The sequence below is a fragment of the Stenella coeruleoalba genome, assembly GCF_951394435.1.
Source record: "Stenella coeruleoalba genome assembly, chromosome: 3".
Taxonomy (NCBI): Eukaryota; Metazoa; Chordata; class Mammalia; order Artiodactyla; family Delphinidae; genus Stenella; species Stenella coeruleoalba.
In genome coordinates, this window is record NC_137148.1 from 24944279 (window position 1) to 25016367 (window position 72089).

The 72089-nt window shown below is 35.5% G+C and overlaps 1 long non-coding RNA gene across 1 annotated transcript; it reads right to left on the minus strand.

Moving 5' to 3' along the window:
• Positions 1 to 4086: 4086 nt before the first annotated feature.
• On the minus strand, positions 4087 to 56881 carry LOC307184505. The gene is made up of 3 exons (XR_013827734.1): positions 56019 to 56881; positions 37552 to 37611; positions 4087 to 4165 (listed from the first exon to the last, which is right to left on the minus strand). It is a non-coding gene; the product is annotated as an uncharacterized lncRNA (long non-coding RNA).
• Positions 56882 to 72089: the final 15208 nt, after the last annotated feature.

The following is a 72089-nucleotide window of genomic DNA, read 5'->3' on the forward strand; positions in this document are numbered from 1 at the left end:
ATAGTACAAAAAGGACACATATATGCCTTATCTCATTTCATCTATTACTAACATCTCATCTTACTATAGTATATTTGTTAGGATTAGTGTAAATATTGATATATTATGCTTAACTGAAACTCATATATTCTTCAGATTTCCTTAGTTTTTCCTTGATGTCTTTTTGTCTGTTTAGGATCCTACTCAGGGTGCCACATCAAATTTAGTTTTCATGCCTTCTTAGGCTTCTCTTGGCTGTTACATTTTCTCGAACTTTCCTTGCCTTGGATGACCTTGACAGTTTTGTGGAGTACTGGTCAGGTATTTTGTAGAATATCTTTCAATTGGGATTTGTCTAATGTTTTTTCTCATGATTGGTCTGGGGTTGTGTGTTTCTGGAAGCAAGCTCATCACCAAATCCAAGCCCACTTAGTTTTTCTTATGTACCTTGTTTAAAAGGTTTTGTCATTTTGAATTTTACATTTAGGTCTATGATCCATTTTAAGTTAATTTAATATAATATATATATTATATATATATATACAATATATATATATACATGCATATGGATGTCCAATTATTCTAGCACCATTTGTTGAAAACACTATCCTTTCTCCACTGACTTGCCTTTGCTCCTTTGTCAAAGATCATTTGACGGTACTTGTGGGTATCTATTTCTGGGCTCTCTACTTTGTTATTCTGATCTATGTCTATTATTTTGCCAATACCTTGCTGCCTTGATTACTACAGCTTTATAATAAGTCTTGAAAATAGGTGGTGTGTGCCCTCCAAACTTGTTCTTTACTATTGTTTAGGGTATTGTATGTTGCTTGCCTGTTCATATAAACCTTAGAATCTCTTTGGCACTATTTAAAAAATGCCTCCTGGGATACTGATTGGGATGCAAGGAATCTATAGATTAAGTTGTGAAGAATGGACATATTAACAATGTTGCATCTTTCAATATATGATGTCCATTTATTTAGATCATCTTTGATGTCTTTCATTAGAGTTTTACAGTTCTCTACATATGGTCTCTGTATGTGTTTTGATAAATTTATACCTAAGAATTTTATTTTATTGGGTGCTAATTTTTTTTAATTTTCACATTCTAATTATACATTGCTGATACATAAGAAAATAACTGAGTTTTGTATATCACCTTTTATCCTACAAACTTGCTAACTTTGCATATTAGTTCCAGGTTCTTTGGGATTTTCTACTTAGATAATGATGTCATTTGTGAGCAGAGATGGTTTTCTTTCTTTCTTTTCAACCCATATGCTGTTTGTTCTCTTTGTCATCTTATTATATTAATATTAGTAATAACTTCCAGTATGATATTGAGTAGGGGTGGTGAGAGAAGACATTCTTGACTTATTCTCAGTCTTAAGAGATAAGCAATCAGTTACTCAGCATTAAACACTGTGTTAGCTATACGTTATGTGTAGGTGCTCTTTACCAAATTGAGGAAGTTCCCTATTCCTAGTTTGCTGAGATTGTTTATTATGAATATGTCTTGAATTTTGTTCAACAATTTTTCTGTATCAATATGATTATGTAAATTTTCTTCTTTAGCTTTTTGTGTGATGAATTACATCAGTTAATTTTCAAATACTAAATCAGCCTTAATTACTAATCAGTAATCAGTGTACTCAGAATAAATCCCACTTGATCATTGTACATATCTTTTTATACATTGTTAGATACCATTTGCTAATATTTTGTTCAGATTTTTGTATCAGTGTCCAGTAGAGATATTGGTCCATAGTTTTCCTTTCTTGTAATTTCTTTACCTGGTTTTGGCATTAAGATAATGATGGCCTTATATAATGAATTAAGAATTATTCCTTCCGATTCTATTTCTGGAAGATATTGTGGAGAATAGGTATCACATCTTTATGAAATGTTTTCTAAAATTCACCAATAAAATTATCTGGACCTGGTGATTTCACTTTTGGAAAGTTATTAGTTACTGATTCAATTTCTTTAACACATATAAGCTATTCAGATTATTTACTTCTCTATGTAGAAATTTGAGTAGTTTGTGTCTTTTAAGGAATTGGTCCATTTCACTTACATTATCAAATTTGGAGGCACAGAGTTGTTCAAAGTATACCTTTATTATCCTTTTAAATATAGATATATATTTATATCCTTTTAAATATACATATCCATGAAATCATTTTTGATAGCCCCTCTTTCATTTCTGATATTGGCATCTTGTATCTTCTGTTTTCTTGCTTATCCTAGATTGAAATTTATCAACCTTATTAATCTTTTGAAAATAATCCTTTAAGTTCCATTTATTTCTATTTTGTTCATTTTCCTGTTTTCAATTTCATTGATTTTTTGCTCTATTTTTTATTTTTTTCTGTTTTGTGTAGGCTTACATTGTTCTTCTTTCTCTAGTTTCCTAAAGGTGAAAGCTTACGATACTGATTTTTGATATTTTCTAACACATAAATTTAAAGCCAAATATTTCCCTTTAAGCACTGCTTTTACTGCATACCACGAATTTTGATGTTAGCTGTAATTTCTGTTTAGATAAAAATATTCTTAAAATTTCTCTTGACTCTTTTTGACCATTTTGTTATTTAGAATTATGTTGTTTAATCTCCAAATCTTTGGAATTTTCCAGCTATGTTCCTGTTATTGATTTTTAGGTTAATTCCATTGTGGTCTGAGAATATACTTTGTATGATTTATATTCTTTTGAATTTGCTAAGGTTTATTTTACGGGACAGACTTTGGTCTTTCTTGGTGTATGTTTCATGTGAGACTAAGAAATGTGTAATTTGTGGTTGGAGGGTATAGTCTATAAATGTCTGTTAAATCAGACTGATTTATTGTACTGTTCATGTCAACTGTATCCTTACTGATTTTCTACCTGCTTGGTCTATCAATTACTGAAATAGAAGTATTAAAGTTTTCAACTGTAGCACTAGATTTGTCTGTTTCTCCTTTCAGTTCTGTCAGTTTTTGCTTTCCCTTTGATCTCTCGTTAGGGACATGCACACTGAGGACTATTATATCTTCTTAAAGAATTGACTACTTTATCATTATTTAATGTCTCCCTTTATCACTGTTAACTTTCCTTGTTCTGAAGTCCATTTTGTCTGAAATTAATATAGATTTAAAAATATATATTCTGACAATCTGTGTCTTTTAATGGGTATATTTAGATAATTCATATTTAAAGCAAATTTAATAGAGTTTCATTAATATTTGTATGGGTCAGGGTTCTCCAGAGAACCAAAACCTCTAGGAGAGAGAGAGAGAGAGGGAGGGAGAGAGAAAGATAAGATAAGGAATTGGTTTAAGGAATTATGGAGGCTGACAAGTCCCTATGTCTGAAGGGTAAGTCAGCAAGCTGGAGATCCAGGAGAGCCTATGGTGTAGTTCTAGTCTGAAGACCAGCCATCCTGAGACCCAGGAGGAGCTGATGCTTCACTTTGAGAGCAAAGGCAGGAAAAACTCTCCCCTTATTCAAGTGAGGGTCACCCTTTTTGTTCTATTCGGATCTTCAACTGATTGGATGAAGCCAACCCACATCAATGAGGACAATCCGCTTCACTCAGGCCACAGAGTCAAATGTTAATCTCATCCAGAAACACCCTCATAGATACACCAAGAATAATGTTTGACCAAATATCTTGGTATCCTGTGACCCATTAAAATTGACACAAAAATTGGCCATCACAACATTTATGAATTCTGTGCCTGTTTTCTATTTTTTGTACTGTCCTTCTCCCCCAAACCCTACTCATATTCTGTTTTCTCTGGTTTTAATTGAGCATTTTGTATGATTCCATTTTATCTTTGATTTTGTTCCTAACTTAAAAAAAATCTACTGGTTGCTGTAGAGTGTGCAATATTCATTTATAACTAATCTAAGTCCACTTTCAAATGACAATATCCCATTTCATGTATAGTGAAAGTGCTTTAAGACAGTACTTCAAATTGTACCTCTGACCATCATAATATTGCTGTCATTCATTTACCTTATTCATATGCTATAATTGCCTAATACATTATTACTGTTATTAGTTTAAACAGTTATATTTTGAGCTATTAAAAATAAGAAAACAATTCTAAATTATCTTACCTTCATTTATTTCTTCTTGAATGCTTTTCCCTTTTCCACGTAGATCTGAGTTTCTGATCGATATAATTTTCCTTCTCCCTAAAAAAATTTTTAAAAAATTCTTATGTAAATCAATGAAGTCAGGACACACCCTCACACCATACACAAAAATAAACTCAAAATGGCTTAAAGACAAATATAAGACATGACACCATAAAACTCCTAGAGAACATCGGCAAAATATTCTCCAACATAAATCGTAGCAATGCTTTCTTAGGTCACTCTCCCAGGGCAATAGAAATAAAAGCAAATATAAACAAATGGGACTTCATCAAACTCACAAGCTTTTGCACAGCAAAGGAAACCATAAACAAAATGAAAAGACAACCTATGGACTAGGAGAAAATATTTGCAAACAATGCAACCAATAAGGCCTTAATTTCCAAAATAGACAAACAGCTCATAAAACTCAACAACAAAAAAACAAACAACCCAATCAAACAATGGGCAGAAGACCTAAATAGACATTTCTCCAAAGAAGACATACAGATGGCCAAAAAGAACATGAAAAGATGCTCAACACCGCTAATCATCAGAGAAATGCAAATCAAAACTACAATGAGATATTACCTCACACCAGTCAGAATGGCCATCATCAAAAAGTCCACAAATAACGAATGCTGGAGAGGGTGTGGAGAAAAAGGAACCTTCCCACCCTGTTGGTGGGAATGTAAATTGGTACAGCCAATATGGAGAACAGTATGGAGGTTCCTTTTCCTTAAAGAACTAAAAAGAGAGTAACCATATGATCCTGCAATCCCACTCTTAGGCATATATCTGGAGAAAACACTACTTCAAAAACACACATGCACCCCAATGTTCACGGCAGCACTATTTACAACAGCCAAGACATGGAAGCAACCTAAATGTTCATCAACAGATGAACTGCTGAAGAAGATGTGGTGTGTGTATATATAAATATAAATATATATATATATATATATATATATATATATATATACACAAAACTGAATCACTGTGCTATACACCAGAAACTAACACATTGTAAATCAACTATACTTCAATTTTTAAAATAAATAACTTCATAAAATAAAATTCAAAAATTCTTGCAGGGAAGGTCTGCTGGTGATGAATTCTCTATGTTTTTATTATCTATAATACTCTACTTCACTTTTGAATAGTTATTTTGCTGGATATAGAATTCAAGTTTGGTGTTATTATTGTTGTTTTCTCTCAACACTTTAAACATTTCACTCCAATCTCCTCTCGCTTTCAGACAATAATTTTATATATATATATATTTTTTTTTTTTTTTTTTTTTTTTTGCGGTACACGTGCCTCTCACTGTTGTGGCATCTCCCATTGCAGAGCACAGGCTCCGGACACGCAGGCTCAGCGGCCATGGCTCACTGGCCCAGCCGCTCTGCGGCATGTGGGATCTTCCCGGACCAGGGCACGAACCCATGTCCCCTGCATCGGCAGGCAGACTCTCAACCACTGCGCCACCAGGGAAGCCCAATAATTATATACTTTTGAAATTTCTCTGCCATTATTACATTAAATATTTCTTCTGTTTCTTTCTTACTTTTCCTTCTGGAATCCAAATTGTACATGTGATGAACCTTTTGAAATTGTCCCAGAGTTCTTGGATGTTCTCTTCTGTTTCTGTTTTTTTTTTTTCCTGTTTCCTCTTTGTATTACAGTGTTGGAAGTTTTTATTGACATATCTTCAAGCTTACTGATTCTTTTTTCATCTGTGTCCAATCTACTGGGAGCTAATCAAAGGTAGTCTTCATCTCTCTTATAGAGTTTTTAATTTCTAACATTTCCTTTTGATTGTTTCTTAGCATTTCCATCTCTTTGCTTATATTATCAATTTGTTCTTACATGTTGTCTACTTTTTCCATTAGAGCCCTCAATGTATTAATTATAGTTATTCTAAATTCACTCTCTGAAAATTCCTAATTCTGATTCATATCTGAGTTTGGAACTAATGCTTACTTTGTTTCTTCAGATTGTGTTTTGTCTTTCCTTTTAGCATGGTTTATTAGTTTTTCTTGATATATGAATGTGTTGTTTAGGGACAATAGGGACTGATGTATATCAACTTTTAGTGTTAATCTAACTAGGATCTGGGGTGTTTTAATGTGTGCTATAGCTGTAGGTGTTATAGGCAACTTTCTCTACTTTCCTTGTTTTTGTCTCCCCTTCTTGACTTTTGACTTCCTGAGAATTCTTCCTAGACAGATTCTGTGCTTTATAGCTCTTTTAGCTATAATCCATCATTATACTGTAGTCTTATTAATGTGGCTGTAAGGTGTTTGAGACAGAAAGTGCTCTAGAATGCTATGATTCAATCTCAGTCATTTAGTAGGTGTGTGTCCCTGAGATGTGGCCTTCACTATGGTTTCATATTTCCCTCCCTTTAGGTGAGATAGGAGGCTTGAGTGGGGCTGCAGTTTGGTACCAGTACTTCCTGCAGGGGAAACAGGTAGTCTTTTCCTTTTAGAGCAGCCCTTTGTTGTGGAGAACACTATGGGCTTATGTCATTATTGTTACTCTCCTACCTCTTTGGCAGAGACATGAAGGCATTTTTGTGACTCCTCGCTATGAGAATCTGGTGCAGTTACTGAAGATATAAATCACAGGAGTGTGGGAACACTTCTAAGACTGCAGCCCTCAGGAATTTTTCACTCTCATGCTAGTTCACAATTATCCTTCAGAAATTCATCAAAATCATCATTTAAGCATTCTTACCAGTTTATAGCTCCAGCATCTTCTAATCCGGGTAAGCAAACCCCTCCTCCAACTTTCTTTATTTACCAGTCTCTCCAGATTTTGATGAGCCAGTTTGTCCTATGACCTCAGTTCTCTGATTAGTCCAAGTAAAGCTGATTTATATTTTGTTCAACTATTTTCTTCTAAGTATGGAAGTGACAACTGCTAAGCTCTTTATATGTTGGAGCTGAAAGTACAAATTCTATTTTAATTTAAAGAATATTGCAGAATTTCCTGATATAATTAGGAAATATATGAACACTAAACTAGTTTCATATACATTTCTGTCTCAAAGTTTTGCTTTTGTTTTTGTAAGAATATAGTTGTAGCCATACATAATGATTCTTTCAAGTTTCTATTTTTATTATTTCTATGAAAAAATAATTTTACCTTCAATATTCAATATTTTAATTGAATTTACAATAGCATTCACAATGATGTCAGGTATTTTACCTTTGACAGAATTAACTTCTAAGATCTTTCATTACAAGAACTGGATGATGAAAATCAAGCCATTACTGAAACTAATTTTGAAGAATCTGATGTCACTGATATAAACTGGTATCAATGAACTGTTTGAACTTATTCTAACACAGCCAACATATTAACTTTTTCTTCATTTTTCTTATATGCACAAAAAATTGTGGAATAAAAAAAGTACAAGATTAACTTGGAAGACTAGTCACTTGATCTAAATGAAAAATCATTCTTTACAGCGTGATATCTAAATGTAGCATCTGCTGCTGTACCAATTAAACCATAATATTAGTGCATAGTCTGCTGACAATGACTTTTAAATTATAAAGTACAGGTCGATACTTCTTAAACAAATTTTCGTTTTCTGGCTTACATTTCATAAGTGATAGTTCAAAGTCCTCCATGATGAACACCAAATTTTGATAAGCTGTACAAGACTCATTCATTGTCAACTTTCTTGAGAAACAGAGATGGATTTCTTAACTTATTATTTAACAAATACTTTTTAATAAAGTATTGATACCAATTGTGTTTATTTCAGAATAAAATGTTGTTACCAAATATAAAATATTATGTATTTACACCATAAAATAAGGAACGGAAATACATTATCAAAGACATTCAAACTGCTCTCCCTACATTATATCCTTAACAGTGCTGCCCAGCTTCTATATCTCATATATACCTCAGGTAGCTGTAACGTATCATTTCTTTTTATTTGTAACTGACACTGTGCACTATAACCTAGGGACTAAATTGATCTCTCAGTTCATAGCTCCATTGCTGGCAGGGTCAGTGCACATTGAATATTTCTCTGATTATAGTCTGAGTCCAAATACTGTCCTTTTGTAGCTGTCCTTTGTACCTGTGTCTGAGGCTACTTAGTTTTGTCAGTTGGGGCTACACTCTCTGTTTCTGATGGGGAAATATTGGTTATGTGGTATCTTGAAAACGTTGAGAGAAGATTCAAGTGTTAGCTGATAATTTTTCAAATTAAACTACATGTCAGAGCAAGAATTCCATCTAATACAAAGGTCTCACACACCATCAGATGAGACCATAATAGGAACTGTAAGTACAAAGTGGGAAAAATAAACCTATCCTAGTTTATTTTAATGTAATGAAGAATTGGTTCAATGCCAAATGGGAGAAACATTGAGGCAACAGGCACAAACTGAAACTCTGCTAGGTGAAGCAGGAGACATGCTTTTACCTTATCTGTGTTTATTATTTTCTTTATATAAATTTATTTATTTTATTTATTTATTTTTGGCTGCATTGGGTCTTCGTTGATGGGTGCGGACTTTCTCTAGCTGCAGAGAGCAGGGGCTACTGTTCGTTACGGTGTGTGGGCTTCTCATTGTGGTGGCTTCTCTTTTTGCAGAGCACAGGCTCTAGGCATGGGCCTCAATACTTGGGGCTTGTGGGCTCAGTAGTTGTGGCTCGTGGGATCTAGAGTGCAGGCTCAGTAGTTGTGGCACACAAGATTTGTTGCTCTGTGGCACGTGGGATCTTCCCTGACCAGGGATCGAACCGGTGTCCCCCGCATTGGCAGGCGGATTCTTAACCACTGTGCTACCAGGAAAGCCCAGATCTGTGTTTTTTCTTTTCCTAAGCGAGACATCTTTAGTAACTTGGCATTTCTTATACAAAATGGCTCCTCTCATCATCTTCTTCCTCTTCCCCTCTTACGATGAAATTCAGTTTGTGAGTAAACTTCTTAAAGCACAGCCCTCAAAACGAAGTACTGTATGATCTGAAATAAGTAGAATGGGACACTCCTCCCACCCCTACCCCTGCCATCCTTATTCTAAATAGGAATACAACTATATCAATGTAGCCTAAGTTCAAATCAAGTTTGGGGCCATTCCAGTTATCTCTTGCTGTGTATAAACCACTCTAAAACTGAGAATATAAATATAACAATTTACAATTATTCTTCATGGTTCTGGGAATTGACAGACTCAGCTGGACAGTTATTGCTCCTGGGTCTCACATAAGTTTGCAGTCAGATGGTAGGTAAGGTTGGAGTCAAATGGATGCTTCTCCACTTACATGTAGGATGCCTGGTCTGGTTGGCCATCTCTTTCTCAAAGTAGCTAGCTTGGACACCTCAGTGCATAGTCATCCCAGGGCTGTCAGACTTATATGGCAGCTTGCTTCATCCAGAGTGAACATTCCCAGAGACCAAGGCAAACCTGCAAGGCTTTTTCCAACTAGCCTGAGAAGTCATCTCAGTGTTGCACTGGACACACACTATTAGTTTATCTTGAATCGTAGGGCCAGACCAAATTCAAGTTGAGAGATCTATTCAAGTTAAGGGATCCCAAGAGTGCTGGGAAGCATGATTCATTGGGTAGCCATCTTTGGGTGAATTTGTTTAAAATAAATTTTGCTTTAATTGGAATTTCTAGATTATAGTTTATGCTAATCTGATCTCTAACTAAAATTGCTATTTTTCATCATTATATCATCAAAATCTCTTCTTCATTTATGTTTTCTTCCGTCCTCCTTTTCGTTTTTGTTTTGTCTGTCCATTGCTATCCATTTTTAACTGTAAACGTTTTCGTTTAACCCATCTTCCTAGCCTGCAGGTATCTTTTTGAATGCTGAATTTGTTATCCAGAATATCTTATTATTTCCAACTCCATGTCTGAACAAATTTAATGAGGATGTTATCAAAGTTTGCATCCAATTCATAGAGATACATTACAGAAGAGCATCAGGGGAAAATCATGCAACATGTCAAAACTACTTGAACTTGAGCTTTCTTTGTTGCTGTTTGGTTACATTCATTCACCCAATTTGTCTTGCTGTGTACACTTCTCCACTTTACACAACAGGGTATCATGTGAGTGTCTGTCAAACAGCTTGCTGAAAATCATTTTCACTCTGACTGCTGCACTTCTCTGAGCTTATGGTCTCATAACCATATCAAAAAAGACAATTGAACTAGCCTAGTGTGACTTATTTAATGAGGTTATGTTAGTTCCTCATCATCACCACTCTCCTTTATAGGTGTTCCAACACTGTTCCTTTATTAATAGACTCAGGGAAATTATTCAAAACTGGCATCAAGATCTCTGGTTGCTGAATATGCCTTCTATTTGGCCTCAAAACTTGTAAATGCCTTCGACTATCTAATTTATCCTACAGTTCTCTACTAATTTTTAGGGGTGATGATTCTTCATTTTAACTGTCATGCCTTTTAGTGACTCAGAATTTAATTCATACAGTGTAGAATATGAAAAATAATGTAGTATAGTTGCTCTGTTGCAATTTCCCCTCTGTTTGGATTTGAATTTCATCTTACCAACAGCAAGTGCTAAATTTTCTATTCCAGTATGACCCTTTTCTTTAACAAGAAAGAAGAGAGCACACAGGAGTGTAGGAATTTTTTTTTTTCTCAGTGCCATCATTAGCATTGTAACAGTATTTAAGGAGTGAGCTGACAGCTTTCTAGCTCTTCTTCCTCTGAGCATAACTAAAATCATCTTACTTATCCTTTGTTAGTTTTTTTCCCCATACATGCCAGTTCATTACTTGGGATGTGACTGATTCTTGATTATATTATTTTCAGGTTTTATACAAAAAATTCAATCTGAGCTTAACATAGAGCTCTTTGTAAAATCACTTCCAGCTCTTTGGGTATTTGTTTATAATTTAAACCTTGCTTTTTTTCCATCAAGCATTTAAGGTGACTATATTTCAGTATCTTCCAAAATTCTTCCTCAATAGAATCATTTGTGATTGTGCTGTCAGAATTATTTCCTTCAAAAATTTCCAGTGCTGGTCTAGCACCTTCTTATTTAGAGGCCTAGCAGGGATTGATACACTCTCCTAAAACTTGAATGTACAGTTTTGTGTGTATTCTTCTGCTTGCTGACCATTCTCTGACAACATGGCCAAATTCCTCTAAGGTCACCAGAATTTAATGTCACCAAGTATTTCTCTTCTTAATCCACACATAGAACCACATGGAGAGTTCTCTATGACCAGCTGGTAACAGAAAAAAAAAAAATTCAATCCCGTTTTATATAAGTATTTTTTCCATGCTTGAAATGGAGCACTGCGACATTACAGTCTGACTTAGGCCAGAAAGACAGTGGGGACACCAAATCCCCCCATGGACAGCACTTCAAGCAGGACTTTTGTTTGTTTATTTCCTGGAAGAAGAATTGGCCAGAAATATGGATCTACGCAGTTAGTGATATGGCTGGATTATCAAAAACACAGATAGAACAAGATTGGTGCAAAGAGATCTGGGAGGTAGTATGTGATTGGACACTCAAAATGTGCCCTTGGATAAGGATATGTGTTTCCTATTCAAATGCTCCCAAAGGACAACCACTGCAAAGCATGCTATTCTTTGCCCTCTTCAGTGCTTGCTCATAAGACTCATGAAAAAAAGGGACTATGGTAAGAGTGATGTAAGGTAGGCGTTTGCTCACCAATATGGACTTCCATTCGCTAAGGCTGATCACCCACTAACAGCAGAACCCCAAACTGAGTTTCTAATGTTATTTATCCTTGAGGAAACAAACCAGTAACAATGATACTACATACATTTTATTGAACTCCTTCCACCATGGAAGGATGGAGGTTTATCTTCAGAAAACTTTGCATTTGCCTCACCTACTGTTGATACTTTTGTCAGCACCACCATCCATGAACCTTTCGAATGTCTTATTCATTATCATGACGTTCACTTATTTAGCTATTGGCACAGTAATACTGTGATAGAAACATGATGGCTTAAAACAACAATTTTTAATTCTTTCATCAGTTGGGAGTCAGCTGATTTAGACTGAGTTTAGCTGGACTAGGAGTCAACCTGCAGGTTGGGTCCAGGTCTGCATTATCTGTCTCTCATCGTCTTTAGATCAAGTGTGTGTGTGTGTGTGTGTGTGTGTGTGTCTCTGTGTGTGTGTGTGTGTGTGTGTGTGTGTGTGTGTGTGTGTGTATGATCAATAAGGATTATCTCTCTCTCTTTTAAATATATTTTATTTCATGAAGAAAGCAGATCATTTTCTCACAGCTTTTTCCACATTCTGAATTCAACTAATTTTTTTCATTTGACTTGATCCTATTCCTTTTCTTTCCTCTAAACTGGTAGCTGTAGAGGTTTTATTAGATTTAGATTCAAAATTTAGGTGAAAACACAAGTAGCAAAAATGCTACTTCACCAGTGAGGCTATGTATTCATAATCAATAGGGATTATTTATACCCACGTGAATATTACCTTCCCCTAAATGATTTGAAATGTCACTTTTATTATATGTGAGATGCTATATATACTTGTGATTATTCAGTTTTCCTGGTTATTCTTTATTTTTATATACCATTTTTATTTTTTTAGTCAACATGTTGAGCTCCAGAAAAAAAATCTTTTTGCTTCTTTTATGGAAGTCACATTAAGTTTGCTTAATAATTCAGAAAGAACTAAAATTTTTTATGAGGATCATTCTTCTTCCGGAACACTGAATGCCTTTCCATTTGATGAAATTTATTTCATTTTTAGAAGCATTTTGAAATTTTCATGAAAAATGTTTACACTTAAATTGTTATTTTTAGATATTTTATACTTCATTTACTACTGTAAATATTGCCTCATTTCCATTATATCTTCTAACTGTTGGAGTATATATCAAAGTTTCCCAGCCTTGGCATTATTGCCTTTTTGGCCTGGATACTTTGTTGAGGCGGGAACTGTTCTGTGCATTGTAGGATGCTTTGCAGCAGCCTCCCTGGATGTTGTTCACCAGATGCTAACAGCACCCTCAACCCCATTCCTACCATTGTGACAATCAAAGATGTTTCCAGACTTTGTCAAATGTCCCGCCGAGACAGGGAGGCAAAAGTACATCCCACTGTGAACCACTGTGTATATATTAAGACAATAGATTTTTGTATGTTAATTTTCTATCCTGCTACCTTACTAAATCATCTTATATCTTTTTTTACACTGATACTACTGAGTTTTTAACTGCAAATAAAGTTAATTCTTACGCTTCTAATTGTTCTACATTGCTTGAGTAGGCTATATAATGTTAAAAAGAAATGAGGATATGGAGAGCTTGCCTACCGCCTGGCTTTATCTAGAATGCTTTTATATTTTCATTATTAAGAAAGATGTTATTTTCTCATACATATGATGGAGAAGTAAAAAGTATTAATTGACTGACTTGTAATTTATTGTTTTTTAATGATAACTAGTGTTTAGTTTTGTCAATGCTTTTTAAGTATCTATAGAGATGTTTTTATTTTTTGTCCATTCTTCCTCTAGTCTAATAAACTAAGGTGTTGACTATTCTAACATTGAATCAATTTTCATTGCTGGAATAAGCCCCAGTTGCTCATTTTATATTATTTTTAATGTGCTGCTGGATTTTCTTGGTAATATTTAGGAACTATTATGGTAATTTTTACATAGATTGAGTTGTAATTTACTTTTATTACACAATCTCTCTCAGATATAAGGATCAGTGCTATGCTATTTCATGAAAAGAATTTGGAGGTTTTTTCTTTCTTCTATTTTATGATTAGGAACAGTTTAGACAGCTTTGGAAGTATCTTTGAAAGTTTGTGGAACTATATTCAGAAATTGTCTTGTCTGAAACTTTCTTTGTTGTGGGTGAGGGAGGTAGTTTTTGGAACAATTCTGTGGAAATTAGTCTTTTTAAGGTTTTATGAAATTTAATCTACTAGAAACTATCCTTCTCAACTAGGTATTATCTCCCTTTTTTCTCAAATAGAATAAGTAAATGTTTTTATTTCATGTTGAAGATAGTTTTTTTCTATAGTCCCGATGTTTTTTTATAAAATCTGGCTGAGAAGAAAATTGTTGGATCAAACTTCTTTTCCTTGAGTTTTTTTTTTTAAAATGTTGCTCTAATGTTGTACATTTTTAAGTATGCTATTAAGTCATTTTATAACAAACTTGATTTTTTTTCTTTTTTTTGTTTCTTTGATGTTTTGCCTGGATGCCCAAAGAAACTTCTTTTAATATCAAAATTTAATGGTTTAAAAGGTTATGTCTCAGCGTTGATCTTTCTAGGTCCATTTTCTGAATTGAGACCTAGGCCCTTTAGTATTTTCTTTGATTTCTGAAAAGTCTTAAATTTATTTAATATTAAAGATAAGTTCTTTTAACTTAGTGGTTGTTTGTATTTTTCAGAAGACCATTTATATTTACGTTGGATACTTTTTGCCTTTCTTCATCTATCCCTTTATTTCTACCTTTTGAATACTTCTTCTCCTGTTTAATTTGCTTGCATCCCTTTATTCAGCCCCTTGTGTTCTTCATTGAACTCTCTTAGTAGATATATTCAAACTGTATAATTTGTTCTTATTTCTGAAGTTCTATTTTTTATTCAGTATTTTTCCGGAAATTTAATAGGTCTTATTTTACATTTTCCTCTATCTACATTTACTTTCATGTCCACATATGCTTGTTTCATTACTAAATATGCTTCACGGGTTGTTATTACACGTGTGTGTATGAACATGCTTGTGTACTTTCTGCTCAAGTTTTTGATTCTTATTTTCATTATTTTTCTATAACAATTTATGGTTAGTGGGTTTTTTGGTCTTTAAATTCTAAAGAAAATGTTTTTAGACTTGCAATAGCAGGGGAGCCTATAAAGAAAATGAAAGGAGGTGTAATTTCTCAACTTAAGGGCAGACTCTCCTGTTGCTACAATGAAGTACCATTTCCCTAATCATGGTGCCTTTTTTTTGTCTCTTACCTTCTGCTTCTTTTCTTTTATCTTGTTTTATTATGATCCTACAACCTTCACTTCTTTATTCTATGACTAAGCCTACAAGGGATATCTCCCCCTTCAGAAATATCTTCTCCATGAACTACATCTTTCTAAGACTGCCACTCCTGGTCTTGTAGACTTTTCAAAACTTTTTTCTTGCTGATCACTAACAGCCAACTAGGTCACAGAACTGTTTTTAGTATTTCTAGTCATAGAAGAGTCTACTCCTTCTGAGAATAAGCCCTCATTAATGATATCTTTATTTCCACCTCTGTATGTCTAATGTGGGTCCTGTATTCAACTTTGTAAGTCTCAGATATGTATTTCTTCATTTACATGTAAATGAAAGTTGATTGTCACTGTCTCCTAGAAAAATGGAATTATGGTCTATGGGTGATTTTGTATTCTCTCCTTTTGGGCCTGTATGTGTCTTAGGAAGATTTATTAATAGATTATAATTCAGGCCAGCACTATTATCTTAGGAAATCTAGAACACATTTTTCATTTTTGAAATTGATAAATCAAAAAAATATTAACTATATTAAATATACAATATAACCCATTATACCAAAATAATACTAAAAATCTTCCAAATGACCACAAGGGGAAGAAATTAAGCACAGATTAAATCACAAAATCGAATAAACAATTGACTATACTCAAATATCAGTTCTGAAATATTTATAAAACTAGGACAAAGTCATTAACCAAACCAACATTAACTTTAGATCACAATGTGACTTCCAGACAAATAGAAATTCCGGGATTAACATTTAAAACAATAAAAAGAGATACAAACCCAAGGAACACAAGTACTGTAAACCTATCTTCACCAAATAAAAAGCATCAAAATTAATAAAGCAAAAATAGAAGAAAGTGCAAGGAAATTCAGCATAAAGTCCAAATAGGAAAATTCAACTCACTGCCATAAATTCAGATAACAAACTGCTTCTAAATAATATAATGTACTGTTCCAGTAAAATTAAAGATCACTCTTTAAACTCTAATGACAGAGATTAAACAGTTTAGGTGACATAATTATTTATAAAAATTGACTGGAAGCAAACCTCAATAAATCTCTTAATGTAGAGATATTAAGACCACCTTTTATTTTTTATTTTTTTTGCGGTACGCGGGCCTCCCACTACCGTGGCCTCTCCCGCCGCGGAGCACAGGCCCCGGACGCGCAGGCCCACAGGCCACGGCTCACGGGCCCAGTCGCTCCGCGGCACGCGGGATCCTCCCAGACCGGGGCACGAACCCGCGCCCCCCACATCGGCAGGCGGACCCTCAACCACTGCGCCACCAGGGAAGCCCCAGGACCAACAATTCTTATCATTATGCTGAACTAGCTAAAACTGCTGACATCCTCCCCAAGACCAACCCCAAAGGAATTAAAGACTGAAACACCAAGTGAAAAGACACTTTTGGGGAAAATATTTGTCTTTTGAACAGGTTTGCCTTAGTGGCAGTGGCTTTAGCTTGTGCAAGAGGTGGGCAGGCACCACTCTAGTAAGATAAAAACGGATTCTGATATCACTGCTCATAGCTAACCCTACATTACCTTGAAACTGTCAGCGCCAGATCATGTAACTATGGTAAATCAGACCTCTGAGGTAGGTGTACTCATGGATAAAATAAAAACTGCTTGGGTTAGTTGCTAGGAAAAAAAAAAAGGTGTGAGAACTGACCAGCCTGTGGAATTTGCTTTCCAAACACTAGTTTTCCAAACACCTAGGGCTGGTGAAATACAATCCAAGGCTTCCTTCCCCTCAAGTTGGCTTCTCCCTGGAGCTGAAGGGTAATGCCTTGAAGTGAAGAAGTGCCTTGTTCTTTGTCCTAAGAGGAATTTGTGAGCCAAGGTAAGAACTGAAATTGGGACAAATATCTGTTTAAAATTGGATATAAAATTTATGTTGTCAATAGAATAGGATTAGGTTTTAAATTACTAAATATTAGGCCACAATAGATTTCCTCTTATTGTAAAATGAAACAAAATATTAGGGAAACTGTTCAAAATGTTAAGTGACAGAAAAAGTTTTAACTTTAGCATGTTTGAAAACTGTGATGGGAGAAAATTTTTCTTCCATTAGTTATGCTTAGCATTATGACTTTTATGGGAGGGAGAAAATATGAATTTCCATCAACAATTCAGGATAAGTTTTTTCCTCAATTCATGGCAAAAACTGCTGGAAAATATCTTCATTTTACTCTTTTTTAACCAAAATGCAATATTAATAATAAACTTGATAAAATTTATCTGTATTTTTATATGAATTTAATCCCAGTGGTTAATGATCAAATGAAAATAGCAAACAAATTAATGAAAACTCACAGCATACTAACATAAGCAGGAGTTTATTTTATCTCTAGGAAATATTTGTAATAACCTTATTTGGAGTAAATTATTGAAGCTTTTATTTAAATGAATTTAATAGTGGAAAAAATTTCAGTATCACAGACTGATCTCATCTTTTAATTTCTATAAATGTGTGTTTTAGATGAATGAAAACATAAAGTGTTAATTTGATGAGTATTGTTAATTTGGTGAAAAGTTTCTAATCATTAAGGCCAGTTTTCTAAAGACTAAAGAAATGGATATCTGATCCATTAATATAATTTGTTTTAATTATGCTAATTGCCACATAAGCAATTCTATCAATGGGATCAGTATCTGTCTTGTAAAGACAGGTTACAAAATTGAATTGGCATTCCACAGTGTGACATGGAATTCATTCAATTAACCTTGAGCTACTGAACATTTATTATGTACAAAGCCCAGTTAAAGATATACCAAAGAAGAGGATATTTTTATAAGGACTCTATATAGAAACAGATTGTCATAACAATTGTTGTAAACAATAAATGCTTTAAGATCGCACCATAGATAGAAATGCTATGGAGTAGGGGTTCAGGGAAAGTTCAGAGACAATAAAAGTTGCTTAGAATAGGGATAGAACCAGACACACCTGATTATCAGAGTACACTTCAGGTGGAATTATAAAATTTTGGTTTTGTACTATGTTAATACCTTTAGATTTTTTTAAGCTTATAAGTTATGATAGTTTCACTCTTTATTTGTTCCTTTCAGGCAAACTCTAAGCTTGATATTGAGAAGAAAGAAAACTTTAGATACCATTTTCTCCCTAGGGACTTCCCCGCAAGGGGAATTTTCCCATGATCAGACTAAGGTTGGGTTTGGGAGGCGGAATAGGCAGTAATGATGGAAGGCATTTCAGGCAGGGGGACTGTAAGAAGCAAACAATGCAGAGATTAATTTCATAACTCTAGGGAACACAGCCAAAGATAAAGTGAGAAAAGAAATTCAGATTTACATTTTAGTAAGCCTTGAATGATGAGTTTTCATTTGTTCTGACTAAAAATATTGTTTTTAAAAATTATTGCAGTAATGAAAATAGTATTCGAAGAAGATTAACCTGGAACTGGGGAGTAGAATGGATTTGACAGGGAGGGAAATAACATTTATTTAATTTTATTGTGCCAAGTTTAATGTAAGGTGTTTTTCCATATGTTTAGTCTTCTATTCAATAAATATACACAGCACCATTATGTACCAGGCACAGGCACCAGGCTAGGAACTAATAATAAAAGGCAAGTTATTCACCCTTATGGAGTTAGGGGCCAGTGAGGAGAGACAGAGCATAAGTTAAGTAAATAGCAAAATAACGCTTAGATCATTCTAAGTGCTCTGAAGAAATATTAAATGGTAATATGATGGAGTGGTGCTCACCTGCAGTAGGGACTCAAGGTATAGAGGCCAGAAGAGACTCCGTGGGAGGCAGAATTATCTAGACTCTAAGGGACAGGATTGGTGGGAATCTCTGAGAAAAGTATTTGAGGACAAAAAGACCTGTGTGGGCTCAATGAGGGACAGGTAGCAGGGCAGGAGGAAGCAGTGCAATATAGTTAATACCACCCAGATACTTTACTGATAAGAAAATTGAATCAATTCAAACAGTTGTCTGAATTCACACAGTTAGTACATTTTAAAAAGTCCAAACCTAGTTACTTTTGATAATTAAGATTAACATAAAATGTATAGTAATTAAGGGTGTCATTCAGTTGTATATAACTCACTGTATAGTAATGTTGAGCAGACATAGGTACACACTGAATGCAATATTATGTAGGAGTTGTTCATTTGTTTCTTCCTTTGATTTTCCAATTTGTAGTTCTTCCCTAATTAAGATTTGGAGAATTCCTTAGCTAGCATGACTCTGTTCTGATAGAATCTATATTTTCAATATGTTTACACTATGAAATATATTACACATACAAAACAGTATATAAGGGTATATGGGAGTGTGTGTGTGTGTGTGATGTATCTGTATGGTTTAACAAATAGTGATAGACCCATACATCCAACACTGAGCTTAAGAGAGAACATCAAAATAATTATAATTAGCTATTTACACATGCTCTCTCACTAGTCTGTGAGAGACTAGTTCATAAAAGGTTCATAAAAGGCAAGGAAGGCCCATTATTCATCGTTATAATCCCTGCTTTTAAAATAAGTATGACACATCATTTGTGTTTAATAAATATCCCTTGATTTTAAGGTATACATGGATACAGCTGTATATAAGATATTTTAATAAAACTTTTAGGTTTTCATTCAAGACTATTCTCTTCTGTCCAACTACGTAAAAACAACTTTCTGCTGCCATATGGCAATGGCTAGAATATTTTCTGAAAATCGAGGTGGAGGTCCTTTGCCTTAGAAGCAAAACTAAAATCTATTTATATATTATAGGTTTTAAAATTTTATAACTGTTATAGCTACTATTCTTCTCTTTGTCATTTTATGCACAAGATGATATCTTCAGGTTCTTTGTGTACAGATCACAATAAAATATCCTGAGGTTTTTATATATGGCATAAGAAGTCAATGTATGCAAAATATCATACAGTAATATGAATCAGTGATATACTTCTGGAAAAATAACCTGATGTAAGAAATAACAGGTAGATATTTGGGGTTCAGCTCCATAGATGTTATCTGCTCTTTGTAAAATCATTAACAAAATGATCTTTTTATTAGTTTTCCTTTAATTGGTCTTTATTCCTTCATCATTTCCTTATGTCACCTTTAATAATTGTATTTTAATAATTGTGCAATACATATAGTCTGTGAATATGTTCCCTTATGCATGTGTGCCTAGTTTCCTTAGTAGATAGGCTCCAAATGCCAGAAAGGCAGCTAGAGACCTTCTACATACTAAGGTAGAATTATGGTTCCATTTTAATGTTTGTATTCACAGATAAGAAACATCAACCATGCAACAGGGGAGATAAGATGGCTGACAGTACTAAGCTGCCTTCACTAAAGAATGCTGATGACTGCATTTTTGGCAACCTGGGGCAAGTTTCATGATTAAAAAGAAAGAAAAAAGCACTCATATTTCTACAGGCAATTTAAAAAATATCCTTTGGAATAAATTTAATAGTATATCATTATAGTATTTCACAATGTATCTTAAGAGCTACCAGGATCTCTTTTTGTTCAAAATTCATCTGAGAGTTAATTCCTCGTGCTTAATAGCTGAAAGCTATTCATAACTAAAAGGTTGTTAATGCAGAGAGAGTCATTGTGTTATGTTATATGAATAAATCCATCAATTCAGAAAATTATCTCAAAATCCACAGATATACGTACATGGACTTGGACAGCAAAGCATTGCATAAATATTCAACACATTATGTTAGATATTCAAGTTTATACATTTCATATTTAATGAAATGAGTAGGGATACCAAGGGCTCTATTAAGATCTCCATCTTAAAAAGCAAAATACAAATGTGCTACAGTAATTAACTGACATATTAATCTTATTTTTTGAGACTAAAGCTAGAAAATAGTGCTTACTATTTTAGATAGAAGTACAACATATTAAGGAGGCTGAACATTGCTATATGAAAAAGGTTCGAAGAGACAATGCAGAATTCAAGAAAATAGTCTACTGACTAAAGCTTAATATCTTGTCAAGGAAATGACCGAAAAGGGGGTAAGCAGTCATTTTGTAGCACAAATGCCTTGTTGCTGATCTGCCAACCACACTCCACTGGCACAAAGCAGTAGCTGGGCCTGCAATTCGCTCTTCCTTCTCCCTGGATCTTTCCTAATTTACTCTGACTTCTAGACTGGAAGCATACTATCAGCAACATGGGGAAGGGCCCCAACGTCTGCAGGCTCATCATCAAGGCTCCAGGCAACAACATGGAAACTGCCTATTGTTCATCTTCCTGTTCACCAGCCTCACGCCAGTCGGGTTTCAGCTTGTGACTGTGGGGTTCCCAGCTTGTGCTCATGGGTTCCAGCCTGCTCCTGACGGCCCCTTCCTGACTGCCTGCGTGCTTTTGCTTTGTACTTCAGCGTTAGAGATGGAGACTGCCTTGCAGGGTCTACTTAACCAGCCTCTGCATTTGCTTTATCCAACTCCTTGTCATCTATCTCTCTATATCTATCTCTCTCTCTCTCTCTATCTATCCCTCTATCTATCTACCCATCTATCATCTCTTGCTCTCCTACTAGTTCTGTTTTTTGATTGGACCCTGACTGGCATATAACTCTGGAGATTAAAATTTTTCCATGATTATTTGTTAACCTCTTTTAGCTGAATCACCTTCAAGTCACAAAAGTACCCTAATGCTAGTAGCTCCCTAATATTACCATCTTTTGTAACCATGGTACATTTGTCAACACTAAGAAATTAATATTAGTACATTACTATTAACTCAACCACAGACTTTATTCAGCTGTTACCAGCTTTTCCACGAATGTTCCAAAAGACAATCTAGGACACCACATCATATTCAGTCATCATAATCGCCAAGGTTTCTTAGTTTTTTGTTTTCCTGGTTTTTTCCCCATAAACTTGACAGTTTCAAACATTCTACTCATGTATTTCTTTACATATATTTCTTTAGAGCACCCTTCACTTTGCATCCGACTAATTTCTTTTTCATGATGAGACTGGAATTATGAGTTTTCAAAACACCACAGACCTGAAATTCCCTTATCATCATGCCATATCAGGGTTATGTGATATCAACATGATGACTTGGCTAAGGTAGTTACTAGCAGATGTCTCCACTATAAATTACTCTTTCCTTTTCATACTCTTATCTCTAAATTCTTAAAAAAAAATTTATAAACCTTTAATTTTTTCCTTCATGGTTGAGTAGGATGTTTTTCAAGTTTTTCAGAATTAGATGCAGTTCTGCAATAAGTACATCAAAAATATAGGTTCAAATAAAGCTAAATAAAAAATCTAAACATAAAAGAATTTCCACAAAGTATCCATGTATCTGACCAAAAGAGAAACCAAACAAGGATAGTTGGTGAAAGGAGGGGAGGAGGAAGAGATAAAGAGGGGAGGAAGAAAAGTCAGGGAGGGAGGAAAATAAATAAGAAAACCAGGCCCATCACAGTTTACAGTAATATACCCAATGGCAAACATGCAGGACTGTTATTCAGACAATCATTTTGTAGATATTTATTTATGGCCTCTTTTTAATAGCTATCTAGATCATAAAACATACAAATATTATAAAAGTTATGTGCCTTCAAGGAATTCATTTATGAAGAAATTATCTGTAAACATAATCAAAACCACCCTGGAAAATGGTCAAATGACCCTCATTTTTCTCCTCTCCAGGTTGCACACACATACACTGTACCACACATGATACACATATCCATATACAATGAATGATATGAAAATACACAGATGTCCCCGAAGAGGTAAGTTCAGGATTTGTGTAGTGAACACTATGGCCCATCACCCAAATGCACCCCTTTTACGAACTAAGCACTTATTAGCTGCTGCTGCCTGCTGTAAATGTTGCTTGCTGACAGCTCACAAAATGAGGCCCTCCCCACATACTAGTTTTCCCAGGATTACCACCCTCCTTGACAGCAGCCTGTAGTCAATGATCACATAAGGCAAGAAAGCCATAGCTAACTATGTTCTGTGAGGGGGCCAGGAGGAATCTCATTTTCCAATGTGATAAAGATGGGCGGGGCATTGACAGACGATTGATTTAAGAAGATGAGGCATATAGAATGGAATATTACTCAGCCATAAAAAAGAATGAAGGAGGAGCTTCAAGATGGCGGAAGAGTAAGACATGGAGATCACCTTCCTCCAAACAAATACATCAGAAATACATCTACATGTGGAACAACCCCTATAGAACACCTACTGAATGCTGGCAGAAGATCTCAGACTTCCCTAAAGACAAGACACTCCCCACGTACCTGGGTAGGGCAAAAGAAAAAAGAAAAAACAGAGACGAAAGAATGGGGACGGGACCTGCACCAGTGGGAGGGAGCTGTGAAGGAGGGAAGGTTTCCACACACTACGAAGTCCCTTCGCGGGCGGAGACTGCAGGCGGAGGAGGGGTAAGCTTCGAAGCCACGGAGGAGAGCGCAGCCACAGGGGTGCGGAGGGCAAAGCGGAGAGATTCCCGCACAGAGAATCATGGCCGACTGGCACTCACCAGCCTGAGAGGCTTGTCTGCTCACCCGCCGGGGCGGGCAGGGCTGGGAGCTGAGGCTCAGGCTTTGGAGGTCGGATCCCAGGGAAAGGACTGGGGTTGGCAGCGTAAACACAGACTAAAGGGACTAGTGCACCACAGCTAGCCGGGAGGGAGTCCAGGAGAAAGTCTGGAGCTGCCGAAGAGGCAAGAGACTTTTTCTTGCCTCTTTGTTTCATGGTGCGTGAGGAGAGGGGATTAAGAGCGCTGCTTAAAGAAGCTCCAGAGACGGGCCGGAGCCGCGGCTAACAGCGCAGACCCCAGAGACGGGCATGAGATGCTAAGGGTGCTGCTGCAGCCACCAAGAAGCCTGTGTGCAAGCCCAGGTCACTATCCATACCTCCCCTCCCGGGAGCCTGTACAGCCCGCCACTGCCAGGGTCCCGTGATCCAGGGACAACTTCCCCAGGAGAACACAAGGCGTGCCTCAGGTTGTAACGTCACGCTGGCCTCTTCCGCCACAGCCTTGCCCTGCAATCTGCATCCCTCCCTCCCTCCCGCCTGAGTGAGCCAGAGCTCCTGAATCAGCTGTTCCGTTAACCCCATCCTGTCTGAGAGAAGAACAAACGCCCTCAGGCGACCTACATGCAGGGGTGGGGCCAAATCCAAAGCTGAACCCCAGGAGCTGTGTGAACAAAGAAGAGAAAGGCAAAACTCTCCCAGCAGCCTCAGGAGCAGCAGATTAAATCTCCACAATTGACCTGATGTACCCTGCATCTGTGGAATACCTGAACAGACAATGAATCATCCCAAATTGAGGAGGTAGACTTTGGGAGCAATGATATTTTTTTTTTTTCCCTTTTTTACTTTTTGTGAAAGTGTGTGATTTTGCCTGTACAGCTTTGCTTTTACCATTTGTCCTAGGGTTCTATCGGCCCGTTCTTTACTTCTTTTTTTTTAGTATAGTTTTTAGCGCTTGTTATCATTGGTGGATTTGTGTTTTGGTTTTGTTGCTCTCTTCTTTCTTTTTTTTATTACTTTTTAAATTTTTTAAAAAAATTATTTTCTATTTTAATAACTTGATTTTATTTTATCTTTTTCTTTCTATCTTTCTTTTTCTCCGTTTTGTTCTGGGACATGGGGATGACAGGCTCTTGGTGTTCTGGCCAGGCGTCAGGGCTGTGCCTCTGAGGTGGGAGAGCGAAGTCAAAGACATTGGTCCACCAGAGACCTCCTAGCTCCACATAAAATCAAATGGTGAAAATCTCCCAGAGATTTCCATCTCAATGCCAAGACCCTGCTCCACTCAACAACCAGCAAGCTATAGTGCTAGACACTCTATGCCAAACAACTAGCGAGGCAGGAACACAAACCCACCCATTAGCAGAGAGGCTGCCTAAAATCATAATAAGGTCACAGACACCCCAACACACACCACCAGACATGGACCTGCCCATCAGAAAGACAAGATCCAGCATCATCCACCAGCACACAGGTACTATTCCCCTCCACCAGGAAGCCTACATAACCCAATGAACCAACCTTAGCCACTGGGGGCAGACACCAAAAACAATGGGAACTATGAACCTGCAGCCTGCGAAAAGGAGACCCCAAACACAGTAAGTTAAGCAAAATGAGAAGACAGAGAAACAAAAAGTAGATGAAGGAGCAAGGTAAAAACCCACCAGACCTAACAAATGAAGAGGAAATAGGCAGACTACCTGAAAAAGAATTCAGAATAATGACAGTAAAGATGATCCAAAATCTTGGAAATAGAATGGAGAAAATATAAGAAACATTTAACAAGAACCTAGAAGAACTAAAGAGCAAACAAATAATGATGAACAACACAATAAATGAAATTAATTCTATAGAAGGGATCAATAGCAGAATAACACAGGCAGAAGAACGGATAAGTGACCTGGAAGATAAAATAGTGGAAATAACTACTGCAGAGCAGAATAAAGAAAAAAGAATGAAAAGAATTAAGGACAGTCTCAGAGACTTTTGTGACAACAATAAATGCACCAACATTCAAATTATAGGGGTCCCAGAAGAAGGAGAGAAAAAGAAAGGGACTGAGAAAATATTTGAAGGGATTATAGTTGAAAATTTCCCTAATATGGGAAAGCAAATAGTTAATCAAGGCCAGGAAGCACAGAGAGTCCCAAACAGGATAATTCCAAGGAGAAACACGTCAAGACACATATTAATCAAACTATCAAAAATTAAATACAAAGAAAAAATATTAAAAGCAGCAAGGGAAAAACAACAAATAACATACAAGGGAATCCCCATAAGGTTAACAGCAGATTTTTCAGCAGAAACTCTGCAAGCCAGAAGGGAGTGGCAGGACATATTTAAACAGATGAAAGGGAAAAACCTACAACCAAGATTACAATACCCAGAAAGGATCTCATTCAGATTCGATGGAGTAATTAAAACCTTTACAGAAAAGCTAAGAGAATTCAGCACCACCAAACTAGCTTTACAACAAATGCTAAAGGAACTTCTCTAGGCAGGAAACACAAGAGAAGAAAAACACCTACAATAACAAACCCAAGACAATTAAGAAAATGGTAATATGAACATATATATGGATAACTACCTTAAATGTAAATGGATTAAATGGTGCAACCAAAAGACATAGACTGGCTGAATGGATACAAAAACGAGACCCATATACATGCTGTCTACAATAGACCCACTTCAGACCTAGGGACACATACAGAGTGAAAGTGAGGGGAAGGAAAAAGATATTCCATGCAAATGGAAATCAAAAGAAAGCTGGAAAAGCAATTCTCATATCAGACAAAATAGACTTTAAAACAAAGACTATTACAACAGACAAAGACACTACATAATGATCAAGGGATCAATCCAAGAAGAAGATATAACAATTGTAAATATTTATGCACCCAACATAGGAGCACCTCAATACATAAGACAAATACTAACAGCCATAAAAGGGGAAATTGACAGTAACACACTCATAGTAGGGGACTTTAACACCCCACTTTCACCAATGGACAGATCATCCAAAATGAAAGTAAATAAGGAAACACAAGCTTTAAATGATATATTAAACAGGGTGGACTTAATTGATATTTATAGGACATTCCATCCAAAGACAAAAGAATATACTTCCTTCTCAAGTGCTCATGGAACATTCTCCAGGATAGATCATATCTTGGGTCACAAATCAAGCCTTGGTAAATTTAAGAAAATTGAAATCATATCAAGTATCTTTTCTGATAACAAAGCTATGAGACTAGACATCAATTACATGAAAAAAAACTGTAAAAAATACAAACACATGGAGGCTAAACAATATACTACTTAATAACCAAGAGATAATTGAAGAAATCAAAGAGGAAATCAAAAAATACCTAGAAACAAATGACAATGAAAACACGACGAACCAAAACCTATGGGATGCAGCAAACGCAGTTCTAGGAGGGAAGTTTATAGCAATACAATCTTACCTTAAGAAGCAAGAAACATCTCAAATAAACAACCTAACCTTACACCTAAAGCAATTAGAGAAAGAAGAAGAAAAAAACCCACAAAGTTAGCAGAAGGAAAGAAATCATAAAGATCAGATCAGATCAGAAATAAATGAAAAACAAATGAAGGAAATGAGAGCAAAGATCAATAAAACTAAAAGCTGGTTCTTTGAGAATATAAACAAATTGATAAACCATTAGCCAGACTCATCAAGAAGAAAAGGGAGAAAACTCAGATCAATCGAATTAGAAATGAAAAAGGAGAAGTAACAACTGATACTGCAGAAATACAAAGGATCATGAGAGATTACTACAAGCAACTATATGGCAACAAAGTGGACAACCTGGAAGAAATGGACACATTCTTAGAAATGCACAACCTTCCAAGACTGAACCAGGAAGAAATAGAAAATATGAACAGACCAATCACAAGCACTGAAATTGACACTGTGATTAAAAATCTTCCAACTAACAAAAGCCCAGAATGAGATGGCTTCAAAGACGAATTGTACCAAACATTTAGAGAAGAGCTAACACCTAACTTTCTCAACCTCTTCCAAACTATAGCAGAGGGAGGAACAATCACAAACTCATTCTACAAGGCCACCATCTCCCTGATACCAAAACCCGACAAACATGTCACAAAGAAAGAAAACTACAGGCCAATATCACTGATGAACATAAATGCAAAAATCCTCAACAAAATACTAACAAACAGAATCCAACACCACATTAAAAGGATCATACACCATGATCAAGTGGGGTTTCTCCAAGGCATGCATAGATCTTCAATATACGCAAATCAATCAATGTGATACACCATATTAACAAATTGAAGAATAAAAACCATATGATCATCTCAATAGATGCACAAAAAGCTTTCGACAAAATTCAACACCTATTTAAGATAAAAACCCTTCCAAAAGTAGGCACAGAGGGAACATATCAACATAATAAAGACCATATATGACACCTACAGCCAACATCGTCCTCAATGGTGAAAAACCGAAACCATTTCCACCAAGATCAGGAACAAGACAAGGTTGCGCACTCTCACCACTATTATTCATCATAGTTTTGGTAGTTTTAGCCACAGCAATCAGAGAAGAAAAAGAAATGAAAGGAATCCAAATCGGAAAAGAAGAGGTAAGGCTGTCACTGCTTGCACATGACATGACACTATACATAGAGAATCCTAAAGATGCTACCAGAAAACTACTAAAGCTAATCAATGAATTTGGTAAAGTAGAAGGATACAAAATTCATGCATAGAAATCTCTGGCATTCCTATACACTAATGATGAAAAATCTGAAAGTGAAATTAAGAATACACTCACATTTACTACTGCAACAAAAAGATATAATATAATACCTAGGAATAAACCTACCGAAGGAGACAAAAGACCTGTATGCAGAAAATTATAAGACACTGATGAAAGTAATTAAAGATGATACAAATAGATGGAGAGATATACCATGTTCTTGGACTGGAAGAATCAACCTTGTGAAAATGACTCTAATACCCAAAGCAATCCACAGATTCAATGCAATCCCTATCAAAATACCACTGGCATTTTTCACAGAACTAGAACAAAAAATTTCACAATTCGTATGGAAACACAAAAGACACTGAATAGCCAAAGCAATCTTGAGAAAGAAAAACAGAGCTGGTGGAATCAGGCTCCCTGACTTCAGACTATACTACAAAGCTACAGTAATCAAGACAGTATGGTACTGGCACAGAAACAGAAATATAGATCAACAGAACAGGATAGAAAGCCGAGAGATAAACCCATGCACATATGGTCACCTTATATTTTGATAAAGGAGGCAAGAATATACAGTGGAGAAAAGACAGCCTCTTCAATAAGTGGTGCTGGGAAAACTGGACAGATACATGTAAAAGAAAGAAATTACAACACTCCCTAACACCAAACACAAAAATAAACTCAAAATGGATTAAAGACCTAAATGTAAGGCCAGAAACTATCAAACTCTTAGAGGAAAACATAGACAGAACACTCTATGACATAAATCACAGCAAGATCCTTTTCAACCCACCTCCTAGAGAAATGGAAATAAAAACAAAAATAAACAAATGGGATCTAAAGAAACTTAAAAACTTTTGCACAGCAAAGGAAACCATAAAAACGACGAAAAGACAACCTTCAGAATGGGAGAAAGTATTTGCAAATGAAGCAATGGACAAAGGATTAATCTCCAAAATTTATAAGTAGCTCATGCACCTCAATATCAAAAAAACAAACAACCCAATCCAAAAATGGGCAAAAGACCTAAATAGACATTTCTCCAAAGAAGATATACAGATTGCTAACAAACACATGAAAGAATGTTCAACATCATTAATCATTAGAGAAATGCAAGTCAAAACTACAATAAGGTATCATCTCACACCGGTCAGAATGGCCATCATCAAAAAATCTACAAACAGTAAATGCTGGAGAGGGTGTGGAGAAAAGGGAACCCTCTTGCACTGTTAGTGAGAATGTGAATTGGTACAGCCACTATGGAGAACAGTATGGAGGTTCCTTAAAAAACTACAAATAGAGCTACCATATGACCCAGCAATCCCACTACTGGGCATATACCCTGAGAAAACCATAATTCAAAAAGAATCATGTACCACATTGCAGCTCTATTTACAATAGCCAGGACATGGAAGCAACCTAAGTGTCCATCAACAGATGAATGGATAAAGATGTGGCACATATATACAATGGAATATTACTCAGCCATGAAAAGAAACAAAATTTAAGTTATTTGTATTGAGGTGGATGGACTTAGAGTATGTCATACAGAGTGAAGTAAGCCAGAAAGAGAAAAACAAATACCATATGCTAACACATATATATGGAATCGAAAAAAAGAAAAGAAAAGAAAAGAAAATGGGCAGAAGAACCTAGGGGCAAGACGGGAATAAAGATGCAGACCTACTAGAGAATGGACTTGAAGACATGGGGAGGGGGAAGTGTAAGCTGGGACAAAGTGAGAGAGTGGCATGGACGTATACACACTACCAAAATTAAAACAGATAGCTAGTGGGAAGCAGCCGCATAGCACCGGGTGGTCAGCTCTGTGCTTTGTGACCACCTAGAGAGGTGGGATAGGGAGGGTGGGAGGGAGGGAGATAAAAGAGGAAAGAGATATGGAGATATATGTATATGTATAGCTGATTCACTTTGTTATAAAGCAGAAACTAACACACCAGTGTAAAGCAATTACAGTCCAATAAAGATGTTAAAAAAATGAAATATTGCCAGTTGCAGCAACATGGATGGGCCTAAAGATTATCATACTAAGTGAAGTAAGTCAGACAGAGGAAGACAAATACATATGATATCATTTATATGTGGAATCTAAAAAATGATGCAAATGAACTTATTTATAAAACAGAAAGACTCACAAACATAGACAATGAAATTATGTTTACCAAAGGGGAAAGGGAGAGGGGAGGGAGGGGTAAATTAGGACTATGGGATTAACAGGTACAAAGTAGTATACGTAAAATACATAGGCAATAAGTATTTACTGTATAGCACAGGGAACTATATTCAATATCTTCTAATAACCTATAATGGAAAATAATCTGCAAAAAAAATATATATATAGCTGAATCACTTTGCTGTATACCCGAAACCAATCCAATATTCTAAGTCAACTACAGTTCAATAAGAAAAAAGAATGGGCTGGAGAGATGCACACCAATAATCGTTGAGAAGCTCAGTGGTAGCTAGATTGTTTTGCTGGCCAGGGTTTTGGTGAGTGATGCTATTATGGAACTGCACTCTCTGTTAGCACTAGTGATGATGGAGTCCCAAATAATAGAAGCTAGGTGCAGATCTCATTGATGAGAAAAAACCTATGTGAAATTATGATAATGAAAGGCAAACTTGGAGTGGAAGCTAGTGAGGTCTGATCAGCAGAGAACTATGAAGAGGCTTAACAGAGCATGAAACTCTAGGGAAAATTTAGATGGGAACCTAATAAGGGTATTCTAGCTCAATCTGTACAACAAACAAATCAAGGAAAAATAATCAGAAGTGAGACTGCTGCTAATTAATGGCTCACAGCCCAGATATTCCCCAGAAATAGGCATCTGTCAAAGGGAGCTGCCTCAGTTTCTTCTTGGGAATATCTTGCTTCCAATGACAAGCAGAAACAATAGAAGAAAGGTCTGATCTCTTTGCCTCAAGTTGGGACTTCTCGGAAAGCCACCTCAGCCAAAGTCTGTCTTGCTTCTTCCTTCTTCCTCTGGTCAGTCCAGCTTCCCTCACTCCATTACAGGTATTGTTTTTGTAAGCATGCCTCTGATAACTCCACTTGTCTGAAAGTCTCCACCTTATATCTATCCCTAGGAGAACCTGACCTATGACTTCAGACCCTTTGTTTCTGTGTCTTAGAATAAGAAGCTCTATCAGGGAGTGCGTCATACCTGGGAGCGATCATGACTATTTGTTTCACAGCACATTCACTTATGCCCTGCAATTAACTCCATTTTAACCACATTCTCAACGAAATTATCAACCCCAGTTCTATCTTCTTGATCATTGTATTCTGTGGCATCTTTTTAAGTTAAAAATTTAATGTTACAATTCATTAGCAGTCATTCACTGTTTTACCCACCACTGCTATCTAGTGCCAGAACACTTCCACCACCCCAAATAGAAACTCTGTACCCCTTATGCACTCCCCTTTCCCCACTCCCCCAGCTCCTGACAACCACTAAACTGCTGCCTGTCTCTGTTCATTTAGCTCATCTGGATTTTTCATACAAGTGGAATCATACAATATGTGGGCTTCTTTCATTTAGCCCAATGTTTTTGAGGTTTATCCATATTGAAGCATGTATCAATGCCTCATTCCTTTTATAACTGAATAATACTCTGTTGTATGAATGCATCACAGTTTGTGTATCTATCCATCCATTGATGGTCATTTGGGTTGTTTTCATGTTTTGTTTTGTTTTAAATAAAATTATATATATTTAGGTGTAAAATATGCTGTTTTGATATACAGATACATACATTATTACTATGGTCAAGTTAACATTAATTCATCTCTTCACATAATTACCTTTCTTTTCTTTCTTATGGCATAAATTTAAAAGGAAGAGGAAAAAGTCAATACTTTAGGTTTCCTCATTGAGTTTGGATAGGAACAAATACAGTGGAGCAGAGCGATCATAGGAAAACTGGCCATAGAAAAAATATATTTCTGTCTGTTTCCTTCCTTTTTGTTTTTCAGAAGTTTCCTTCTACACTGGCAGATTTAGGACAGAGGCCAAAAGGACTTGGCTCATTGTCAAAAATCAGTTGTTTCAAATTGCTGTTGTCTTAGGAGGTTAAAAAATATTTTTTTAAAAAACTTGTTTTTAAACAATTTAAATCTATTAAACTTTTCCTGACCTAGTAGACAGGGTTTTCAAAATCAGTTCCTTTTAGAGAATGCACTTTATAAATAAATAAAACATTTTCAGATGACCCCTTTTAACTCATTCATGTTGCAAACCAAAAGTGAATTCTTATTTGGGAGCATCAACTCTATAATCGTGCTTCAGGCCTACTAACTTCCAATTTTCCATTGGGATTATCATCTGTCCACAGCCTTTTTAGTAGCATATTATTTGTATTAACTTTTTAACTTTTTTCCCCTGTATTTGTTTTTCTTGTATTTCAAGCCATGCATTCTTTTTATTCTTCTGATGTTAGAGAATAAAGGCTACATGCAGGAGGATCACCGAGGTTTTACAACGCAGACTCTGGCAAAACAGAAACTGAGATTAGGAAGGTAGGGGCACATACACCCAGAGTCACTTGAGGCCAATAAATTATGACCACAATTGCAGCCAGTATCATTTAAGTACTCTTTAGTTTCTGATGATAAAGCACTAGCTTATCATGCTGACAACTGCAAACCTCTGTGGCCCTCAGGTTCTGTCTTTTCTGTTACTTAGTCAGCCACATGGAATTTAACAGCACACACAGTAAAGTATCTTTCTAAGTAGATCTCAGTAAAAGACATGGAACAAAGCTAATAAGTGCTTATGTCTTGTCAGGTGAAGAAATTGTTTCTTCTACCTAAATACCACCTCCCAGTTGCAGAGAGGAAAAACAGATATGAAATTACTATATTGTCAGTGAATGTCTCTGTTTTATTAACTGTCTGTTTTATTTATAGTGGAGAAAGAAGAAACTCTTTGAGCTTGAATATTGAAACGTAAAAGATTTCAGAGTTATATATTTTTGTTTCCTGGTTGTTATGTCTTCTTGAAAAAAAAATTCTTTATGTCTACAGGATAAAGACTTTTTTTGCAAATATTGTTTTTCCCTTAATAGGGTTTAAAATTAATATGTATATTCCTTTTCAATTATGGATTTGTCAATCAAATTAAAATGGGCAGAAGACCTAAATAGACATTTCTCCAAAGAAGATATACAGACTGCCAACAAACACATGAAAGAATGCTCAACATCATTAATCATTAGAGAAATGCAAATCAAAGCTACAATGAGATATCATCTCACACCAGTCAGAATGGCCATCATCAAAAAATCTACAAACAGTAAATGCTGGAGAGGGTGTGGAGAAAAGGGGACACTCCTGCACTGCTGGTGGGAATGTGAATTGGTACAGCCACTATGGAGAACAGTAAGGAGGTTCCTTAAAAAACTACAAATAGAACTACCATATGACTCAGCAATCTCACTACTGGGCATATACCCTGAGAAAACCATAATTCAAAAAGAGTCATGTACCAAAATGTTCATTGCAGCTCTATTTACAATAGCCCGGAGATGGAAGCAACCTAAGTGTCCATCACCGGATGAATGGATAAAGAAGATGTGGCACATATATACAATGGAATATTACTCAGCCATAAAAAGGAACAAAACTGAATTGTTTGTAATGAGGTGGATAGACTTAGAGTATGTCATACAGAGTGAAGTAAGTCAAAAAGAGAAAGACAAATACCATATGCTAACACATATACATGGAATTTAAGAAAAAAATGTCATGTAGAACCTAGGGATAAGACAGGAATAAAGACACAGATCTACTAGAGAATGGACTTGAGGATATGGGGAGGGGGAAGGGTAAGCTGTGACAAAGCGAGAGAGAGGCATGGACATATATACACTACCAAATATAAGGTAGATAGCTAGTGGGAAGCAGCCGTATAGCACAGGGAGATCAGCTCGGTGCTTTGTGACTGCCTGGAGGGGTGGGATGGGGAGGGTGGGAGGGAGGGAGGTGCAAGAGGGAAGAGATATGAGAACATATGTATATGTATAACTGATTCACTTTGTTATAAAGCAGAAACAAAATATAAAATAAAATTAAAATTAAAAAAAGAATTATAAGAGAATGAGGATAGCAACAGATTGAAACAGAAGTTTTGGTGTCCATTTAAACTTTCTCATTTTGCCACTTTTAAAATGTTTATCTGTTGCTCCTAAAGATCAATAAAATTTGTAAACTGTGAATATATTTATCATTTTGAGTCAAAACTTTAGTTCAAACCTCTGCCTCAGTTTGGAATATGGGTAAATGTCAAAGGGACAAAGTATTTTTACAATAGACATGAAATATTTTCCTTGTTATAGGAATATAATGTTCCAAAAACTTATGAGCTATCAACCCTATGACGTAATATATGACATATGCCATATAACAATCTTAAGTAGATATTACTTATAATTTTGTTAAAAGAGCATTTGAAGCTCACATTAATTTTATATTCTGCTCCATTACTTATAAAATAAGTAACTTATATGATGAAGTATCTACCTTAATAATTACTTTTTCATCCTTTTCTTTCATATGCCTGACCTATCACTATCTAAAAACCATGAATAACAACATAAGAGGTCCTTTTTCTTTCGCCAGTTTCATGTCAGTAGTTTTATTTTTATTTTTTTTAGCTCTTGCCATTGGCATCAGGCAAGGGAGACTGAGATTAATAGTGAAACAGATTTTGATGTGTTCATGAAACTAGATTCTAGTAAGTTTATTCATCTGAGTGTTTCCTTTTTTAAATAGTATATGAGTCTAAAAACCTTTTACAATAAGCCAAAATATGTTCTAGTGCTTAAAGTAGGATATAGCAGAGAAAAGAAGAAAACACGTGTAGTTAAACCATATTATGTTCACCTAAAAATTTCTTAGACAAAAACAAATGATGTTAGCAATATTTTCCTCAGTTTCCCTTTTCCCTGTCTGATTAATTCTCTGAGATCATGCGATTTGTCCTCACTTGAACAGTAGCTCATTTTCTGTTTTTTCCTATTCTGCAGAATAATATCTAAGAATCTGCTCATAGGCTAGGTATCATACACAGCAAGTAAAGTAAATTTGTTCTGAAGAGGATATCTGCAGAAAGTAACCAATTTTTATTATTTCCATTACATACATATTCAAGTTTCTATTGAAAACCTCCTCACTTGAAACTGGACATTCAACCTACATTACCTATAGTAATATCAGACAAAATATTAGGCATTAAGAAGCATTATTCTCAAAATTCCAGTGAGATTTTGCAAAGAAATAGAACAAATAATGTTAAAATTTGTATGAAAGCATAAAAAACTCTGAATAGCCAAAGCAATCTTGAGAATGAAAATCACCTCCAAAGCTGGAGGTATCATGTGCTCTGATTTCAAACTAGACTACAAAGCTATAGTAATTAAAACAATATGGTATTGGCATAATAACATATAGTTCAATGGAACAGAAAGACAGCCCAGAAATAAACTCACACATATAGGATGAATTAATTTATGACAAAGGTGACAAGAATATACAACAGGGAAAGGAGAATCTCTTCCATAAACGGTGTTAAGAAAACTGGACGGCCATATGCAAGGGAGTGAAACTGCACCTCTGTCTTACACCATCCACTAAAATTAACTCAAAATGAATTAAAGACTTGAAATTAAGACCTGAAACCATAAAACTCCTAGAAGAAAACATAGGTGGTAATCTCCTGCACATAGGTCTTGGGGATGATTTTTTTAATCTGACACCAAAAGCAAAAGCAACAAAAGCAAAAATAAATAAGTGGGACTACATCATACTAAAATGCTTCTGTATAGCAAAGGAAACCATCAACAAAATGAAAAGGCAACCAACTGAATGGGAGAAAATATTTTCAAATCATGTATCTTATTAAGAAGCTAATATTCAAAATATATAAAGAACCCATACAATCCTACAGCAAAAAAACAAAAAGTAAATAAAAATGGGCAGAAAATCTGAATAAACATTTTTCCAAAGACATACAAATGGCCAACAGGTACATGAAAAGATCCTCAACACCATTATCATCAGGGAAATGCAAATCAAAACCACAATGAGATATCATCTCATACCTATAAGAATGGCTGTTATCAAAAAGACAAGAGATAATAAGTGTTAGCGAGAATGTGGAGAAAAGGGAACACTTGTACGCAGCTGGTGGGAATGTAAATTGGTGCAGCCACAATGGAAAATATTGTGAAGTTTCCTCAAAAAAATAAGAATAGTACTACCATGTGATCTAGCTTTCCACTTCTGGTTACCTATTTAATGAAGATGAAAACTTCCACTCAAAAAAATATAAGCACTCCCATCCCATGTTCATTATTTACAATAGACACGATATGGAAATACACACACACACACACACACACACACACACACACACACACACATACACACACATATATATATATATCACACACACAATGGACTATTTTTCAGCCATTAAAAAAAAGAATGAAATCTTGCCATTTGTGACAATACAGATGGACCTTGAAGGCATTATGCTGAGTGAAATAAGTCACACAGGGTGAGACAAATACAATATAATTTCTCTTACATGTGGAATCTAAAACAAACAGAAAAAAGTTCATAGATACAGAGAACACATTGGTAGCTGTCAGAGGTGAGAGTTTGGGGGTGGGATAAATGGGTGAACAGGGGTCAAAAGTAAAAAAAGAAATGTCTTATTTTAAATCTGAGAGGCAGAATCAAGGTCAGCCAGCATTACTCTAAAAGACAAACTTTCTTTTAATAGAAATTATCAAAGTATAAATATCTCAATCATTTAGCACTTAGCATCTCTTAATCCTACTAGTTATCACTCACACCCAGTTTCAAATACAAGCAACAACAAACCTTCCCTTATATTTACCTAACACTCTAGACTCAGGAAGGAAGGAAGGAAGGAAGGAAGGAAGGAAAGAAGGAAGGAAGGAAGGAAGAAAGGAAGGGAACAAAAGTGTTAGCGGCAAGGAGGATGTAAATAAGATCAGGGACCAGGAGGGATCAGATTTAAGGGGAGACTTAATGCTCTATCAGGTATGTGATTTTCAGCAATATGATGGATTTTTTTAACAATGCAAAAGAATTTGGATGTCCATATGTCTTATGTTATTTTTCACCTGTATGAACTTAACCTGAAAATCAGATTGTTGTCTCTTTAGTTTCCAACAGCTACGTATCTGCAAGAGATACAAAGAGGAAAATGGATTAATAATTAAAATAAATGGTACAAAAGTGTTATTAGTTAAAAATCTATTTTAGTGTATCAATCTATGAGCATGAGTTTAGTACAGGAAGTAAAATACTGAATTTCTTTAATTGCTTACATGAGTGCTCCCTAGATTTTTACATTTTCTAAATATAAATGGTTGGTGGGGGGCGGTGAGCAACATAATTAGAGTTAAAGAGGAACATGTCTAATGATAAAAGTGGCAATCCTCTAGGAAGATCAAATGATTTTAATGTAGGTAATGTCAAATTATATAAAGGGAAAATTAACAGAAATAAAAGTTTAAACAAATTCATAATCAGAAAGAAGTGTTTCAACATATATTTTACAGTAAATGATAGGATAAGAATACCAAAAGTCAGTAAGTAGTTAGAAGTGAACAGCATGAATAGAAAACTTGGCACTAATTGGTATATATAGAGTACCACACCCCCAAACAGCAAAATAATTTTTTAATGGGAATAGAGAAATTAGCAAAATCAATCATATGTTTAGCTGCAAAGGAAGTCTTAAGAGTTTCAAAGGATTTAAATCAGAAAATCTTCTCCAAAATGATAAAAATAAATGATTTGGATATTGGATAAAATTAAAGAAGAAAAAGATACAAATAACCAGTATCAAGAATGATAAAGGAGATATTACCAAAACTATAAAAATAAGAGAACTGTTTGAAAAATCAAATTTCAACTAATTTAAATATTTAGATTAAGTCCCCAGAAAAGCACAATTTATTAAAACTGACAAAAAATTTTTTTAAATGAATGTTGGTATTTTTTCAATTAAGTTAGATTCGCACTTTAAAACGATCATATGACTTACTATGAAATGTTTGAATTCTACTAAACATTTAGAAAAGAAATTATACACATTTTACAAAAAGCTCTTGCAGAACACAGAAAAAGAGAAAGACGTCCACCAATTTCTTTTATGAGATCAGTTTACGTTGATAACAAGACGGAAAAGACATTACAAGAAAGACAATTTACACCAATGTCTCTCATAAAACACAGACACAAAATCCCAAACAAAATATTTTAGCAAAACAGTTACTGCATTATGAACAAATGAGTTTGTTCTAGGAAGATGTATTAGACAGAATAATGACTTCCCAAAGATATTCACACCCTAATCCCTAGAACCTGTGAATGTGTTACCTTATGTGGTAAAAAGGATTTTGCAGATGTGATTAATCAAAAGATTTTGTAGATTCAGGAGATTATTTTGGATTACCCATGTAGAACCAATGTAATCACAAGGGTCCTTATAAGAGGGAGGTAAAAGGATCAGGGTCAATAGTAGGAGATATAATCACAGAAACTGTGATTCTGTGAATAATGTTACCTTAATATGGCAAAAAGGACTTTGTAGATAAGATTATGGTTAGGGATTTTGAGATGAAGACATTTTCCTGCATTATCTGGGTATCACCCAATCTAATCACATAGATCCTTTAAAGCAGAGAACTATCCTTGGCTGTGTCAGAGACATGTGATGTGAAAAAACGCGACTTGTGGTTAATGGCCTTGAAAATGAAGAAAAGGAGCCAGGAGCTAAATAATGTGTGTGGTCTCTAGAAGCTGGGAATAGCCACCACTAGATAATTTGTAAGAAAATAGGAAAATAGGTTCTATAACCACAAGGCACTGAATTTTGCCAACAATCTGAATTATCAAGGAAACCTATCCTCTCCAGGGGAGGAAACAAACCTTCACCTAAAGCATTCAGAATAAAATACAACCCTGCCAATACCTTTATTTTAGCATACTGAGACATGTAATGGACTTCTGACCTATAGAAGTGCAAGGTAATAATTTGTATTGTTTCAGCTGCTAAGTCTGTGGCAGCAATAGAATATTAATGCAGAGGGTTAAAGTGATTTAATATTCAATAATTTTAACAGTGTAATTAATTCAACATAAAGAAAAAAGGAAAACCATATCATAAATAAAATAGATGTGGAAAAATCACCTATTTGGTAAGCTCCATAAATGTTCATGACAAAAACCCTTCACAAATTAGGAATAAAAAGAAATGTTCTTAATGTGATAAAGGTTATTTTTTTAAAGCTGTATCAAAATTTTCCTGTTGGTGAAATGTTAATATCTTTACTTTGGAGAACTGAAATAAGATAAAGATGCCCACTCTTACCATTCTTAAATGGTCAAATGGCCAAATGAGAAAAGGTGTCAATATGGCAGATTGATTACAAATTTCCCCGTATTCTCCACTTCTCTCTGAATCTATGCTTTTTCAATGTGACTTAGCTGCTTCTCCCTTCAAGAGGTGGAGTCTATTTCTGCTCCCGTGAATATGGGTATGTTTTGTAAATTGTTTTGGCCAATAGAACATGGCAGAAGTGACAGTGTGACAGTTCCTCAGATTGGCCTCAAGAAGCCTTGTACACTTCCACTCTCTTTCTCTTGAACTCTTGCTTTCACCATGAGAAAACACCTGGGCTAGTCTGCTAGATGATGAAAGACAATGACTAGCAAAGCTGAGGCAATACATGACCAGCTGACACTCAACTTATCCCACGCCAGGTAAGAAAGCCCAATCAGGTTGCTAAACTCACCTACCTGACCTCTAGCTGACTGCTAATATATGAATGAGCCCAAATGAGACCAGAAGAAAAGTCCAGATTATCCAGAGACTGATGAGCAAGAATTTCAATCAGTTTTTTTAAGCCACTCAGTTCAGAATGCTTTGATATTCAACATTGTTGTGACAATGGAGAACTGACAAAAAAGACCAAAGTGTGTGTTGAGGAAATACGACAACAGATCTGGTCTCTAGGAGATAGTGATTTATATTTAACCACTTTGACATAAGTTATTCATGTGTATATGGTTAATTCAACAACTTAGGTAATATAGATGTGTTAATATTATATTTACTGAGGTAACCTCAAAATAACCCTAAATCTGGGTAGAATTTACTGACCACTGAATATGTACCCAAGAAGAACTGACTCTTCCTGATAGTCAAACAATCTTTTAAAGATTATTAACTAGTTATGTTGGAAGGGAGAACTGACCAAATATTAACTGAATAGTGATGGACAGATGAGTATGTTCAAAAAAATTGATAAATTATTTATCCTGTAAGGAAAAACAATAATAATATATTTAGCATAGATTGTATTTTCAGGTACAAAGGGGAAAAAAGGAGTTTAAGAAGGCTGCCTGTATGTTCTGTTACCTCAAAGCTGATGAATTCAATTCCTGGAACTGCTCAATGCCCACTGTTCTTTTTGTCTCTCCACTACTTCATTTATCTTGAAGAAAGTAGGACCAAGGAAAATAAGTACTCCCTGCCTATCCATCTTGATAATGTAATGCTTCTCTCTGCCTACAGCATTGTGCATTAACGTTTTGAGCAAAATCTATAGGTCAATCTCCTGCTTGAACCAAAGTGCCAGTCTGTCATGTACTGTAATGCTCTCTCTTCTAACCAAATTTTTAGACTCTGAATTTATTTTTCCAGATAATTCTGACAATGTGCTTCATGATAGAAAACAAGTTATATGTTAACCATGCTTGCAATACTTGATAAGCATCCCATGAACCACTGCTTGATAGATGGCCACAATAATGTAAATACATCTTCATTATAAATCTCTGGACTAGAGAATCTTTCCATAAAAAGATTAAAAATAAAAAAAGAATCCTAATATCATGTTATCCACAAAAGTAAAATAAATTAAAAAATGGAGTTTTTCGCATTCTAAAAATAAAATACATAATATTTTCCCCACAATTTCACAAGAACACCACATAAAAGTGACTATCTAATTAGAGAGAATTATCTAGTACATTTATTTAAAATTATAACCATAAACAGTTGCATTCACATTATACCCTAGGAAAAGTCACTTAGACTCTGAGTTTCAATTTCTTCTCTTGCAGATTGTACTTATGACACATTCTAAGACCAACAGAAATTCATAGATAAATATTTGTTCTTTTTCATCCATCAGATATTATGCTCAGCACTTGGGAGACATTGTGTCAATTAATTTAAACTTAATCACAATCATATAGAAATTAAGTAACAAAGCATATGGAAACTTCTTAGTGAGATGGTGATTCAAATAGATACATGATAAATGCCGGACCCCATTTTATTACATCTGTTTGGGAATGTGACAAAAATTTGTCATATCTGATTTATTGATGTCCATGTCAACACTATACTCAAAAGACTCCAAGTCATCCCAGTCACTACTAGGTGAGACTTGTTGGAGTAGATTAGCATCACTTTCTATCAAGCTAATTGGGAACACTTTGTAGGATGCCTGAGAAAAGAAACCATATCACACAAATCAAAAGTACATGCCACATGGCCAAACAGAGAAGTGTTTAATATAAGAATTCTTAGTAATTTATCTTTGTAGCCCTGTAATTGTTCTGCTCATATAACAATGAAATAACACCACCAAAGTTGATATAACTTTTGGCTGCCTTACAACTTTTAGATGGATACTCAGATCTTATGGTCCAATATATTGACCTGAAATATTAAATCTGTCAAAACACACTAACTGAACTCAACTGAATTGATATGCTCCTTTAGTTCATGCTATTCAGTGTAACAGTAAACTTTATCATTTGCCATTTTATAGTCCTACCAGCCCCTTAATCCTCACCCCACATTTAATCTTTCTTCCTTCCTTCCTTCCTCCCTTCCTTGCTTCCTTCCTTCCCTCCTTCCTTCTTTTCTTTCTTTTTTTTTCTTACTTTCTTTCTTTCTTAAAAATACGATAGGAAAAAAAATAATTTCTGGCACTTATCTATCTTAAGTCACACCAAGATCTGAAAGCAAATTTCCCTTAATTAGTAATATTTACAAAGTTTCTGTGAGTCAATTTGTCCACAAACGTGTTGACTTGCTGTGGAAGTTGCTATTAAAAAACACAGCAGGACATGTCCATATTAATAGCCTCAAATGCAGTAATGGAGCCATGAGTGGACCTCCCAATGGCCTATCACATCTGCCCTAAGAGAAATAAAAGGAGTCAGAATAAGTATCATCTTACTGTAAATATCTCCCACATACATTGTGGAAACAAGTAGGGTTGAGATCTACTAAGAAATATAAAACAAAAAGACAAGAGCCCATAAACAGAGAACTAAAACAATGTGGTTAATATATAAATATTATCAAATAATCCTAGAGTGGTCTGTAGGTATAGAATAATGTTATAAAACTTTTTCTTCATTGATAGCCTTAAAAATGAGTACCAGCCCGCAGAAAGGTGTGAACTCTAATTTTGTCAAGTACCTAATATCCAGTTTCTGAATGTGTCTATGCTGAGCAGCAGACTCCTTAAAAGAATATCCCTGTGCTTACACATAATTATAGTGGTTCTCAATAAGTCAGGTGTTCTCAGCTTATTAGTACTGTACTAAACCAATACGAAATTAAATAATCCATTCCAATTTTTCCTTGAGAGAGAGAATGACTCATACATAAAGAAAAGGTGTGTTCCATGCGATGTATAGCTGGAGCTTATTACACAATTTCACATACATGGGAAAATAAATAATTCTGTATGCACTTTTCTCAATGAAAATAAAGACCATCGTTTTCAATTATTCTTCTATGCACTCACTAAATATAGAGAAAAGTCAAAGTTTAGTTTAAAATCATTCGGGAATGCATAAATATGATATCATGTGCCTCCAAAGAACCACTGTAATCATCCAAAAAGAGACGGGAGAATAAACGAGAGATTTTATTCTCTATTTCCACACTGCTGTTATCAACATGGACTCTCTCTTGTCTATCAGTACTGACACTAAGCTCTCAAGATTGTACTGTTAAGCATTATGAGCTATGGGTCTTATAAATGCCCAGAGCTGTGGATGAGTGCGAACACTGTGAATTTCAACCTCATGTGTTTCTCTAATAGGTCTGCAGATATTGCCTCTGAGATCTAGTTATATTTCCCAGTATGTCAGCGTTTAGTGTAAATTCACTACATAGTCAGTAGGTTGCAATTGTTGGGACTAGATTTCTAAGAACCCACACAGAGAAAGATGCTTCCTGTTCAGAGGTCCATGTGAGCAATAAGAAAGTCTTCTGGCTCCAGATCAGGGTTATTGTCTTTGACCATCAAGCAGTGGGCCGCGGAAACTTCAGGTAGAAAGCAGTAACAAAGCAACAAAATAGCTCAAAGGAGATTTGCCTTGAGTTTAGTTGAATATGACCAGACAATGTAAAAACAGAATAAATTCCCTTCCATGCTGCCATACGCCACAATAAAATGCAGCAGTATCTACCAGACTTTCATATATACGTGAGTGCAATGGAAAAAGAAGGAATCACTTAGAACATTGATTTTTTTTCCCCTTTTTGGCTAGAACAAAAATAAAATTATCTGAATCTGTCTCTCTCATTCCCTCTCTTTTTCTATTTTTATCCCTAAGCTGAATATGTAATACTATATTTTTTTATGTTTTTAGACATAAAAGTTAGTATGCTTCTTACTTTTGTGTTATTCTATCTATAACATTAAAGAAAATAAAACTAGAATCAACAATAATAAATACACCCATATCCACTCTCTTAATCCAAATTTCATTACATATTCACCTCCATATATAAACACATATATTTTATATAAATGTAATAATGTCAACTAAAAGAAAATTAATACTTGCTTTTACCTGCCATGCAATATAGACAATAAACATCTATACTGTCCCCAAGTTCTATGTATTATTAATATGATTTCAAAACCACAAAAGTCTGCTAATTTGTATAACTGTTGAATTACAAAAAAGTAAAAATGTATCTTAAATATCTAACATAAAGTATATGTGTCACTATGGTTACCACAAAAATGTGGAAGTTTGAACTTAGAAAGGGAAATAATTGCCTACAAACCTTTGCCCACTGAATTAAACTTCACTTCCCAACTGAATTAAACTGGGGAAGTGATTTAACCTCTGCACACCTCAATCTCTTTACTGTAAAATTAGGATAACATATTTCATTTATGGCATTATTTATTAACCACATAATTATTGTTTACTCCATAAAAAAGGCTGAGAAAATGCTATCTGTACAGCACTTAAGAAACAAGTAGAATTTGAAATAGCTAATGTGCCTTTATAATTAAAAATGGTATTGATATTGAAGCAGTGTGGAAAGAGATGCTGTCTTGTTTTCTTAACCACATTTGTGATGAATACAGGACTGAAACTGATAAGGATTAACACAACTAGACTCAGCTAAATAAAATTATTTTGAATAATATGTCCTATTTTTAAAAGCACAATAACCAAACAAGAAAAAGAGATTGGATTTTTTTTAAAAAAGTGACTTTGGAATTATCAATTTTTTTAAGTAATTAAATGAGAAAAGTAAACACGGTTTTTCAATTAATTTCAACTTTTCTCCATTTTCCCCATGGATTTCTTTCCAATTATGATATGTCAAAGAAATATAGTCATTGATTTGTCTCTGTTTCCTAACATAATGTGCTTTTCTTCCATGGGCAATTTCTCCATTTCTTTTTGACCCCTGAATTATTCACGCTGCCAAAAAAAAAAAAAAACAGAAAGAGTCCTTGACATCTGTTCAGCTCTCATGCTACTTAAAATTGTGTTATCTTTAGTTATAACTACAAACTACAATTCAGAGATATTGGGAAGTGTAAGCTAAAACAAAATAGCACTGAAGCATGACATCAGCAGAATGGCAGAATAGGCATTTTTCTACCGTCTTCCCCACAAAATCACCAATTTAGACAATCACAGGATGGGAGTGCCTTTGTGGAAATCTGAGAGTTCAGCAGAGGAGTTCCAGCTCAACACTGGGGAAAAAAATCTGAGATCGAGGGTCAGAGGAACAGTTTCACTTTACCCATGTCAACCCTCCTCCAAGGTGAGAAGCTCAGTGACAAGACAGACCTTATGGCCAGCGGTTTCTCCCATAGGGAAAAAGTGAGAGCCTGTGAGTGAGCCCCTGGCTTCTCCCATTGTGGGAGATGCTGCTAAAGAGGCCCACTGCATCCTTGCCCTGTCCAGAATACTGAGGTGGGCTGCTACATGACTGGGGGTCGGTCAGAGAGCGGCTGGGAGAACAGCAGCATACAATCCCTCCAAGAATTTCCCCCAAGAGGGAACAAGAAGTACGGAGCAGGGCTATCCCTAGAAAAGGTCTGAGAATGCCTCAGGATCCCTAGTAGGGCTGACTGAGGTATTTCTCTCCCAAACCAGTCAGTAAAGACTGGAGGAGATGACTGCTTATTCAAATGTGAAGATAGCAATGAAAGATTTCAAGGAACATGAAAAATCAAGGAAACATGACACCATCAAAGGAACACAATAATTTTCAGTAACTGATCCCAAAGAAATGGAGATCTGCAATTTGTTCCTTAAATAATTCAGAATAGTTGTTTTAAGGAAACTCAGTAAGCTGTAAGAAAACATAGAAAGATGATTTAATGAAATCAGATAAATGAATGGATAAAGATATATATATATATATATATATATATATATATATATATATATAAAACAAAGCCAGAACTGCAAGCTATGTCATCTCACAGAGAACTTAGTGATCTATTTTTAATTCCATATATTTCTTCTTTTCTTTATAAAACAAAAATATGTTGTCATTGAAAAAATATTAAAAAACACCCTTTCATGAGGCTTCAAAGATAATCACTTGATACTCTTGATGTATATGTCTTACAGCTTTATTTTTTCTTCCTTTTTTCTCTTATTTCCTACCTTTCTTCTTTCCTGCCTTCCTGCCTTCTCTCCCTACATCTCTCCTCCCACCTTATATCCTTCCTTCTGTCTGTTATTTACCTGTTGTCCTTTAGTACCATATCTGCCCTTTATACTCTACTCTGTTTCCTGGCCAGTGGCTTCCTACTATCTCCTGACAATAAGAAGCACTGGCAGTAGGTCAAAGGGTGAAAGGAAGAAAGGGGATACTTTCTTCCAGTTCTGACATGAGACAACTGCCTCCAATATCGGCGTTTACTGACACCACAACGTGGGAGTCAAAGAAGGAGGGAGTTGGCATCTAGCCTTTCTGATGGTTCTAGCTTTGGCTGAAACAGCACCTCTTCAATGGATCCATAACCTCCCATAATAACATCTCCAACGTTACAGCTATAGATGCAACTCTGCAGACCCCATCACAGGCGCACTGGCATTTTCTCATCACTATGAGTCATCCTTTCTTCTTGTCTGCCTTTCCAGACCCTACACTGGTCCACTCCATCTTTCTCCCTTCTTTTCTCCTATCCTTCTACTACTTTGTAGACACTTTTCTGTAATAAATTACCTCTTTGAATTGTCTACACTTATTTCTTTTTCCCTCACTGGGCTCTGCTTCTCTATCTATCTGCTTATTATCTATCTACGGGTCTATCTATCTATCTATCTATCTATCTATCTATCATCTATCACCTGTCTATTGTTAAAAGATAAACTGAGGCATATTAAAATATTAAGAATTTATCTGTGCAAAAATCGATTTGAATCTGGCAGCAGCCAATCTAGCAGATAGAAAGGAGCTCCAAAAAGCCGTACAAAATGAAAGACTTTCAATGCCAGAAGGGAGCAGGAACAAAGGAAGTTACACGAGGCAAAAAAGCAGATTAGTTACTACAAAGTTACTTTCCTTTAGAGGATGGCAGGGGTATATCAGACAGATTACCTAACTAGTACTGATCAGGTGACTCTTGATGGACTGGTTTAAGATGCCATTTCTGGGAGAGCCAAGCTGTAATTAAGTTAAATCTCAGTTTAGTGATGTGGAGCTTAAAATAAATGACTACGTTTTGGCCCTATGGTCTTGTTTTTTGTTTTTGTTTTTGCGGTATGCGGGCCTCTCACTGTTGTGGCCTCTCCCGTTGCGGAGCACAGGTTCCAGACGCGCAGGCTCAGCGGCCATGGCTCACGGGTCCAGCCGCTCCGCGGCATGTGGGATCTTCCCGGACCGGGGCACGAACCCGTGTCCCCTGCATCGGCAGGTGGACTCTCAACCACTGTGCCACCAGGGAAGCCCTGGTCTTGTTTTTTAACACTATCTGTTTATCATCTGTTTATCGATCCATCTCATCCATCATCTCCTTATCTATATTTCATGTTTCATATAAAACATAATATTGTGTGTATAAAGTATTTTTTTAATGTGTATGTTCATATAACAATATACTGTGGACATCTTTACATGTCAACAGGTATTCTCCAAAAATGCATTTACAATAATTTACTTGACCCATTTTCTACAACTGAACAGTGAGTTCTTTCTAAGGTTTTATTATAGACAATATCACAGTCGTATAAGTAATGTTTGTATACGTGCTTATTTATTTTTAATGTCCTAGTATAGAAATTCTTGTGTCAAAAGAAATTATTTTAAACGCCGTTGCTATGTATTGATATTTTTTTCCTGCAAATGGTTACATCAAACTTACTCTTCCTCCTGAAGTGAATTAGAATAACTGTTTCCCTCATTCTCTTGCCTCAAATGTTTTTTTAAATTTTGTTCTGACAGTTTTATTGGTAAAAATTTCATTGTCTTGAACTCCAGTGAGGCAGAATATATCTGTCACATATATTTCTTTTTTAAAAAATAATTGCCTATGATGACCGTTCACTACTTTACTGGAGGGTTGCCTTATTTTTCTTATTCCAAATGTGAAATTTCTTTCCAAAGTGCACACTAAACTTTATTTTCCATAAGTGTTGATATTCTTATTTATTTACTATTTTGTAGATTTTCTTTAATTTAAAAAACATTCACTATTAGTGAATGTAAAAGGTATTTTAAATATAATTTTTAAACTATGCTATGTACTTATATTAAAAAAAAATATTTTTGTCTCTTCTTATCAGGGTTAAAAGACCTTCCTTAATATATGTTTACCAAAATCTGCAAATGTATTTTCTTATGATTAATACCACCATTCATCTATTTATTAAAATCAGAAGTGAGGGGGTTCATATTTGTTAGTTCCTTTTCTTTATATTATGTATCGATTTCTGTTGATTCTACCTCCAAAGTGCTTCCCAAGTCTACCAACATCTCCTATCAACTGCCATAACCTTCCTCCACACTATCCCCATAAACAACGCAATAACCACGGAACTGGTCTTTCCAGTTCCATTGCTTGCTTCCTTGCTTCCTAATCAATTACTCACAATCTGAGTAATCACTTTAAAAATATAAATGGAGTGGAATTCGTTTGCCTAAAAACTTCTGATGATTTGCTTTTTCTTAGAATTAAACCTAAAACCTCCTCATGCTTGACCTGAGCTCTCCCAACATCTCCAGCCTCATCTGATGACTGATGACATAGCCTTTTGTCACTAACTTCTGAACACAATGGCTTTCTACTACTTCTCAGAAAGCACTAAGCTCTGTGCCACATGGGAATTTTCCTCTTGTTCCTTTTCCTTGGTAACATTCTTCCCCTGGCTCTTAACATCAATTAAACATCTCCTCAACTCAGCCTTTAACATCTGCCTGCTTTTCTCTATTTCCTAAAGCTATTTATTTCCTTAATAACAACTTGTTTAATTCATACTTTCTTTTCTATAGGTATTATCTATCTCCCTAATGAGAGTGTAAATAGAATGTAAGATTTTTGAGAGAAGAAATCCCAACTAAGTTGTTCACTGTGGTACTGTAATCATTTCATAATGTTTAACATAAAGTAGATGAAAGGAAAAGAATATTTGCCTGAATAAGGAAAAAGGAAAAAATAAATGAAACTTCATTTTTCAAATAAGGAATCTGAGACTTAGAGAAAAGGTTTTTTTGTTGTTGTTCAAAGTTTAGCCATCGTTTTCTCACTAACTTAAAAAGTGTGTGTGTGTGTGTGTGTGTATATTTTAAGTTTAGTGATTATTGCAAAGGAAGCAGACAATCCCTGTAGCCTTAGAAAACAGAACTTTCTAGCCTAGTTATCATATAAGGGGCCTGTCTATGGGGTTAAGAGAGAGTCACTTAGAATCACTTCCCATGCATGGCTTTATTAGCCACATTAATGACATCAAGCTTTATGCTAAGAATTATGAGAAATCATCAAGGTCTTTTGCTGGAAAGCAACTTGATTGGATTTGTTAAAATAAATATGTATCTTCACCTTGCAGGGATTTGGACTAGATGACCTCTGAGATTGATTCTAAAACTATGTTCCATAATTCTGTGATTTAACAACTTTTCTAATATTAGTTGAATATTAGGGGAAATTAGCATCAAAGTCTTATTTGGATGTATTCTCATATAATTCTACATTGAAAGGCAAATAATTTTAATTCCAAGCATTTTTGAAATTGTTTCATTCGAATTTATTTTAATTTTATTAGCATCTCTAAAATACAGCAAAGTTCTATCAGAGATTCTGAAAGAATAATCTTAAACCCTAATCTATTAGCATATTGCACCACATGATTGAGAAAATATCTCATATATTTATTTGCTCATTTCCTAGACCATGTATGTGTGAATACTACATCTACCTTCATATTAGACTGTACCCAAAGAAAAAACAACAAGAGAAATATGCAATTAGCATATAGAACATTTATACTTATGAAAAAATAAAATAAATTCTTCCTTCTAGGTCTTAGTGTAGATGGCTTTTTTTTCTTTTCATTAATGGTCTCTCAGATCAAAGAGGTATTTTGGAACTCTCTTATACAAGAATAACCCTATTCTCCACCCTCACATTACTCAGTTTTATTATACTTATGGAACTATTTTTTATATGAAGGTATTTATTATCTTTCCTCCCTTGGTAGCATGTAAATGCAACTAGAGTATCTACCTCATCTATGTTTATTCCCTCATATAATCCCAATGCTTAAAGTAGTTCTTGGATCATAAAAAAAAAAAAGAAAAAAAAATTGCTGAACAAATGAAAGGCTGAATGAACAAATAGTTTAAGTTATAAAATCATACTTCAAATTTAAGCTTTGCTAGTTATATAGCTTACTTACTAGTTATTTATCTTTGGTCAAATCACTTAACTACTGGGGGCCTTGGGTTCTCCACTTATTTAAAGGGATGATTTATTCACAGTATTGTTTTAGTGCTAGAATGATATAATAAATGTGAAAATACTTGTCAAACTGTAATAAATAAAAATCTAAGATCACTATTGTTATCTTGTTGAAGATAAATTTACCATCAAGGATGTTTCTGAGGTAACTTGAACTTGATGAAGAAAATAGGTACTCTAATCACATATAAACAAATTATGTAAGAAAGGTTAAGTTAAATGAATTCTGTTAACCAAATCTGACTGCTTTACAATGAAGCCAAACATCTCCATTGACAAAATAGAAATAATTTTAAAATATCAAGGCATCCCCCAAATATCTCCTATTTGCTACTCAAAAGCTTTTAACTTAGGAGAATTTTTTCTTGAATATACAATCTCCTTTTCTACTTGAAACCTTAAGATGCACATACTAAAACCGAAGAGATTGTAGACGGTAAAACCCACACAATATTTTTTTTATAATTATCAGTCAATCCACACTTTAAGGGTAATAAATTTTGAAGATATATTTCAAAGATATTTTCTAAGAAACAATTTTATTAAATAAAAGCACAAGGGTATTAATGTCAAGACACATACCACTTTCATATATTAAAATGCACATTACATATGCCTGAAATTCAGATATAAATGCATGAAGTAAGCACAACCTGCCTCTAGAGTTACCACCAATTGTTAATTCCAGCAAAAGCAAGCTTATTTACTCAAATTAGTGCATCTGGGGGCTTTAATTGTCCATATTTGTGCTTAAAGCATCAGTCTTTGTGGATTTAACTGGCATAAGTCAGTATTTTTATCTTCACTCAGTTGAGAAATCTAAGAAAAGTGTTGCCTAACAACCACAAACCAATAACAGAGAGGAGGCTGTGCCATCCATTTCTTGTTACATGGTCAGCTTGACTTTGTTTCCTCTAATATCTAGCAACAGAGGCTTTGATGTAGAGTAGAAAGCATCCTGACTTTGTAAACTGAGAGACTGATCCTGTGCGAGAGAGTCACTTAGAATCTGATCCTGTGAGAGATCCTTCTCTTCCTAAGGCAGTCCATAAATTCCTATAACCCTTTATCTGAGCCACCTAGTGTTAATTCTTTCAATATTTCCTAAGAGCCTACTCTATACAAGATGATATACTAGACACTGAGTAATATTCAAATTTGAATAAAATACTCTCCTTGAATTTAAGTTACTGATGATAAAACAGTTGCAACACATATGCCCTGTTAAAATCTGTAAGAAATACTTGAATAGGCTACAAAAAAAAGAGATATAACTGTATAGCACAAGGAATTCTTCTCAATACTCTGTGATGACCTATATGAGAAAAGAATCTAAAAAAGAGTGGATATATGTATATGTATAACTGATTCACTTTGCTGTACAGCAGAAACTAACACAACATTTTAAATCAACCATACTTCAATAAAATTTTTTTTAAAAAAGAACTGCAATAAAGGCTGGAAATTTTTTTTAAAAGATAAATAAATAAAAAGCACTAGGAATACAAAAAAGGAAAGATGAACTCTAAAGAAAGTAATGGCTTAAATACACTAAGAATACCACCTTCTCCACTAACCCTCCTTTTATTTTTTCCTTTATTCTTCCTATATTACCAATTCTACTCCTAATAGCAATAGCAATGCTAGATCTTTATATGCTTTATCTTGCCTAATCTTTATACTACTCTGGTGAGGTAAATAGTAGTAAGGCCATTTACCAGTAATTGAACTCTCACTCATAACATTGTTATGGTACTAATTTAAGGTCACATTGCTGGTATCGGTGTCAGAATTCAAACCCAGAGCTGTGTGATTCCAAAGCATGAGGTTTTAACCACCTTGCTATAATGGTGTCCACACTTCACTTTGAAGAAAGAAGGGAAACTGTTTTGCAGGATCAGAAGAAAGGCATTTGATCCTGAGGGAACAAGAGGTGTAAGAAAAGACATTGAGTTGTGAGATTTCATAGTGTCACTAAAGAACAGATTATTTGAAACGAGTGTAGAGCACCTGGGAAAAGTAATAGGAAATGAAACGGGAAAAGACTGTGACCAGGTCATAAAGCACCTTTCCAAGGAATTATCATTTTATTTTTAAAAATTGAGGAGTCATTATTTTTCTTCTACAGATGATAGCATTATTTTATATGCAAAATAATAAGGATACTTCATTGCATGACATTTGAGAGGCGTCAAATAAATGTCTAATAAATCAAATAATGGGGATGGAGTAAAAGATCTATTAGAGGATCCTTAGGAAGATAGGAGGCAAGTTCACAAACTATGGCAGTAGAAAGAACATTAGAATCATCAGATTGGGAGTAAGGGAAACTTGGTTTAAAACTAGCTTAGCAGAGCTTCCCTGGTGGCGCAGTGGTTGAGAGTCCGCCTGCCTGATGCAGGGAACAGGGGTTCGTACCCCGGTCCGGGAAGATCCCCCGTGCCGCGGAGCGGCTGGGCCCGTGGGCCATGGCCGCTGGGCTTGCGCGTCCGGAGCCTGTGCTCCGCGACGGGAGAGGCCACAACAGTGAGAGGCCCGCGTACCGCAAAGAAAAAAAAAAAAAAAATTAAAAAAAAAAAAAACTAGCTTAGCAATTAACTAACTTGGAGACAATTTTTTCCCCCAGCAAAGCTTCAGGGTTCTCCTATAAACTCATCTAAGCAATGGGGAAATTAATAATCTCTAAAGTTCCTTAGCTCTAAAATTATATGACTTTGATCTGGTAAAAAAAAAAGGGGGGGCTGTTTACATTTCTTTTTAAATAAAATAATTTCAAGTGTAATCACATCAGATCTTTGTTGCATACAGAAGGTGTTTGTCATGGGGACAAATGATTTCCACCACAGAGGCTGTAATAATATCATTAATATAGATGGTAAATATGAGTGGGGAATATTTCTGTGAAAATAATGAGCTCAGATTGGGGCATATTGTGTGGCAGGGCAGATTAAAGCAGACTCATTGAAGATACTCTATGGACAGTCATTTTGAAAATTAGGAACACAGGCAAATAATCCAAATTGGAAAGATGCCTAAACATATATAAAGGTTGTATCTAAAGCCTCATGAGGAAGTTGATAAAATCCAGAGAAAACCCTTAGGATAGGATGAAGGAATCAGTGCACAAATAGATGCCTTAGAGAAAATGTATCAGAGGGAATTGTGAAAACAAGAAAACTGTAGAGAACCTGAGGAGTGGTAAGTGCAGGAAAAGCAGATTCAAGAATGTGCACCTTCACAGAAATAGAGAAAGAAATAGTATTAAATATAACCTTTGTTCTACAGTGTCATGTGCAGTAGAAATATAATTTAAAATGATATCCAAAAGTGATATCCAAAATATAAAGTAAAATGATATCTAAAAAGTTAGGTTTTTTAAGAAGGAGGTCATTATGGACCTTCAATATAGTTTCTCTTGGTGATAGGTAGGGCCTAAAGCCAAAGAATAATGAGTTAAAGAGTTTTAGGAGGAAGAACTGGACACAGTGTGAGTATTTGAAGATATTTGGAGATGTAGGGAAAAAATGAAATCTGTAAGGTCTTTTTAGTGTGGAAGCCAGATCAAAGGAAGATTTTTTAAAACTAATATGTGCTGCTCAGTTATTCTACAGTGTGTGGCAAGTTGATTTACATGTATTGAGCATACAGAGATATACATTTAACAGAACTAAATAATATCTAATTGGGCAAAAATCTGGAAATAAACTGTTTTTTAAAAGATTGAAAGTATAAAGGAAGTCAAGAATAATGAATGGAGAAAGCCAAGAGGAGGGAAAAACAGGAAGGGTATCACGGATAAAATTAAAGAAAATAAATTGGGGTATAACATGGAAAAAGGAGGAAAAAATAAAACAGGAAAATATGTTAATAAACTGATGTATGCAAGAATCGGATGAGTGCAGGGGTAAGGTGAGGTCAAGGAATGCCTTCTTGGGTGGCATGTCATTTTTTTTTTAATGTAATGAACAAATTGGTGCTAAGCATGAGAATGTTGGGTGGCCATAGAAAGGTTTAGAATTTCCTAAGAAACTTTGGGCATTTGTACACATCATGAAATTCTAATGCAATCCAACTGAAGGAGTCTTCACATATCTTGGCCCTCATCAGTTAGGCTTGTAAAACTAGGAAAAAGAGAATACAAAGGGGTAGACAAATGATTAAGAAAGTCTTTTCCTCCTCATTCCTGCAAGTATAATGTGCATTCAGAGCACAGGATACTGAAGTAAATCATAGATAAATGTTGTAGCCAGGCATCCAGGAATCTAGGAGGCCAGACTGCTGGAAGAGTTATCTGCATAAGAGGGAAGCTGCTCAGAATGCAGACTGAGACGGGGTTCCTGGTTTTACTGCAGATGGATTTCTTTTTTTAAATTTTAGGTAATTTGAACTTTAATCACCTTGTTTGTTGGAGGACTATTTATTCTAGAAAGAGTGACCAGTGCCTATGAAGGGATGATCCCCCTAAAGCAGAGGGAAGGGGGAGTCTTCAGATGTTCCAGGAGATTGAGGTCTATAGGTCCTCTCAGTGTTTGGGGAGATAACACTTATTCTCCAGCAATACCCTCAGGGGTGTGGGAGAACATCCCCGGGTGTGATGAGAGGCACACCCACAGAAGTGGACCTTCGGAATAGGGCACCTGGTAAGGGCAAAGAACATAATATCTAAGGTTGACAGAAGCTGCAGAGCTACCTGACTTCAGGGTTCAGGGATCATATGTATTTAGATCCTGAATCTTTCCACAGTGATTAGGAGAAACTGAAACTTAGAAGTCCTACCTCAATTTTTAGGTACCATATAGGGAAATATCATAAACATACACTTCCCTTCACCTGGAAAAAAAAATCAAACTCATTACTCTGTAGCTATAACTTGCACTGAAAATTCCCTAAAAAAGAGGAGTTTTTATGTCTCCCCATTGGAGGTTATATATGTTAAAGTTTGATATATTATAATACATGGTAATATCACTGAGAAACACGAAGTGATTTAAACTCATTAGCTTATTAATCCTTGGAAGACTATTCTATGATACAGAGGGAATAGATATTATTATTTTACCCCATGGACAACTGAAAGGCACTACCTATCTAAAGCCAAATTTTTAAAAAAAGCTGAAGTCTATAAATTGTAGATGGTTTTATATTGTACCTGACATAGCTCAGAAAAAAAAGAATCAAAAGAGGCAGATTCATGCTTTCCGGGCATGCCCCAGGAATGGAGGATTCTCTTTTTATGTTAATCCACTCTCTTTGAGCCAAAAGCTGACAGTGCACAGACAACACAGGGCCCGCTAGGTCTGCTGTCCAAAAATACTCACCGCAATTTGTCAGGCTTCACATTAAACATGGGTTTTTACACATCGCTGGCCTCTCAACATAAAAGATCCTGTTGGTATCCCTAATTAAATACAATGCGATCAAAGGTTCCCCAATGTCTATCTGACTGTCTCACGGTATTCCAGAACTGAAAGCAAATGAGAAAAGTAAGGAAAATATGTCAAAATTTCCAGAGAATGAATGAATGAATCAATCAATCAATCTAGCAAGCAAGCAAGCAAACAAGCAAGCCTGGGCAGTCTATGAATGTTGCTATTTCCTTTGCTTGTTTTTTCCTTTAATCAGACAATTGTTTTGATCTCAGAATTAGAGGAAACTGAAGTGCAAAATAGAGAGATAACAGACATCTCATTTTTGTAGAGAAGATGGCATTGCCCTATGTTCCAAAAATACTACAATGAAATTTTTCTAAGTAGAAAACCCCTGGAACAATGCATTTTCATAAGTCAGTAACATTTTATAGAGGAAGATGCATTAAAATATGGCTAGACTTCGGTGACTAAAATCCTACTTTAGACTTATGAATCCATCCATAGATTAATCACAATGGAGGTACTGTTTACAGGAAATTACAGCGTCAAAGGGATGACCTAATACTGATTCTTTGGGAGTGAGTCAATATTGATTATTCTCATTAAGGGAACAATAAGTAATAGATTTGGAAAGGATCTTCTCTTTGAGGAACACTATGTATTGGCTGAATAAGAACTTGAAAAAACTTGTTAAAGCTTTAAGACACATATGCCAGGATACACTTCTATTTCTCTCCAAACAATTTATAAACAAAAAAATAAAAGGGTTTTGAAATTTTAAAAATACGTTTACTAACAGGTACCATATGTAATATCATATACATAATATGATTTTAAACACACTCAGCTATCATATGAGTTTTTCCATGCAAACATAGAGTAACCAATATTTTAAATGACAAATGATTATCAATGAAAAGTTACCAGGGAAAAACATGAATGCCTATATACTTTACTTAGCAACAAAAATTGCTGTCTTCAATATGTTCTTTATTAAAATGTAATAAAAATCTCTCCTGAAAACCAGATGGTAGATGACATGATAAATTAAATCCCTGAATAAGTGCGAATAGAAAAAAATAACTTGCTGCTGACATAAATGACATTTACAATATCACATATGTTTTTTCTAATGAATATAAGATGATCTTGATATTGCAAAAGACCTTATTCCAGAAATGAAACAGGAGGAAAAAAAGGATAAAAAAAAATGAGGCAGCAACTTGCATTTCTATAGAAATTGAAAATGCTATCTATGACCTATATTCCAATTTGAAAAAGAATATCTGAATAGTAATGAAACACTGACACAAATAGAAAGAATAATTATTTTTTATTAGAGTTTTCCCTTATTATTCTTTTATTCCTATTTGTCAGACATGAACTAAAAAAGAAATTTTAGTTCTAATATATTTAATACCTGACTAAATACCTTGACTCTTGTCAAATATGCTCCAAATTACTACATTAATACATATGTGATTATGCTACAATTTCACTTACCAGCATTATGCAAAGGTCCCAGAAAGTGCTTATGAGAGCCTATGAGGTTCTGGGTTACACAGACTTAATTTGAGATATTTCTCCACTATATACCAGCTATGTGACTATGGGCATGTTACTGAACCACTCTACTCTTTTCCTTATTTTTCTGTAATCGAGGATTTCATTAGTATGTAGTATAAAATAGCTGGGGGGTTTAAATAGGGTGATGTAAACAGCATGCAATACAGTACCTGGTGCACATTAAGCCCTCAGTAAAGCATCAGTCATTATCATAGTTTACAGGTTATAAGTGCAGACAAAAATATAAATGAACTACTCTAATAGTAAATGAAGCACATTTGCTGGCTCAACTTTAAGTCTCGTTTCTTAAACTGTAACATAACCTTCTTTGGCAGGCCCTCTTCAACAGTTGCTACCCATGCCTGCTGTGACAATGCTGATGGGTCTGCATACTGAACAGATCTCAGCTAACTCTGTCAACAAAATGGATAAAAATTTCAGGAATTGTTTCGTGTTAGAAATGGCCAATAAACTGCTTATTGCTTTGCAAATATTGAACCTGGGAAAATAATGCTACATCTGCTAAAAACTTATGGAGTAGCTGATGGCCCATATAAATAGATAAATATGGAGGGAATAAACAAGAATAATTGCAAGCCCTTAATAAATCTGGTCTTTGAGTATACTCTTGACAAGCTGAAAAACTGTGGTGAGATTCTGAAAAGAAAAAAAAGAACTAAGGAATAGATGATACTCTTGGATAAATTCTAGGTACAGAATAAGATTTAGGTATAAAATGTAGTTACCTTAGCAATAGGTAGAGAGCCATGGAAATGAAAATATTTAAACTGAGAATCCTACATCATATGTCAAGAGATTTCATGGTAGTCTAGATCAAATATAGATTCAATTAGCCATACCTCAGTGGTAGCACATTTTCTTACCTGAATGTAGACTGTTTTAGGGTGAAAACAGAATTTCCATGTCCATCAATACACATTGACATAAATTATAATAATAGGAGAACCCTTAATCTGGCCCGTGCAAAAATGAGAATTTGAACCCAACACTTTTACAAAATGACGTATAGTTAAACTTTAATTGGTGCTTAATGAATTAGTCTGGATATTAATATCACATGGTGTGTTTAGTAGACAGTTAAGTTTTTTCCTAGTTGAACACCACTTATGTCTCATATTTATATTAAAGACACACAAAAAACTGATTTATACATTTGTATGGATGACATAGCAGTTAAGGTTCCAGCAAGAAACAGATGGTCTTCAAAGTATTTAAGTGATGTGAGTTTCAGTGGAGGGACTCTACACAGAGAAGATGAAGTTGAGGACACCAAGGAGAGATAAACACCCAGGAATCAGTAACAACAGGAAGCCAGTATCACCCTGAGTGAAAGAGGCAAGGAGAAGGTGCAGTGTTTATGAGAGCCTAGCCAGAGCTAGATCTGTGGAAGATGGATAGCCAACAGTAGCCACCACTGTCAGAACAGTGATTAAACACCCACACCAGTCTTTCCTCATAGCTTTCTTCTTCTTCAAGTGCCTCCCATTGGCTGAATCCAACATAAAACCAGAAGACAAGGAAATCTACAGAGGTTCAAACTCCCAGGGCACAGAACACAGCAGAGAAGAACTGAGGATAAATAAGTGTATCTGGCAGTGAGAAAGAGGATAAAAAGCACATATGGGGCTTCCCTGGTGGCGCAGTGGTTGAGAGTCCGCCTGCCAATGCAGGGGACGCGGGTTCGTGCCCCGGTCCGGGAAGATCCCACAGGCCCGCATACCGCAAAAAAAAAAAAGCACATATGAATAAAATGTGATTGGACTGCAAGCTTAACTTTTAAAGTGCCTGTCAGTGATACTATAAAAGAGATAAAACTTTTCTTTATGGTAACTGTTTCGCTTATATGCATGAAATTGTTTCATCCACCACATTTCAGCTTTAAGTATTTTTTAATTCATACAAATGCATGCAATAAAATGCAATTACAGCTCAATTAAAATTTCAGTGCAATTAAAGCACACTGAAAATAAATGGTACAAAACAAATCTTTGCTGTTGTTTTTGTTTGCATTTCCTGGGATTTTGGTGCTTTTAAGTACCAATCTGTTATTAGAAAGATATAAATTTGCTATGTAGTTTACCCAATAAATAAATCATAACTCACTTATATTAGTGCATTTAAATTGTGCATGAAAATCTGGGATTTGAAATGACAAAAAGCAGGTTAAAATCAAACATTTGTACATTCCAGCTGAACGGTATAGGCACTGAAGATTTGATAGCTTTTTTTAAAAAAATGGCAAAAATCGAGGGAACTGAAGAACTCTCAAAATGTTCAAAGATGGTTTGGACATTGAAATCAGTAAATGAATGTAAAAATACTGATACTGGATAAAATATATTCTTTCATTGTCAATAGAAATAACATTAAAAAAAAGAAAGAAATGCCACATGTCCATTTGTCTAGGTTACATTGGGTTAGAATCAGGGCAGCCTACTAAGGAATAAATAAATATTTCCTTGATTCCTATTATATTAAGGAATTCAAAGCATCAGGTTAAATGATGTTAGCACACAAAGACGTCTTAAAATTCCCATCTCTAGTACGCTTATAGTTTCAATGAGGAGATGAAACTTTAGGACGTAAATATTCTGTATACACACACACACACACAATGAGATAACATAAGAGTTGGATAAAGAATCGTAAATTAAATGATGAATAATCAGGAAATAATTTTTTAAAAGTGGCATCTGCATTGAAACTCGACAGATATATAATAATGAGCTAGAAAGAAGAGGACATTCAAATATTGGAAAATGGAGTAAAAATAAAATTAGCTGAAGTAACTACATACATATGCACATACACATCATTTAAGCGTCACTGAATAAACATTATCTTTCTGGAATTGGGTTTTTAAAGGGAAGTAGCATATAGTATGTATAGATAATGAGGTAAAAATAGGATAAGTCTAATTGTGAGTAACCTTACAATGGCAATCATTCCAAAGGCATAATCTGGAATTTATACCACAGGCAATGGGGAGGCACTGAAGTTATTCCTGTAGAGGAAGTGTCTGATGAAAGAGTTTTAGGATGAATTGAACCAGTTAGAGAAAAGAAGCAGGGAATAATACATTCCCAGAGGGATATGGAAGACTAATGTAAAAATTAATGGTAATGAAAAAAAGGGGGAAGATATCAGAAATATTTAGAAGAGATAAGGTAAACTTACTCTTTCTTTAAAACCAGACAACAGTGAAGGATGGGGAGTTAAATATGACTCTCCAAGATCTCAAGCCATGAGGATTAGAATAATGTCAGCCTCGGGAAACTCAGGATGCACAGAGGGCCATAAACAGGGAGTGCTAGTGCCCTCAGGCCAAATGCAGCTGTAGCAGGAGCTTCCTCAGAGAAGCTTTGGAGAGGAAACTGCTGTTTCTGGACTTGTTCAAAAATCTTCAGACTGTGCGGTGACCCCAGGGAAATTTTTTATCTTCCTGTATTCGGCAGTCCCAACCTGATGCTCTAGGGCAGTCATAGAGAGGTTTTAGCATCAGATTAAGGAAGTGTTCCTTAGAATTATGTTCAAGCTTATATCCTATTACAAATATTCTGGGTGTGCTAAGATTCTCAGGGTCTGAGAAGCAGGACAGACATAGTGATGGTGGTAGTGGTGGTGGTGGATGATAGAGGAGGATGGACATCTCACCTTTCTCACAACTATTTACAAACTAAACCTGAGTTGAAGATTTAAATTTTCCCTACTTTACCAGAATGTTTTCCAAAATTCTAACTTCTGAGAATAAATGTTGTGATCCTCTTAAACTGATTTATAGCAAAATACTAAACCTAATGTAAAAATTTTCAACAGGGGCATCAATTAATGTGAACCAAAAAAGATTAAAAAAATACTTAAAATTTGCTTGTTGTATTGCGGCGAGCCGTTTCTGACCGGCAGAATAACGAGCCGCCACACGCAAGATTCTTCTCGTATCACACTTTATTGGAGCACAGCTTGGTTGAAGAAAGATGGAAGGAAGACCCCGCAATCCTATAGCAGTCTGCTTATATAGGGATTAAGAACATGTGTCGCTCTGTGATTGGCTTTCGCCGATGGTGCGATTTGTGAGCCAGCATCGGATAGGTCGCTACTTTAAAACCTCATTAGTATACTTAGCGCAAGCGCAGTGGCCACAGGAAGGATGACTCAGCTTATTTCAGCTTCCTGCCGCGTAGCAGTTAGCTGACCGCGCCCTACATTGTATGACTTCAGAGGATAAGTATCACTAAAAAATTGCAAGGTAACATACATAACACAGTTAGAAGGAATCCAAGACATTAACCCACTAAGAAAAGGCACTTCAGTGTAGTTTCAGATGCTGAATCAGGAACTTTTTTTTCCTGTAGTTGTTCTTATGGTGTTAATATTTTTTACTGTAAACTTAAGGAAGGCACCCCATATCTCTGGATCCCAGACTCCTCACAGACTGTTCTAGGGACAACATGGGAAAAAGAATATGAACTTCTTTGAAGAGTATAAAACCATATACAGTACAATCATGACCCTCTCTACAGAGAGAGTACTGGTAGCTCTTCTAGTCAGTGAATACTGGTAATACATTTAACAAAATTCAATCAGTGTTCAGTGAGGAAACCAGAGCTCAGGCTTCAGAGTTTGAAAGTGGGTACTTAATATGCAGAAGTAGTTGCTAAAATCTTGAATGAGCTGAAAGGCCAAAATGGATAGTATGAGGCAAACCAGAGATTATTAAAATGGCTCTGCCTTGGGGCTTCCCTGGTGGCGCAGTGGTTGAGAATTTGCCTGCCAATGCAGGGAACACGGGTTCGAGCCCTGGTCTGGAAAGATCCCACATGCCACGGAGCAACTAGGCCCGTGAGCCACAACTACTGAGCCTGCGTGTCTGGAGCCTGTGCTCCACAACAAGAGAGGCCACGATAGTGAGGGGCCCGTGCACCGCGATGAAGAGTGGCCCCCGCTTGCCACAACTAGAGAAAGCCCTCGCACAGAAAGGAAGACCCAACACAGCCAAAAATAAATGAATAAATAAATAAATATTTATTTTTTAAAAATGGCTCTGCCTGATATATCCCACTCTATGGGATTAGAGGTGTGCAAAGAAGAGTTGGTATTACAGAGCCTGGGATCTGGGACTATGAGGTGACTGCTTGGTTAGGAGGAAGGATTAAGAGAAAGGGGCTTTTTGTCACAAGTCAAAACACCTGAGGAGATGCAGCCACTGTAGGGCATGCTGCCTGAAGCAGAGAAGTTGGGGAGAAACGTCCAGACTTCTTTATTCTTCCTGCCAGTGCCTCCTATTGGTGGAGACTGCATAGAAGCTTATTGACAAGGAAGTTCTAGAAAAGTAGATTGCAAGGATCAGCATACTACAAAACAGGGCAAACACAGAGGGGTGAGGATTGGACCTGAGAGCAAATTATCAGCAAAGATAGAAAAAAAAAAAAACAGAATTAAATTTTAAACAGAAATTATCTGGTCTACTTAAGAAACAAAAGCCTAAAATCAGTAAAAGTATACTAACCTGCCTTGCTTAAGTAGATTAAGGGCTTTGACTATGACCAAGACTTGTCAATGCAACTTCCATACATAATTGAAACTCTTATCCTTAGTTTAGGCAATAATTCTCTTATCTAGAAGAGTTTAATAATCTCAAATCCCTCCAGCATACCATTCACACTATTACTAGGTGAGTGATGATTCAAGTTTAAATATAATCATATCAAAGATCTAATTAAAATCTTTAAATTCACTTACCATTATGTTGACTGTAGGATTATGACCAAAATACTTAGCAAGTCATTCCACAGAGTCCACAATTCAACCTTGCCTACTGCCATTACCTGTCTTACACTGATCTGGACTCTAATTTTATTTTTTTAAATAAATTTATTTATTTATTTACTTTTGGCTGCAGTGGGTCTTTGTTGCTGTGCATGGGCTTTCTCTAGTTGAAGCGAGCGGGGGCTCTTCTTCGTTGGGGTGCATGGGCTTCTCATTGAAGTGGCTTCTCTTGTTGCGGAGAATGGGCTCTAGGCGCGCGGCCTTCAGTAGTTGTGGCACACAGGCTCAGTAGTTGTGGCGCATGGGCTTAGTTGCTCCGCGGCATGTGGGATCTTCCCTGATGAGGGATCGAACCCGTGCCCTTTATTGGCAGGCGGATTCTTAACCACTGTGCCACCAGGAAAGCCTTGGACACTAAAGCACCAGCTGCACCAAATTATTTACATTTCCAGAAAGTACATTGCATGTCTCACCTCTGAGCCTATTCTTACAGATCCCGTGCTGGAATATCCTTATCACCTTGTCCAACTGGCTAACCATATTCATATTTTAATACTTAGTTCATGTGTTAGATTCTCTATGAAGTCTTTTCTGAAACCATCCTGCTAAGCAAACGTGATAGTCACTGTTTTGTGCCACTGCTGGTCCCTGTAATTCTTCAATAACAATTGTAACAGTAGTTGTAGGATGCACCATCAGATGTTAAAAATGAAATTTTAAATTTTTCTTTACTTTAAGAAAGCAGAAGCTTAACAATTTTTAAAGGAAACCCCTTTAGAAGATTGATAAAATCTCCTCAGACTTTCTAAAGTTAGTTTCCAACAGAAGAGTAATGTAGGATCACAGATTTAAAGGTAACCTCCCTGGATGATGAAACATTAATCCAGATTTCAAGGAAAGAGGATTGCCAGGGAGATCAGGAGGGCATGACTACCAGGATTTACAAATGTTGAACATTATTCAATTCTGAAACAATATTCTTGGGCAAGCTAGCCTTCTAACTGATACCTCTAAATGAAAATTCCTGCATCGGTACTGTAGCTTTGGAAGACCAACCATGGTCATGGCAGAAGGTTACAATAAGATGAGCTATATTCTCACCGAAGAACCACTGCAACATTGGCTAAAAATGTTAACCAGTGAGAAGTCACTATGACACTAACACAGTATCTTCCGTCTCTATGTGGAGGACTTCAATAGCTGTGGCAGCAAGAACCAATGGCAGAGGTGGGCAATTTAGACTCTAATTGACCTTCTGCTTCATTATAGTTGCTGAACTGAGTCCCTAATTTTTAGGCTCTGTAAGCCAAATTCAAGAGGAATTAGAGTAAGTGCAAGTGGGGTACCAAGATATAGTACTGCCTACCAATAGGACGATTATAGATTTGTGCAAGTAAATAGAAAATTAAATAAATTTGCTCGTAGTTTTTATGCTGAAGGTTCTACTGCTAAAATATATACTACTTAAATATTGCTTAATCATGATGCATTGTTTACATGGCTACCCCATCTTCTAAACTATAATTTTTTTTGAGAATAAGACATAGATTATTTGAGAATAAGACATAGATCTCAAATGTCCTCCCCTTATTTTGAATCTATTAGAGAATAAGTAAAATAGTTATTAAAAAAGAAATTGTCAATAAATAAATGAATCATTTCACTGATCACATTTTTGTGAGATGAAGGCAAATTTAAAGAGGACAATTATACTAAATTTTTCTTTACACATATTGCTGAAAAGAGAGAAAAATCAAAGCATAAGTAAAGTGAATTGTAAGTAGGTTCAGGAACAAATTATAAGGGAAGAGAGTTGAATTACATAATGAAAAGTAGCGAACTATAGTTTTAGTTAATTTTACTCATAACATGCTAGCAAATAGTTGATAACAGGTAATTAACTTCTCTGGACTATAGAGTCAAGGTACATCACCCATTATCTGAATCATTCATTTTCTAATATCATTTAAATGTAAGATTATTAAATTTACGTATGGGAAATTTTATAGAACTGTTATCTCTGGATATTTATGAACTTGCAACATCACCTCAGTTTTTCATGACTGAAGTCAAAGACTAAATAAGAGATACTATAAGAGAAGAGATAAAGGATACTGTTAAGTTTCTTTGAAATATCCTGGATAATTTTGGTATCCATAAACAAGACTTCTTGTCAAACTTTCTAAATAACAAATTGCTAAAATAGAGGAACTGTAATAAAAGGCAGAGAGAAACAAGTGATGATAAAAGGGGAAAGCTTGAATAAAATAGTCTAATTAAGAACATGATCTGTTCTGAAGCCAGGGAACTGTACATATTTTCAATAGAACAAAGGGTCGGTTAATGAGAGCTAGTAAGAGACGAGGTGGGAAAAGTAATGTAACCCAAGAGCCACTTGTGTGAGAGGCTCAGGTCCTCCAGCATGTTAGAATAGTTTGTCTTTAGGATTTAAATAAAACTGCTAGTGCAAATGTAAAAGAAAACTTGTTTTTTCCTCTGTATTCCTCTAGGGATTCAAAGAGAACTTATGTTTCTCATGCTCACTTCTGACTCTAGCTTTCTGCTTCTACTTACTTTTTAATTTCTGCAAGTTCTTTTCCAAATTGTCCTTTTGTGGGGGCACATGCCAATCACTTACATAAGAATAAAAATGTAGGAAGCCTTTATTGAAGCACTGCAGTAACAGGATGAACATATTGTGGAAAAGCATAAGAAAGGTCTTAAAATTAGATATTAGTAATCCTTGCTAGTAATAGTGAATGCTTACTGAAACAAAATGAACCAGGAATTCAGTGGCTCAAGTAAAACAGAACTTTATTTCAATCCCACATACTAGTACAGAGATGAGTAGAATGGGACTAGTGTGGTAGTGCTATTATGTTCAAAGGGTGGATTCTAGTGCCCATGATTTTCCTATCCATAGGAGGGGGAAGGAGAAAGCCCAGGGCAAGCGGGTATCTTTTTTACACAGACAAACCATAAGTTGTTGTCAAAACTCATTGTTCTCCCATTAGTGTCCTGGTGACATCTAGCTCCAAGAAAGGCTGGGAAATGTAGCTATTACTATGGCAGCCAGATGCCTAACTAAAATTTAGGTCGTTCTATTTCTAATAGAAGGAATGCACTGGTCTCTCCTACACCCTGTTACAGGAAAAATAACTAGCTTCTTGGTATTTCGCTGGGATTCTCCTACTCTTGCTACCTCCAAGATCTCCTCATCCTTCCTACTTGCCTGAATAAGCGAAAATATCTTCTTAAGGTTATGCAAAGCAACTTACTTCATTTTATCTCATTTCTGTCTTCTGAACAATGCCTTGAAGATTTACCATCACAGAGCAAAAAAGCCCACTTTGGTATTTTTCTTAACAAGGAGTATATGCCCAAGTGAATTATTTTGTTTCTCCCTTCGGAAGCAGAAATTCAGATGGCGAGTTCTACAAAGTAATTTCTTTTTCTCTACTATCACAGATAAGGAACCTAATGTGGAAGACTGGACGCAACCATAAGAAATCTGCACATTAGGCAGTAGATTAAATGGAGTCCTTAAAAATTTCCATCAGTGGAGAGAACTTTCTACTTTAGAAGGAAAATGAAGCCAGCATCATATGCAGGTTGAATAGTAATAAAAGGGGTAAAAACTGAATCCATTAAGAAATATATGTGTGTTCATAATTCTTTATAATATCAAATATATCTTTATCATTGTTTTAAAAATTCTCTCTCTCCAAATCACTTTTAATTAGGTTAGTTTTTGCCTGGCCTAGAATTATTGTCTTTTGTGACCCTAGTGAAAAGTACCTCATAAATAGAGCCCCAGAAAATCATGTTATTGATTTAATGGAAACAAGACATTCCGTTAACAAGCATTATGCCAGGAAGTTTACAAGTTACCAGAGATAGAAAGACATAGTCTCTAATCGCACAAAAGTTACAACCTAGTGGGAAGAAAAACAGGTAAAGAGACAATTATGATACAATAGAGGACACCTTACTTCTATATTATAGAGGTCAGCATGGATGCCATAGGCTCACCTTGAAAGGGCACCCTTAGAAGAAATAGGGAGATCTCAGAGGAGTTGATACCTGTGTTTTGTCCAGCAGTATAGAAAAAAAAATTTCTCCAAAGTGATGAGTGCCTAGGCTGGAAAGAACTTAGATATTAGTGATGGCAAGGAGACTGTATTGATTTGGATATTGTCAAGAGAACAATAAAGGAGCTACAGTGCTGACAGCTTTTAAGTTTTCCTAAAATGTCCCAGTTTTCACATGACAACAATACAGAACTATTGATGGATTTTAAACAGTGGGTGAGTAAATTCAACAAAGTTGTATTTTAGAAAAATCATATTGACAGGTATAGAATGGAGACAACCTGAAGGCATAGTGACAAATTAAGACACTATTGTGGGGCTTCCCTGGTGGCGCAGTGGTTGAGAGTCTGCCTGCCGATGCAGGAGACACGGGTTCGTGCCTCGGTCCGGGAAGATCCCACATGCCGCGGAGCGACTAGGCCCGTGAGCCATGGCCGCTGAGCCTGCGCGTCCCGCAACGGGAGAGGCCACAACAGTGAGAGGCCCGCGTACCACAAAAAAAAAAAAAAAAAAGAAAAAGACACTATTGTGTAGTGGGACTGTGGTTGCCTCCCCAAAATCCATATGGAGTAGCCATGGAGATAGGCTAAAATTCTCAATCCATCACTAAATGCAACCACCGTTAAAATTCTGATATATAAATACATATGTGTGTACTTTTATATAATTAACATATATATTTTTATAATGTGTAATTTGTATATATTTAGGTATAATTTTAAATGTAAATAAATAATAGAATTCAACCCTGAGAATCACACACATAATTTCTCTGAACTATATCAGGTCATTTAAAATCTCTACACAACACCTCCCTATGGCTTTCCACCACACACTGAATAGAAACTCGTCCGCCATTCCAACAAAGCCCTCCTGATTTGACCGAAAGAGATTTTCTGATCTCATTTCTTTCCACTTTCTACTCACTACTTGGATCAAGTCACTCTGGTGGCCACGACAGAGTAAACTTTGTCTGCTCTTCTCATGGTTAAACCTCCACTACCTAAAAGAGAACCTAATGAGCAATCAACAAACATTTGTTGAATAAATTTTGAATGCGTGTATGTGACACAAAGCAGCTATCTAATTATAAACACTATTTTACTGATGTAATATTTACTGGGGAAAAGTTTGTCCAATTGTCCAGAGACTACTCAGACAGAAGTAGGTTTTCTTCCACACTCTGAGCTACTAGCTTTGTCTGAACAACCTCTAGGGCCATACTGATGTCATCCCATCTTAACACTGTTTTAAAGTGCCAAGATGAGAAAGCAAGAAAAATTGGGACAGAAATTGACAAATCTGTAATGGCATAAGTATTTACTGCTTAAAAAGAAATATCTTATCAATTTTTGGCTACATTTACAAGGATTACTTTTCAGTGAAACAGTGAAAAAAGATACCATATCATTGCTGTCCTTAGACATCACTGTCATTTAAAACATCACACTTTCTTGCTGGTTTCTAAGAATAAATGTTATATAAGCCACACTCTCAGGGAGGTACAATCAATTGGTCAGATTAAGCTTAACTGACAAACAGTTATCAAAGTATGTAATTCATATGGTATAGGCCAAAGTTGTGGCACAGGTAGTAACTGGTATAGCTGTCCAAATGACAAGAATGCCATGTGTCTAGACTACTTTATTAGGTTTGGTTAATGAAACATGGAAGAGACAAGAAGGAGGGGAAATTAATATTAAAGGTGTAGATGCCAGTGTGCATTAAAACAGGTTCCCTGAAAAAGGAATTGGCCAGCCAGGCTTAAACTTTGAAAATGTTGAATTAGTAAAAAGTCATTTGAAATTGAAGAGGGTCAGGAATATGAAGGGGCTTAAATCAGGTCAGGATACATAAATAAAAATTTCTGAATGATTGACTTATGCAGATTGAAAGCTGCAGGCATTTCTGTCACTGTCCCCTATCACCTGTCTTACGATCTGTACTAACTTACTACTCAAATTATGTTTGATCTTCCCTAAAAGTCTATGGTAATGTATAAACAGTACACAAAATTCATATTCATAGGTAGATTGAAAAAATTTGTGTAGAATACACAGAAAAATAGAAAAAACAAAGGATACTAACAGTAAAATGAATTTTTAATAAAAGATATGCTACATAAAGCTTATAGTTTATAACTGGAATTTAACTTGTATGAGTATGTGGTGGGCTTACTGCAGAAAGTATCCTGTCTGGGTTATACGTAAAAAGTGCTATAAAGAAATGTATTCATAGTTTATTAACTAGAAGAATTAAAAGTTCATGGTCGAGGAAACACAAGCTTTAAATGATACATTAAACAAGATGGACTTAACTGATATTTAAAAGACATTCCATCCAAAAACAACAGAATACATTTTCTTCTCAACTACTCATGGAACATTCTCCTGTATAGATCATATCTTGGGTCACAAATCAACCCTCAGTAAACGTAAGGAAATTGAAATCATATCAAGCATCTTTTATGACCACAACACTATGAGACTAGATATCAATTACAGGAAAAAATCTGTAAAAACTACAAACACATGGAGGCTAAACAGTGTACACTACTAAATAACCAACAGATCACTGAAGAAATCAAAGAGGAAATCAAAAAGTACCTAGAAACAATGACAATGAAAACACGATGACCCAAAATCTATGGGATGCAGGAAAAGCAGTTCTAAGAGGGAAGTTTAGAGCAATACAATCCTACCTTAAGAAACAAGATATATCTCAAATAAACAACCTAACCTTACACCTAAAGTAATTAGAGAAAGAACAAAAACATCCCAAAGATACCAAGAGGAAAGAAATCATAAAGGTCAGATCAAAAATAAATGAAAAAGAAATGAAGAATACAATAGCAAAGATCAATAAAACTAAAAGCTGGTTCTTTGAGAAGATAAACAAAATTGATAAACCATTAGCCAGACTCATCAAGATAAAAAGGGAGAAGACTCAAATCAACAGATTTAAGCGTGAAAAAGGAGAAGTAACAACTGACACTGCAGAAATACAAAGGATCATGAGAGATTACTACAAGCAACTATATGACAATAAAATGGACAACCTGGAAGAAATTGACAAATTCTTAGAAAAGCACAACCTTCTGAGACTGAACTAGGAAGAAATAGAAAATATAAACAGAACAATCACAAGCACTGAAATTGAGACTGTGATTAAAAACCTTCCGACAAACAAAAGCCCAGGATCAGATGGCTACACAGGCGAATTCTATCAAACATTTAGAGAAGAGCTAATACCTATCCTTCTCAAACTATTCCAAACTATAGGAGAGGGAGGAACATTGTCAAACTCATTCTATGAGGCCACCATCATCCTAATACCAAAACCCAGCAAAGATGTCACAAAGACAGAAAACTACAGGCCAATATCACTGATGAACATAGATGCAAGAGTCCTCAACAAAATACTAGCAAACAAAATCCAACAGCACATTAAAAGGATCGTACTCCATGATCAAGTGGGGTTCATCCCAGGATTCTTCAATATACGCAAATCAATCAATGTGATACACCATATTAACAAATTGAAGGGGAAAAACCATATGATCAACTCAATAGATGCAGAAAAACTTTCAACAAAATTCAACACCCATTTATGATAAAACCCCCCAGAAAGTAGGCATAGAGGGAACTTATCTCAAAATAATAAAGGCCATATATGACAAACCCACAGCCAACATCATTCTCAATGGTGAAAAATTGAAACCATTTCCTCAAAGATCAGGAACAAGACAAGGCTGCCCACTCTCACCACTATTATTCAACATAGTTTTGGAAGTATTAACCACAGCAATCAGAAAAGAAAAATAAATAAAAGAAATCCAAATCAGAAAAGAAGAAGTAAAGCTGTCACTGTTTGCAGATGACATGATACTATACATAGAGAATCCTAAAAATGCTACCAGGAAACTACTAGAGCTAATCAATGAATTTGGTAAAGTAGCAGGATACAAAAGTAATGCACAGAAATCTCTGGCATTCCTATACACTAATGATGAAAAATCTGAAAGAAAAATTAAGGAAACACTCCCACTTACCACTGCAACAAAAAGAATAAAATACCTAGGAAAAAACCTACCTAAGGAGACAAAAGACCTATATGCAGAAAACTATAAGACACTGATGAAAGAAATTAAAGATGATATAAACAGAGGGAGAGATATACCAGTGTCTTGGATTGGAAGAATCAACATTGTGAAAATGACCATACTACCAAAAGCAATCTACAGATTCAATGCAATCCCTATCAAACTGCCACTGGTTTTTTCACAGAACTAGAACAAAAAATTTTACAATTTGTATGGAAACAAAAAAGACCCCGAATAGCCAGAGCAATCTTGAGAAAGAAAAACAGAGCTGGAGGAATCAGGCTTCCTGACTTGAGACTATATTACAAAGCTACAGTAATCGAGACAGTAAGGTACTGGCACAGAAACAGAAATATAGATCAATGAAACAGGATAGAAAGCCCAGAGATAAACCCATGCACCTATGGTCACCTAATTTTGATAAAGGAGGCAAGAATATACAATGGAGAAAAGACAGCCTCTTCAATACATGGT